This window comes from Bufo bufo, chromosome 4 (genome assembly GCF_905171765.1).
Source record: "Bufo bufo chromosome 4, aBufBuf1.1, whole genome shotgun sequence".
NCBI classification, from domain to species: Eukaryota; Metazoa; Chordata; class Amphibia; order Anura; family Bufonidae; genus Bufo; species Bufo bufo.
The window spans coordinates 426,929,677-427,001,765 of record NC_053392.1 but is presented as its reverse complement, the minus strand read 5'-3'; the positions used below and the strand labels follow the sequence as shown (position 1 = coordinate 427,001,765).

At 46.7% G+C, this 72,089-nt stretch overlaps 1 long non-coding RNA gene across 1 annotated transcript; it reads left to right on the top strand.

Annotated features, from left to right (window-relative positions):
- The first annotated feature begins 18,115 nt into the window (after positions 1 to 18,115).
- On the top strand, positions 18,116 to 36,416 carry LOC120997221. Its single transcript, XR_005778123.1, has 3 exons — positions 18,116 to 18,160; positions 31,509 to 31,511; positions 36,298 to 36,416. It is a non-coding gene; the product is annotated as an uncharacterized LOC120997221 (long non-coding RNA).
- The last annotated feature ends 35,673 nt before the right edge of the window (positions 36,417 to 72,089 follow it).

Genomic DNA, 72,089 nt, shown 5'->3' with positions numbered 1-72,089 from the left:
GATACTATCAATAACTTCAATGTAAGATTTTCTTTTTGGGATAGATTTCAAGTAGGCCTGAAATACCACAAACTAGTTATTTTCAGAATGGCAAATTTGGGAATGCTTTTTCAACCCAGAACAAAAAGTCTGCTTTGACGGTCACTACAAATAACTTGACCAGCTAAAACTGTGCAGATTTGGTTGAATAGAGATGTGAGACCTGTTTTTTTTTGCGCTGTGTGACAGTTATAGGTTTAATCACAGAATGACACTTCTATCAGCACGCTAGCGTGTGTCTTAGGTTTTTCTGAATGATACTATCAATAACTTCAATGTAAGATTTTCTTTTTGGGATAGATTTCAAGTAGGCCTGAAATACCACAAACTAGTTATTTTCAGAATGGCAAATTTGGGAATGCTTTTTCAACCCAGAACAAAAAGTCTGCTTTGACGGTCACTACAAATAACTTGACCAGCTAAAACTGTGCAGATTTGGTTGAATAAAGATGTGAGACCTGTTTTTTTTTGCGCTGTGTGACAGTTATAGGTTTAATCACAGAATGACACTTCTATCAGCATGCTAGCGTGTGTCTTAGGTTTTTCTGAATGATACTATCAATAACTTCAATGTAAGATTTTCTTTTTGGGATAGATTTCAAGTAGGCCTGAAATACCACAAACTAGTTATTTTCAGAATGGCAAATTTGGGAATGCTTTTTCAACCCAGAACAAAAAGTCTGCTTTGACGGTCACTACAAATAACTTGACCAGCTAAAACTGTGCAGATTTGGTTGAATAGAGATGTGAGACCTGTTTTTTTTTGCGCTGTGTGACAGTTATAGGTTTAATCACAGAATGACACTTCTATCAGCACGCTAGCGTGTGTCTTAGGTTTTTCTGAATGATACTATCAATAACTTCAATGTAAGATTTTCTTTTTGGGATAGATTTCAAGTAGGCCTGAAATACCACAAACTAGTTATTTTCAGAATGGCAAATTTGGGAATGCTTTTTCAACCCAGAACAAAAAGTCTGCTTTGACGGTCACTACAAATAACTTGACCAGCTAAAACTGTGCAGATTTGGTTGAATAGAAATGTCAGGTCTATTTTTTAGGCGCTGGGTGACAGGCTCAACTTGCCCCTGATGTAATATATGGCCAAAAATTAACCAGACTGTTGATGGTTAAATGCACTTCGGTGACACAGGCTCAGCCTGCAGCTGATGTAGTATATGGCCAAAAAATAATCAGACTGTTGATGGTTAAATGCACTTGGGTGAAACAGGCTCAGCCTGCAGCTGATGTAGTATATGGCCAAAAAATAACCAGACTGTTGATGGTTAAATGCACTTCGGTGCAGCTGATGTAGGATATAGCACAAAATAACCACACTATCGATGGTTAAATACACTTGGTGATAGCTCGTGCTGGCGCACCACAAGTCACAAAATGGCCGCTGATCACCCCAGAAAAAAAGTGATCTAAAAACGCTCTGGGCAGCCTCAAAAAAGTGAGCAAGTCAATAATAGCACTTCAATGATCCACAGCTGCAGATCGATCACAGAATGAAGTCTTTTGGAGGAGTTAATCTGCCTAATCTCGCCCTAACGTCGCAGCTGCAACCTCTCCCTATACTGATCATAGCAGAGTGACGTGCGGCACTACGTGACTCCAGCTTAAATAGAGGCTGGGTCACATGGTGCACTGGCCAATCACAGCCATGCCAATAGTAGGCATGGCTGTGATGGCCTCTTGGGCCAAGTAGTATGACGCTTGTTGATTGGCTGCTTTGCAGCCTTTCAAAAAGCGCCAAGAAAGCGCCGAACACCGAACCCGAACCCGAACTTTTACGAAAATGTTCGGGTTCGGGTCCGTGTCACGGACACCCCAAAATTCGGTACGAACCCGAACTATACAGTTCGGGTTCGCTCATCCCTAGTCACCAAGTCTTTTCTGGTGGTGAGGGCTTTAAAGGGTTGGCGGCGTTCTCAGTCAGGGCAGGATGACCGTAGGCCGGTGTCTTTTGCTTTGCTGTTGAGGTTGAGGGATCAACTAGTCGACGTTTGTGCCTCGTCGTGGGAGTTACGTTTGTTTCGGTTGGCTTTTTCGCTGGCATTTTTTGGGGCATTGCGTTTGGGCGAGTTGGTTTCTCCGTCGGTTAAGAGGCAGGGTAGTTTGTTTAGGGACGATGTGGACCTTTTTCAGGACAGGGTGGAGTTTCGTATTAGGCGGTCAAAAACTGATGTGGAAGAGAGAGGTCGGAAGGTTGTTTTGTTCGCGGTCCCGGGTTGCGCAATGTGTCCGGTATGCTGCTTGAGGGAGTACGGGGTTGCGGTGGTGGGGACGAATTCCCCTCTCTTAGTGCATGCGGACGGGTCTTTCCTTTCCCGTTTCCAATTCACGGCGGTCTTTAGGCGGTGTCTAGGGCAGTTGGGCTTAGCGCTTGGGGGTTACTCTAGCCACTCTTTCAGAATCGGGGCAGCGACAGAGGCAGCCAGACGTGGGCTGGGGCAGGACGTGATCATGCGGATAGGAAGGTGGGAATCGATTCGTTTTAGATCATATGTACGCCTAGATCGGCTGTGATATTGCATTGTATTCTGTCTCATCCCGCACGGTATGCTTTTGTTCTTATTATGTCGTTGCAGATTCGGACCCAGCGCTAATCTGGATAATGGGTCACTCGTATGTTTTCTGGGGAGCCATCCGGGCAGCGGTTCGGCCGGATGGACAACAGTTGGGGATTGACCGGTCGGTAGCGGTGGTAAGATGGTTGGGGCGTGGGGAATGGTGTGGGGGGGCGTGTTACCTGAGGTCCACAAGTTTGTTAGGTTGGATAGGGTGCCGCGGATGTGTTAGTGTTGCACGTGGGGGGCAACGATTTGGGGGCGCGGCCGTTGCGGGAATTGGTGAAGGACGTTAAATTCGACCTACTCCGGTTGTGGGCGCTGTTCCCGGGTCTTATTTCCGTTTAGTCGGACATTGTTCCCCGCAAAGTGTGGAGGGGGGCGCGGTCGGTGGAGGGGATAAATAAGGCTAGGATAAAAGCTAACCGGGCCATAGGGCGATTTATGGCAAGGAATGGTGCAGTGGTAGTACGGCATACCGAACTGGAAAAATGTGTCGGGACGTTATTAGGCTGTCTGACGGTGTTCACTTGAACGCAGTGGGGATTGACATGTGGTGTCTGGCAATACAGGAAGGCATTGAGACAGCTTTGCGGATGTGGAGGGACGCACAGGCTTAAGGTGTCAAGCATGTGCGTTCGTGGCGGTGGGAGGTCCTTGAAGTTGGAGAGATTCAGGTGACGAGGATGGGAGGGCTCCACGGTTGGGGCTGGACTCCTATGGCTGTTGGTCGGTTGTGGCGGAATTTGGGCGAGCCGTCAGTGGTGCCTCCGAGCTGGTGCTTAACGGCTAGGGGCAAGTCGGCTCAAAAAGGATACTGGGAAAATTCCGAGGTTTGGGGCTTCCAGGACCTCCCCCGTGTTACTCAGGGATATGAATAAGTTGGTTATATCTTATGGGGATGTTTTGTGGAAAATAAAAGGTTAATTATTCATGTATGTGTTTTCAATAAACGGCTGCTGTGGCCGATATAATCCAACTTGGTGTCCGTGTCTTATTGGGGTTCTGACAGGGCCAGTTTAGAGGGGTTAGGGCTTGTGGTAGGTGAGTCAGGGGTTAGTAAGTGACTGATCATGAGGGGCGAGCGGGTAATAACCAATACCCCGTCATGATACTACATATAACAAACAGACATTTTATACATAACGTGTAAGGTCAGACAACATGGTGTCCTGGGGTTGAAGTGATGTCACTTCCGGGTCATGCACATACCGGCAATAAAGTCACTTTATTGCCGGTATGTGCATGACCCGGAAGTGACATCACTTCAACTCCAGGACACCATGTTGTCTGACCTTACACGTTATGTATAAAATGTCTGTTTGTTATATGTAGTATCATTCTGCTCCTGATGAAGGGGACTTACTCTGTGCCCCGAAACGCGTAGAGCTCTATTTTCCTGTTGTTTGGAAATAAAGGATTTTTTGCAAGAAGTACCGACTCTGGGACTTCTGCCTCATCCTAAGATTCTTGAAGCGATCCAGGATTGGGAGGACTTTTTGTTGGGTGTCTTGAGCTTTATCCCTCAAAATTTCCTCCCAGTGAAGTGAGTGGAGATTACTAATACCTATTTATTATATTGATTTTTATTGATTCTATATAGAACCAAATCTGGTGTCATTAGTGTGGATCTCACTGCTACTTGATTTTATTGTATCATACCCATTCAGGATCTGAATGTTCAGGTATTGTTTATTCCTGTTTACACTCTCCTGAATGCACTTACCACCATCCAGTGACTAACAATTGGTCTTAATACTAGATACATCTGGTGTCAGTACTATTGATTCGTTAGGGGTCAACTATACGTACCTTCCAGATACCTTTATTGATACCTTCTTTTGTCTCGACTGGCGCCTCACACTGTGGTCCCTCCCTCTTTTTTATCTTCATTTTATGTACGTGTTGAACTAGTTCAAACTACTGACCACATCTGGCAGCCTATCGATCACCATACTTGACTCTCCTCTTTACCCACTTTTTATTTCCTCCTCCTCTGGCGCCAAGAAAGTGCCGAACACCGAACCCGAACTTTTACTTTTATAGAGGATCACTCTATTGAACTGACTTGGGGTGTGACCCACTTCTTCACTGTATGAATACCATTAAGTAACTGAAATATTATGGTTTTAATAAGACTACTTTCACACTGGCATTTTGGTTTCCGTTTATGAGATCTGTTTCAGGGCTCTCACAAGCGGTCCAAAACAGATCAGTTTTGCCCTAATGCATTCTGAATGGATAAGGATCCGTTCAGTTTGCCTCCGTTCCGCCTCTATTCCGCTCTGGAGGCGGACACCAAAACGCTGCTTGCAGTGTTTTGATGTCCGCCTGACGATGCGAAGGCACACGGATCCTGACACACAATGTAAGTCAATGGGGACGGATCCGTTTTCACTGACACAATAGAAAACGGATCCGTCCCCCATTGACTTTTAATGGTGTTCAAGACTGATCCGTTTTGGCTATGTAAGGCTGGGTTCAAACGGGCAAGATTTCCACGCGGGTGCAATGCGTGAGGTAAACGCATTGCACCCGCACTGAATCCGGACCCATTCATTTCTATGGGGCTGTGCACATGAGAGGTGATTTTCACGCATCACTTGTGCGTTGTGTGAAAATCGGAGCATGCTATATACTGTGCGCTTTTCAGTGAATGGGGCTGCGTGAAAATCGCAAGCATCCGCAAGCAAGTGCGGATGCGGTGCGATTTCCACGCATGGTTGCTAAGATGAAAGTCTATTCACTGTATTATTTTCCCTTATAACATGGTTATAAGGGAAAATAATAGCATTCTTTAATACAGAATGCTTAGTAGAAGGTCAATTGAGGGTTAAAAATAAAAAATAAAAAATTAACTCACCTCCTCTAATTGATCGCATAGCTGCCGGTCTCCTGTTCTTTCTTCAGGACCTGTCAAAAGGACCTGTGGTCACATCACTGTGCTCATCAAATGATACATCACATGATCCATCACCATGGTGATGGACCATGTGATGAGCTCAGTGACATCACCACAGGTCCTTTCACAGGTCCTGAAGAAAGAACAGGAGACCGGCAGCTACGCGATCAATTGGAGGAGGTGAGTTAATTTTGTTAGTTTTTTTTTAACCCTCAATTGACCTTCTACTAAGCATTCTGTGTTAAAGAATGCTATTATTTTCCCTTATAACCATGTTATAAGGGACAATAATAAAATTTACAGAATACTGAACCCAAACCCGAACTTCTGTGAAGAAGTCCGGGTTCGGGTCTGGGTACCAAACATGCCGATTTTTCTCACGCACGTGCAAAACGCATTAAAACGCTTTGCACTCGCGGGGTAAAAAAAAAAAAAAAAATCGCACATGTTCCCGCAATGCCCGTGTGAACCCAGCCTTACAGATAATACAAATGGATTCGTTCTGAACGGATGCATGCGGTTGTATTTCTGAACGGAAGCATTTGTGCAGATCCATGACGGATCCGCACCAAACACGAGTGTGAAAGTAGCCTAAGTATGATACAAAACCTAAAGGTTGAGATTCACTGATATGTTTTTATATTTTTAATTTTAGGTAACATCTTGGGTGTAACTTCAGGTGCAACCTCTTGGCATAGCCGAGAATAGATTCATCATTGGATTATTGAGACTACCAATAAACTACAGCCCTAAAGACAGGAGGTACCATGTATGGTTGTCTTAGGGTCCATTAACACGTCCGTGGTGTATTGCGGATCCGCAATACACCCGGCCAGCACCCCTATAGAACTGCCTATTCTTGTGCGCAATTGCGGACAAGAATAGGACATGTTCTATTTTTTTGCAGGGCGGCCCCTTAGTTCGGGGCCACGCTCCGGATATGTGGATGCAGAGAGCACATAGTGTGCTATCCGCATCCATTCCTGCCCCTTAGAGAATGAATGGGTCTGCACCCGTTCCCGATATTGCTGAACAGATGCGGATCATTTGCAGACGTGTGAATGGACCCTTATAGGGATACACCATGATAGGTATATTATGGGAAATTACCCACTAAAGCCTGTATACCAGCTTAGCTTAATGGGGGTGTTTAGTTTTGCATTTTGATTATTGTACTAATGCTGGGATTTCCCTTATGAAGGGCAATACTGGTTGGACTGTTTCGGGGAAGGGTTAATAATCATTTGATTGGTCACCCAGCTCCTAGTTTAAGTCCAGGATGAATGATTAACCACTTCCAGACCGGGCCATTTACCCCCTTCCTGACCAGGCCTAATTTTGAAAATCTGACATGTGTCACTTTATGTGGAAATAACTTTGGAAGCTTTTACCTTTATTTATAAAAAAAATCCAAAAGTTAAAGAAAATTAAAATTCACTGTTTTCTAAATTTGAATCTTTCTGCTTTTAAGGGTACTTTAACACTAGCATTTTTGTTTTCCGGTATCGAGTTCCGTCACAGGATCAGTTTTATCTTAATGCATTCTGAATGGAGAGCATTCCGTTCAGGATGCATCAGTTCAGTCCCTCTTATGTTTTTGGGACGGAGAAAATACCGCAGCATGCTGCAGTTTTCTCTACGGCCAGAAAAATCGAACACTTGCCAGAATGTCGGATCCGGCATTAATTTACATTGAAGTGTATTAGTGCCGGATCTGGCATTAAGTGTTCCTGCAAAACGGATCCGGCTTTTTGGTTTGCGCATGTGCAGACCTTTAAAAATGAAAAAAAGAAAAAATACTGGATCCGTTTTTCCTGATGACACTGGAGAGACCGATCGAAAGTTGAAAGTTGAGGGTCAGGCCCCCCTTTGGGTGTGCACAAATCTTGTCTGAGAAAGGCAGCTGGAGGCATTCCTTCACGGAAGTGAGGGACATGCCCCCAACTAACACAAGTATGAATGTTGCCCATATAGTACAATCCCAGCAGTAGTATTTGAAGTACATCTGTATTGGACCTCTTCCCACTTTTTATGCCCCATAATCTAAAATGAGTTGACAGGTTCTACTATACATTATATTTGTTACTATTTTTGTAATGGTGTCCTCCTTTTGATAATAATTATTCTTATCTATCCATCTTAGAAAAAGAGCTTCTATAGAATCCTAGCATGCAGAGGGCTAACTATATTTTATATGCATTGATTATTGAGATAAATGAATTATTCATTGATACATGGATGCCTGCCCTATAGCTTTAGCAGATACATTGCTGGTGACCTAGTGCAATGCACGAAGTACTAAGGGGTGCATGCGCACTGGCGTTTTTCAAATGCCAGACTTAATCCACTTGCTCGCGCAGCCTGGCTTCTCTTCTGTCTTCATCTTTGCTGTGCACAGGAATAGGACCTTTGATGACGTCACTGCGCTCATCACATGGTCCGTCACATGATCTTTTACCATGGTGATGGATCATGTGACGGACCATGTGATGAGCGCAGTGACGTCATCAAAGGTCCTATTCCTGTGCACAGCAAAGATGAAGACAGAAGAGAAGCCGGGCTGCGCGATCAAATGGATTAAGGTGAGTTAAATTATTTTTTATATTTTTTTAACCCCTCCAGCCCTATTGTACTTTGCATTCTGTATTAAGAATGCTATTATTTTCCCTTATAACTATGTTATAAGGGAAAATAATAATGATCGGGTCCCCATCCCGATAGTCTCCTAGCAACCGTGCGTGAAAATCGCACCGCATCCGCACTTGCTTGTGGATGCTTGCGATTTTCACGCAGCCCCATTCACTTCTATGGGGCCTGGGTTGCGTGGAAAACGCACAAAGAGGAGCATGCTGCGATTTTCACGCAACGCACAAGTGATGCGTGAAAATCACCGCTCATGTGCACAGCCCCATAGAAATGAATGGGTCCAGATTCAGTGCGGGTGCAATGCGTTCACCTCATGCATCACACCCGTGCAGAAATCTCGCCCGTGTGAAAGGGGCCTTAGTTGTTGGAGGCGCAGGCGCAGTAGCGTGCCGGACACGTGGGGCCTATAAGATAAAGCGATAACCATAGGAGCTATGCCCACAGGAACAGCCTGCTTGTAAGTTTATTATATTAATATGTACTTACCACTAGTTAATTATGACACAGAGCCACACTGAGGGCTAATATGAGTACTATGTATTATCTCATGCATATGTTATTGGTTTTTCATGATTTTGCATAATTACCATGTAATCAACTGGGAGGGTATATGTATTCCTCTATGCACACCACACTTGTTTGCTTGAGAAAGACTGGTTTGGTCGAAACGTCACAATTTTTTGATGAATAAACCAGCATGGATTGAGGACCTGGGAGTGCTGCGATTTTATATGATTCATTCCTTAGATTTGGGGGTACTACGGACTGGTAAAAAAAAATAAAAAATCACAGAAAAAAACAAAGATAAAAACATCCTGCATGGTATGATATATAAATGTGTGGATGTCCCTGGCCATATTATCGTAGAAAATCACAGAAATAAGATAATAATGCACTTAGTAAAGTAGATGCAAGCATTATATATGGACAAAGTCCTCACTCTGATATGATAAAATCTGAGAAACTTAGCTAATATATTTTGATCAAAACACATCTGTGCCCGCCAAGGTGGTCTCAGGTCATGCGGGTTGTACGCTAAACCTACCTAAGCCGTTGCGCTTCTATGTTCAGGAGCGCAGACGCCGCACATATGGTGCAGGATGTGCATACTGTGCAGGATGTTTTTATCTTAGTTTTTTCTGTGATATTTTTTGTTTATGTAGTGTATGCTTGAGGGAGTGGCACCTTCAAGTGTGAATGCGCTCCTATGTTGTCTTGGGAGTAGCATTCCTTTGCACTTTTGCTTTTCATATCCAATAGAGTGCCTTGATTAGGTGGTACATATAGGTGTGCTTTCTCCTCCTCCCATCGGTTGCTTGATGCACATGGAAGTGACTAGGAGCAGCACACCATATCTGCGGCATTCCTGAACATAGAAGCCCAACGGCTTGGGTAGGTTTAGCGTAGGACCCGTCTGACCTGAGACCACCTTGGCGCTTGATAGGCGGGCACAGATGTGTTTTGATCAAAATATATTGGCTAAGTGTCTCAGATTTTATCATATCAGAGTGAGGACTTTGTCCATATATAATGCTTGCATCTACTTTACTAAGTGCATTATTATCTTATTTCTGTGATTTACTATGGACTGGTACCCAACACCGCGGGCACCACCACTATAGAGACATATTACACAGATTCATTAGTGCTGCTACTTCTTTTTCTTCCTTTGAGCCACCGCAGTATGTGAGCGTTTGGGTCGGCATTGGGCCCACCAGCGGCGCTGGGCCGGGGCTGCAGACCCGAACGTCCCTATTGGGCTCACCGTATGGATACATTCAAATATTACCTGCTCACACAACAGCAAGATGCTACCAGATGATTGAATATAGGTAGGTCCTGGGGAGAAAAGGACACTGGCTAGTTTTCCTCTACACCTAGAAGTTATCTCAGCTCTGATCGCATCTATGATAATAACCTGGGGATTTTCTTTAATAATCGATCACGTTTTTATATGAACATAGACTGGTGGAGGTGCTGTACATGGAATATATGTACAGTTGTGTTCAAAATAATAGCAGTCAGACATTACTAACCTGATCAATCACTGTTTTTGGTAGAAATTATATTTCTACATGGCAAATAATTTACTAGCAGTTGTAGTAGAGTAATAGAATTCCAACAGACCCAACAGTCATGACATGCTGCTGCTGATTCTCTGTAATTCAATCACTAATTGAAAGGGGCATGTTCAAAATAATAGCAGTGTGGAGTTCAATGAGTGAGGTCATTCATTCTTTGTAAAACAGGTGGCAATTATTGCCCTTATTTAAGGAAGGAAGGCAGCAAATGTTGTGCATGCTGGTTACAGTGCATTTCTCTCTGAAATTCTGAGAAAAATGGGTGGTTCCAGACATTGTTCAGAAAAACAGTATACCTTGATTAAAAAGTTGATTGGAGATGGGAAAACATATAAAGAAGTGCAGAAAATGATAGGCTGCTCAGCTAAAATGATCGCAAATGCTTTAAAATGGGAACGAAAACCTGAAAGACGTGGAAGAAAGCGAAAAACTACCATTCGAATGGATAGAAGAATAGCAAAAATGGCAAGGACTCAGCCAACAATCAGCTCCAGGACGATCAAAGAAGGTCTAAAGTTTCCTGTGAGCTTATGTGAAGCCAAGCTATATGCAAGAAGCCCCCGCAAAGTCCCACTGTTGAAAAAAACACATGTGCTGAAGAGGTTACAATTTGCCAAAGAGCACATTGACTTGCCTAAAGAGACATTTTGTGGACTGATGAAAGTAAGATTGTTCTTTTTGGGTCTAGTGGCTAGAGACTGTTTGTCAGATGACCCCCAAACACAGAATTCAAGCCACAGTACACTGTGAAGACAGTGAAGCATGGTGGCGCAAGCATCATGATATGGGGATGTTTCTCATACTACGGTGTTGGGCCTATTTATCGCATACCAGGGATCATGGATCAGTTTTAATACATCAGAATACTTGAAGAGGTCATGCTGCCTTATGCTGAAGAGGAAATGCCCTTCAAATGGGTGTTCCAACAAGGCCACGACCCCAAACACACCAGTAAACGTGCAACATCTTGGTTCCAGACCAACAAGATTGATGTTATGGAGTGGCCAGCCCAATCCCCGGATCTTAATCCAATAGAAAACTTGTGGGGCGACATAAAAAATGCAGTTTGGACTATATTCCACAGTTCTTCTCTATTTCTTGGTTTTGCCTCAATCATCAGGGGCTGGAATACCTGTTCACAGGTGCCAGGAGTTGGTTGGCTCCATGCAACACAGATGTACAGCAGTTCTCAGAAACAGTGGTTATACAACTAAATATTAGTTAAAGGGGTTGTCCGAGTTATGAAAAAAAAAAATATATAGCACTGAAAATCGAATGGGCAGCAATATATAACAAAGCTAAGCAAGTTTTATGCAAAAATAATAATATATTTCCTAATTTCCCTGGTTCTTTTCTGGTCCTTTGTTTACATGCAATAAAAACAATCTCTGCCCCTCCCCCTGCTCTGCTAAGGGATTGAATACAAGAGGTGCCCTGAGTGACATGTCTGCCTGCTGGGAGACTCAGCAGCTTGTTGTATGTGTAGGACTACAAGTCCCAGCTGTATAATGACACTGCTAAGGGAGTGGATACAAGAGCTGCCCTGAGTGACATGTCTGCCTGCTGGGAGACTCTGCAGCATGTTGTATGTGTAGGACTACAAGTCCCAGCTGTATAATGACACTGCTAAGGGAGTGGATACAAGAGCTGCCCTGAGTGACATGTCTGCCTGCTGGGAGACTCTGAAGCATGTTGTATGTGTAGGACTACAAGTCCCAGCTGTATAATGACACTGCTAAGGGAGTGGCTACAAGAGATGCCCTGAGTGACATGTCTGCCTGCTGGGAGACTCAAAATGAAGATAAAAAAGAGGGAGGGACCACAGTGTGAGGCGCCAGTCGAGACAAAAGAAGGTATCAATAAAAGGTATCTGGAAGGTACGTATAGTTGACCCCTAATGGATCAATAGTACTGACACCAGATGTATCTAGTATTAAGACCAATTGTTAGTCACTGGATGGTGGTAAGTGCATTCAGGAGAGTGTAAACAGGAATAAACAATACCTGAACATTCAGATCCTGAATAGGTATGAGGCTGGGTTCAGACCTGAGCGTCTTTGATATGCGCGTTTAACGCACGTTTTTGACGCACGTTTTTTATGCGCGTTTTTTGCAATAGTAAACGCGCGTTTGACGCGCGTTTGTGTGATTGACTGCAATGTCCTATGGCCACAAACGCGCTGTAAAACGCCCCAAAGAAGCTCAAGTACTTGTTTGAGCGTAGGGCGTTTTACAGCGCGTTTTTCAGCGCTGTAAAACGCTCAAGTGAGAACCAGGGCCATAGGGAAGCATTGGTTTTCATGTGTTGAGCGTTTTACAGCGCGTTTGAACGCGCTGTAAAACGCTCAAGTGTGAACCCAGCCTGATACAATAAAATCAAGTAGCAGTGAGATCCACACTAATGACACCAGATTTGGTCCCATATAGAATCAATAAAAATCAATATAATCAATATAAAATCAATAGGTATTAGTAATCTCCACTCACTTCACTGGGAGGAAATTTTGAGGGATAAAGCTCAAGACACCCAACAAAAAGTCCTCCCAATCCTGGATCACTTCAAGAGTCTTAGGATGAGGCAGCAGTCCCAGAGTCGGTACTTCTTGCAAAAAAATCCTTTATTTCCAAACAACAGGAAAATAGAGCTCTACGCGTTTCGGGGCACAGAGTAAGTCCCCTTCATCAGGAGCAGAAAGACAGAGCCGGACTGGGGGCGCAGCCTTGGGGGGAGGCGACCATGACGGGGGGCCGGTTTGAGGGAGCCCCTGGGGAGGGATTGGCTAGTTTAAGCTATGGGGGCGGTGGAGCGAGGGGTTAAAAAAGCGAGGGCCTGGGAAGAAGGAGGCCATTTTGTGGTAAAACTGAGCTGCATACACCTACACTCCCTTGCGCTCACTTACACTCACCATGGACGTCGATTCTCTTCTGGCGGATCTCAGGTCGGCGGCAGCTGCTCGGGGACCCGGCTGGCTCCAGGAGCAGGTCCAGCAGCTGCTCAGAGGGGCGGCTGAGGCTCCCGCTCCGCCTCAGCCACCGGCATCCCGGCCGCGGCGGTCCCGGCCGCCGGCGCGCCTCAGCCGCCGGCGCGCCTCAGCCCAGACATGGCCTCCCCTTGGGCTCAGCGCCGCAGACGGAGCCCTGCTTTTCAGGACCCTTCACGCCTGCAGGCGCCGGGTGCAGCTCCTTCCCGGGCGCCCAGGCGTGGAAGGAATCCGGCCAGTAGGCGGAGCCCTCATTCAGGCCTCAGCAGGCCTCATCAGCAGCGCAGCAGCGCCACCTTGTGGTCGGGACCAGAATGGCGGGCACTCTCCAGGATCCTGATGTGGATGAGGCCCCTCAGCTAGAGCAGTGTTCCAGAGCGCACGGGGCTGCTGCGGACCTTGGCAGCAGGCCCTCGTCGGCCAGGCAAGTCGAGGAAGAAGGTGTCGCCGCACAAGTCGTTTCCAGGGAGGATCCGGAAGATTACGTCCCTGGCCCCAGCCTGGCCAGGGGACATCCGTGGGAGCTCGCTGTGCCAGGACCGTCTCAGAGGACCGAGCGTCGGGAGTCAGGACCCTGAGTCAGCATTTAGATTGTTGCCAGTGCACCCAGAGAGCCTGCATTTGTTGGGATGTTTTTGGCAGGGTAAGTTTGCCAATGGGGTGTTCGTTGTCCTGCGCGTATTTTGAGAAGTTCAGCTCTTTTCTAGAATGGGCGGTAGTGGATTCCTCCGGATGTGAATCACTTATTCACTATCTGGACGATTTCTTATGTATTGGCCCCCCGGGATCCAGGGTGTGCTCTTTACTGTTGCACACGATGGAGGCGTTGTTTGATTCCTTCGGGGTTCCCTTGGCGGCAGGGAAAACGGTGGGGCCGACCACGAAATTGAGCTTCCTAGGCATAGTGATTGACTCAGTGAAGATGGAATGTAGGCTGCCCTTGGACAAGGTTGAGGATTTAAAAATGGAGGTCGACAGGGCGAGGCGACTGCAGAAAATTTAATTGCGGAGCCTACAGTCACTCCTGGGGAAGCTGAATTTCGCCTGTAGGATTATCCCCATGGGTAGAGTATTTAGTAGGCGTTTGGCGGCGGCAACGGCAGGGGTGGCGGCGCCGCACCATTTTATTAGACTGGGGAAAGAGCTTAGGGCGGATTTGCAAGTTTGGGCATCGTTTCTGGAGTGTTATAATGGCAGAGGTCTGTTTATGGGTGAGGCTGTAGACTCCTTTGATTTTGACCTTTTCTCTGACGCGGCGGGGGAGGCGGTTTCGGGGTCTATTGTGGGGGGCAGTGGTGTGCGGGGGGTTGGCCTGATACCTGGGTGGAGAGAGGCTGGGTCAAGAATTTAGCGTTGCTGGAATTGTTCCCCATTGTGGTGGCAGTAATGTTATGGGGGGAGGAGTTTAGGAACAAGAAGGTTCGTTTCCACTGTGACAACTTGGGGGTGGTGCAAGCGATTAACGGGTTGTCGGCTTCTTCACCGTTGGTGGTGCGTCTATTGCAGAGGCTGGTGCTGGAGTGTTTGTCACTCAATGCTTGGGTGGTAGCAGTGCATGTACCAGGGGTTGATAACTGTATTGCTGATGCTCTCTCTCGTTCACAGTGGGAGTGTTTCCGCCAGCTGGCCCCGGGGGCAGAGGAACGCGGGCTGGACTGCCCGAGTTGCCTGTGGGAACTTCTGGAGACACCGTAGCGGGTCTCATACGGGCTTCACTTGCACCCGGTACGTGGGAGACATACAATAGGGCATGGCAATGCTGGGAGGATTGGAAGACCAGGTTGGCTGTTGTGTCAGATGACTTTGAGATTCCCTTGCTATTGTTCATTGGGCATTGTAGAGAGGAGGGGTGGTCTGTCTCTAGGATTAATAGTTGTGTTTCAGGATTGGCTTTCGGTTTTCGTCTTAGGAACCTGCCGGACGTCACCAAGTCTTTTCTGGTGGTGAGGGCTTTAAAGGGTTGGCGGCGTTCTCAGTCAGGGCAGGATGACCGTAGGCCGGTGTCTTTTGCTTTGCTGTTGAGGTTGGGGGATCAACTAGTCGACGTTTGTGCCTCGTCGTGGGAGTTACGTTTGTTTCGGTTGGCTTTTTCGCTGGCATTTTTTGGGGCATTGCGTTTGGGCGAGTTGGTTTCTCCGTCGGTTAAGAGGCAGGGTAGTTTGTTTAGGGACGATGTGGACCTTTTCCAGGACAGGGTGGAGTTTCGTATTAGGCGGTCAAAAACTGATGTGGAAGAGAGAGGTCGGAAGGTTGTTTTGTTCTCGGTCCCGGGTTGCGCAATGTGTCCGGTATGCTGCTTGAGGGAGTACGGGGTTGCGGTGGTGGGGACGAATTCCCCTCTCTTAGTGCATGCGGACGGGTCTTTCCTTTCCCGTTTCCAATTCACGGCGGTCTTTAGGCGGTGTCTAGGGCAGTTGGGCTTAGCGCTTGGGGGTTACTCTAGCCACTCTTTCAGAATCGGGGCAGCGACAGAGGCGGCCAGACGTGGGCTGGGGCAGGACGTGATCATGCGGATAGGAAGGTGGGAATCGATTCGTTTTAGATCATATATACGCCTAGATCGGCTGTAATATTGCATTGTATTCTGTCTCATCCCGCACGGTATGCTTTTGTTCTTATTATGTCGTTGCAGATTCGGACCCAGCGCTAATCTGGATAATGGGTCTCGTATGTTTTCTGGGGAGCCATCCGGGCAGCGGTTCGGCCGGATGGACAACAGTTGGGGATTGACCGGTCGGTAGCGGTGGTAAGATGGTTGGGGCGTAGGGGAATGGTGTGGGGGGGCGTGTTACCTGAGGTCCACAAGTTTGTTAGGTTGGATAGGGTGCCGGATGTGTTGGTGTTGCACGTGGGGGGCAACGATTTGGGGGCGCGGCCGTTGCGGGAATTGGTGAAGGACGTTAAATTCGACCTACTCCGGTTGTGGGCGCTGTTCCCGGGTCTTATTTCCGTTTGGTTATACATTGTTCCCCGCAAAGTGTGGAGGGGGGCGCGGTCGGTGGAGGGGATAAATAAGGCTAGGATAAAAGCTAACCGGGCCATAGGGAGATTTATGGCAAGGAATGGTGCAGTGGTAGTACGGCATACCGAACTGGAAAAATGTGTCGGGACGTTATTTGGCGGTCTGACGGTGTTCACTTGAACGCAGTGGGGATTGACATGTGGTGTCTGGCAATACAGGAAGGCATTGAGACAGCTTTGCGGATGTGGAGGGACGCACAGGCTTAAGGTGTCAAGCATGTGCGTTCGTGGCGGTGGGAGGTCCTTGAAGTTGGAGAGATTCAGGTGACGAGGATGGGAGGGCTCCACGGTTGGGGCTGGACTCCTATGGCTGGTGGTCGGTTGTGGCGGAATTTGGGCGAGCCGTCAGTGGTGCCTCCGAGCTGGTGCTTAACGGCTGGGAGCAAGTCGGCTCAAAAAGGATACTGGGAAAATTCTGAGGTTTGGGGCTTCCAGGACCTCCCCCGTGTTACTCAGGGATATGAATAAGTTGGTTATATCTTATGGGGATGTTTTGTGGAAAATAAAAGGTTAATTATTCATGTATGTGTTTTCAATAAACGGCTGCTGTGGCCGATATAATCCAACTTGGTGTCCGTGTCTTATTGGGGTTCTGACAGGGCCAGTTTAGAGGGGTTAGGGCTTGTGGTAGGTGAGTCAGGGGTTAGTAAGTGACTGATCATGAGGGGCGAGCGGGTAATAACCAATACCCCGTCATGATACTACATATAACAAACAGACATTTTATACATAACGTGTAAGGTCAGACAACATGGTGTCCTGGGGTTGAAGTGATGTCACTTCCGGGTCATGCACGTACCGGCAATAAAGTCACTTTATTGCCGGTATGTGCATGACCCGGAAGTGACATCACTTCAACTCCAGGACACCATGTTGTCTGACCTTACACGTTATGTATAAAATGTCTGTTTGTTATATGTAGTATCATTCTGCTCCTGATGAAGGGGACTTACTCTGTGCCCCGAAACGCGTAGAGCTCTATTTTCCTGTTGTTTGGAAATAAAGGATTTTTTGCAAGAAGTACCGACTCTGGGACTACTGCCTCATCCTAAGATTCTTGAAGCGATCCAGGATTGGGAGGACTTTTTGTTGGGTGTCTTGAGCTTTATCCCTCAAAATTTCCTCCCAGTGAAGTGAGTGGAGATTACTAATACCTATTGATTATATTGATTTTTATTGATTCTATATGGCACCAAATCTGGTGTCATTAGTGTGGATCTCACTGCTACTTGATTTTATTGTATCATACCCATTCAGGATCTGAATGTTCAGGTATTGTTTATTCCTGTTTACACTCTCCTGAATGCACTTACCACCATCCAGTGACTAACAATTGGTCTTAATACTAGATACATCTGGTGTCAGTACTATTGATCCGTTAGGGGTCAACTATACGTACCTTCCAGATACCTTTATTGATACCTTCTTTTGTCTCGACTGGCGCCTCACACTGTTATCCCTCCCTCTTTTTTATCTTCATTTTATGTACGTGTTGAACTAGTTCAAACTACTGACCACATCTGGCAGCCTATCGATCACCATACTTGACTCTCCTCTTTACCCACTTTTTATTTCCTCCTCCTCTGGCGCCCTGAAAATAATTATATAGACTTCTTGGATTTGGTATCAAGTAAGTCTTGTGATTAACCCTCTACACCTTTTTCTCTCGTACCTGCTGGGAGACTCTGCAGCATGTTGTAAGTGTAGAACTACAAGTCCCAGCTGTATAATGACACTGGTAATACACACAGGATCTTCCCCCTACCTTCTTGTGCAATGCTCTCTCTAGTCCTTCAGCTCCTGTGCCTAGAATTGTCTCCTCAGTGCTTGCTGCAGATACCCAGTCTGTGCAGCTGAAGGGGTTAAGAATCCTAGGAGAGAGGCAGTAAAGGGGGGCGTGGCCAGCACAGTGACATCTCGTTTACAGGCTTGTAAACGAACATTATCAGAGCAGGGAGAGAAGCTGACATCACAGGTCATGTGACCCTCAGTGAAATCTGAGAAACCAGCCACTGGAGATAAAGTGAGTTAATTGGAAAGCTGTTACATTTGCCCAGTTAGGAACATAGAAAGAACAAAAAATAACTCGGACAACCCCTTTAAGTGATTCAAAGGAAAGCAAAATCTTCAAACATTTTTCAGTTTATATAGTGAATGTTTGAGTTTCTAAAAAATAATACAAACACTGCTAATTTTTTGACCAGTGTAATATTCACTTTTCTTCAATTTTTTTAGAGGAACAATACAAATTTGATATATTTTTCTTCATGTTTTGATTTGAAATAGAATGTGTAGTGTTCCTAATGCATTTGTGTTTGGAAATAAAAGCTATTAGAAGGATTTTAAGCTTTATTCACTTTTTTAAACACACTGCTATTATTTTGAACATAACTGTATGTAGTGCAGTAAGTCTACTGTGCTATGTGCCACTTGTGCAGGGGGTGGGAGACAAGGGGCCCACCTTGCTCAGAGCCCCACCGGGGGATTAACCTGTACCCTTGTGGGCCAGTCCGAGCCTAACCCCATGTATAGTCCAGTATATTACACTGCACCCCATCTATAGTCTGGTATAATACACTGCACCCCATGTACACTCACCTAAAGAATTATTAGGAACACCAAACTAATACGGTATTGGACCCCCTTTTGCCTTCAGAACTGCCTTAATTCTATGTGGCATTGATTCAACAAGGTGCTGATAGCATTCTTTAGAAATGTTGGCCCATATTGATAGGATAGCATCTTGCAGTTGATGGAGATTTGAGGGATGCACATCCAGGGCACGAAGCTCCCGTTCCACCACATCCCAAAGATGCTCTATTGGGTTGAGATCTGGTGACTGTGGGGGCCATTTTAATACAGTGAACTCATTGTCATGTTCAAGAAACCAATTTGAAATGATTCAAGCTTTGTGACATGGTGCATTATCCTGCTGGAAGTAGCCATCAGAGGATGGATACATGTTCTCATTCTGTTTACGCCAAATTCGGACTCTACTATTTGAATGTCTCAACAGAAATCGAGACTCATCAGACCAGGCAACATTTTTCCAGTCTTCAACAGTCCAATTTTGGTGAGCTCGTGCAAATTGTAGCCTCTTTTTCCTATTTGTAGTAGAGATGAGTGGTACCCGGTGGGGTCTTCTGCTGTTGTAGCCCATCCGCCTCAAGTTTGTGCGTGTTGTGGCTTCACAAATGCTTTGCTGCATACCTCGGTTGTAACGAGTGGTTATTTCAGTCAACGTTGCTCTTCTATCAGCTTGAATCAGTCGGCCCATTCTTCTCTGACCTCTATCATCCACAAGGCATTTTTGGCCACAGGTCTGCCGCATATTGGATGTTTTTCCCTTTTCACACCATTCTTTGTAAACCCTTAGAAATGGTTGTGCGTGAAAATCCCAGTAACTGAGCAGATTGTGAAATACTCAGACCGGCCCGTCTGGCACCAACAACCATGCCACGCTCAAAATTGCTTAAATCATCTTTCTTTCCCATTCTGACATTCAGTTTGGAGTTCAGGAGATTGTCTTGACCAGGACCACCCTCTTAAATGAATTGAAGCAACTGCCATGCGATTGGTTGACTAGATAATTGCATTAATGAGAAATGGAACAGGTGTTCCTAATAATTATTTAGGTGAGTGTATAGTCTTGTATATTACACAATAATCCACTGTAATGTATCGGAAATATCTTTAAAATGTTTTATTGTGAAAATGTTACATTATAAGATAAATATCTAGTAATCTCAGACACAATGTATCACTCCCATCCTCTCACACACAATGTATTATTCCCATTATGTAACTCCCAATGCATCTGTCCCATCATATTATACATAATTTGTCACTCCCACCATCTCACAATGTATTACTCCCATCATCTCACACAATGTGTTACTCCCATCATATTGAACATTGGGTCAGATTAACAGTAAAACTGTCCTTGCCATCCCTAGCAACCAATTGTTGCTTTCATTTTTCCAAAGCAATTTTAGAACTGAAAACTGACAGCGCAGCTTTTATTTTCCAAGAGCCTAATACGAAATGAAAGCTGAGTTGGGATTGGCTGTTACAGGGACTAAAGTTCTACAGAAATCTGAACCTTAAATCCCTCTCTGGAGTCAAATATCCACCACTCATCCCAAAATCTCTGTGATGAGAATGAAGAGATATGAAGAGAATTTCAGGCAAGGACATGTATGTAGATGCTGTGATAATAAAAAAAATTGTCACAAGAACAGCCCTGAGGGCAAAATGTAACCCCAATACGGCCACTCTCATGGTAAAGGGCTTCTTGTGATATCATGATTAGAATGGTACTGTCAGGATTCAAACCAGTGACCAGCCATGTCCCAGGCAGTAGCTCTAGCAACTAGACTACCAACCATTCTGGACATTTCCTTCTACTGAACTCTTTGATCTACCTTGTTCCAGCCTTGCATTGTTAATCTCTGTGATTCCTTGCACCTGCTACTTCCTCTTTATAAGCCCAGCCTCTTGCACCAGATCCCTGCTGGTTATTGTTCTTCTGGACTTGATCCTGCTGCATCTACCGCTGTTCCTCTGTTGCTACTGCTACCAACTTGACTGCTGCCGACCTCGGAACTGTCCCCGACTACTCTTCTGCTTGTCCCTACCAACTGAACTGCTACCACCGTTCCTGATCCAGATTGTCTGACCACGCTCACTGCCGCCTGCCCTGACCCACCGCCTGCCAACCGATTACGCCTCTGCCTGACTTCCTGCAACTACAACCTGCCTGCGGTCCTTGCCACTGGCTCCCACCTCCAGCCAGCTGTCCTCTGACTCAGGTGAGCCTGTAGGATTGCAACAGAATAACCAGCCAAAAAATGGAGTCCGCGATGGCCACCCTGCGCAAACAAGTCTCCGAACTTCAGGAATTTGGCGCCTCTGCCCAAAAGGAAATGGCTCAACTTCAAGGCGCAATCCAGAGCCAACACAGGGAAATTATCGACTTGCAGCGTCAACTACTGGACGTACGCGGCACGGTCACAGACACCCGCATGCCTCTCCCATCAAAGTTTAACGGCGATCGGAGCCAGTTTCGGGGGTTCCTCAACCAGTGCCGTATCTACTTTCAGATGCAGCCGGGCTCCTTTTCCTCGGACAGAAAGAAGATCCTGTTCATCATTAACCTTCTAACTGACGAGGCCCTGGCATGGGCATCCCCATATGTGGAATCCCACAGTCCCTTATTAAATAACCTAGACAACTTCACCGCAGCCATGAGCCAAGTCTTCGACGACCCTAACCGCTGCGCGACTGCTGAGGCTAGGCTGCACAGTCTACGGCAGGGAAGACGCTCTGTAGCCGAGTATACCTCCGAGTTCCGCCGCAGGGTCACGGACACCACCTGGAACCCCGCTGCTCAGAAAAGTCAATTTTGCCGCGGACTCTCCGAACTTATAAAGGATGAGCTTGCCAGGGTAGACGCCCCAGACGATCTGGATGACTTCATCCAACTGTGCATCCGAATTGACCGGAGACTCGCGGAAAGAAGGAAAGAAAGACTCTGGTCCTTAGATAACAGGCCCGCGTACCCTTTCACTCCAATGACTCAGCCGGCTCACCAACCCTCCACCGAACCGATGCAGGTCGACACACTGCGCAAGACTCTATTGGCTGCTGAAAAGGAGAGACGACTGGCCGCAGGCCTCTGCCTTTACTGTGGCGAGCCAGGGCACTTCGCTATTAGGTGCCCCAATAAGACTCGCCGAACCATTGCTGTCACTGAATTACGGGAATTGCAACAAGCCACAATTTCACCCTTGGCCTCTGAAACCATGGACACTACAGGTACCGGGTCCCACTTCATTGTTCCCATCCTTATCACCATTGGGGAACGACAGCTTCCCTGCTCCGCAATGCTTGACTCGGAGGCCGGCGGAAATTTCATGGACTTGACCTTCGCCCATGAGAACAACATACCACTGGTAACCAGGGCAGCCCCCATCGATCTGGAAACCGTCGATGGGACCCCGCTCTCTTCTGGGCCGGTTACGCACCAGACCGCTGATCTTCAACTCCTCGTCAAACCCGATCATCAGGAAACCATTCACTTCTCCCTAATCACCTCCCCTAAGTTTCCGGTGATCCTAGGCATCCCTTGGTTGGAAACCCACAACCCCTTGGTGGACTGGGACGCCCGTTGCATACGGTTCCGCTCTGACTTTTGTTCTCAGGACTGTTTACGTGAATCCGTCCCTCCTCCGCCCGAAGAACCTACCATATTCGGACTATCCACCAAGGAGCTTTTACCCCCTTAATATCGGGAGTTCCAGGATGTCTGTGACAAAAGAAATGCAGACAAACTGCCCCCGCATCGGCCTTATGACTGGCCGATTGAGCTACTACCTGGAGCCGAAATACCCTTCGGCAGTATATACTCCCTCTCCGAGCCGGAACTAAAGGCCCTGAAGGAGTACTTAGACGAAAATCTAAAAAAAGGTTTTATCCGACCTTCCACATCTCCTGCAGGGGCCCCTTTCTTCTTCGTGGGGAAAAAAGACTCTTCTCTACGCCCTTGCATAGATTATCGAAAGCTCAACAACGTTACTGTGAAGAACCGGTACCCTCTCCCCCTGATTTCTGAACTCCTTGAGAGACTTCGGGCGGCAAAAGTCTTTACTAAGCTCGATCTCTGAGGAGCCTACAACCTGGTCCGAATTCGCCCGGGGGACGAGTGGAAAACCGCCTTCCGAACCCGCTACGGTCACTTTGAGTATCTGGTCATGCCTTTCGGCCTCTGCAATGCCCCTGCTACCTTCCAACATTTTATCAACGACCTCCTCAGGGACATTCTTGACCAATTTGTGGCAGCATATCTGGACGATATTTTGATTTTCTCAGAAGACCCTGAACAACATTGTGGGCATGTCCGCAGGGTGCTACAGAAACTCTGTGAACAATCTCTCTATATTAAACTGGAGAAGTGCGAATTTGAACAGACTTCCACCCAATTCCTCGGCTATATTATTTCCCCGGAGGGCTTAAGTATGGATCCCCAGAAGATCCAGGCCGTGACTGAGTGGCCCGCCCCGAAGAACGAAAAGGAAGTCCAGAGGTTTGTAGGTTTTGCAAACTTTTATCGGAAGTTCATCAGGAACTTTTCGAAAATCATCGCCCCAATCACTCAACTAACAAAAAAGACTGTCCCCTTCGTGTGGACTCCGGAGGCACAGGAGGCCTTTGCTAAACTGAAGTCCCTCTTCACCTCTGCCCCGATCCTGGCCCACCCAAACCCTGAATTACCATTTACGGTCGAGGTGGACGCCTCCGACGCTGCGGTGGGCGCAATTCTGTCTCAACGTTCAGGGGAAAAGATGCTCCTACACCCTTGCACTTTCTTCTCCCGCCAGATGTCCCCCGCTGAATGGAATTACGACATCGGGAATAAGGAACTGCTGGCAATCAAGGACGCTTTCACCGAGTGGAGACACTTGCTGGAGGGGGCCCACAATCCCATCTCTGTATACACGACCACCGGAACCTAGAGTTTATCCGCAGCGCCAAGAGACTCACCGCCAGACAGGCCAGGTGGAGTCTGTTTTTCTCCAGATTCAATTTTGTTATCTCCTATCGCCCTGGGTCGAAGAACGGCAAAGCGGATGCTCTCTCAAGGATGTTCTCTGAACCCTCTCAGATCAATGAGGCTCCGGCTGGTATCCTTCCCGACAGAAGCATCCTAGGAGCCACCTATTTGAGGGAACTCCTGGGTTCCCTCAAGGAAGGGTATGAGAACGATCACCTCCTCACCTACCCACCTGGAGCTGTAAACCTTACTCTCAAGGGTGACTACTGGTTGTACCGGGATCAGCAGTTGTACGTACCAGAATCTGCACAACTTGACGTACTTAAACTCAACCACGATTCCAAACCGGCCGGCCATCTGGGTATCAGAAGGACCCAGGAGCTCCTCTCCCGTTTCTTCTGGTGGCCAACTTACAGAAAAGATACCGAGAGGTTTGTCTCCTCATGCACGACGTGCGCCCGCAACAAGCTCCTCCCCCGTGGGCTTGCTATGTCCACTCCCGGTTCCCTCCCGCCCCTGGGGTTCAATCTCCATGGACTTTATTGTGGACCTTCCTCCCTCCAAGGGCATGAACACCGTTCTGGTCGCCGTCGACCGTCTCACTAAAATGGCCCACTTCATCCCCTGCAAGGGCCTACCTACCGCCAAACAGACGGCCGATCTCGTACTCCGAGAGGTTTTTAGGCTACATGGGGCCCCGGACGATGTTGTTTCGGATCGGGGAGTACAGTTCACTTCCAGGTTCTGGAGAAACTTCTGTCAAGACTTGGGATCAAGGTGAACTTGTCTTCTGCGTTCCACCCCCCAATCCAATGGGCAGACTGAGAGAACGAATCAAAGCAGTCGAGTCCTCGAGCAGTATTTGCGCTGTTTCGTCACCCATCTGCAGGACGACTGGCTGGACCACCTCTCTACGGCCGAGTTCGCCTATAACAATGCGGAGCACAGTTCTACCCAATACAGCCCGTTCTACGCTAACACCGGCCTACACACAACCTTCATCCCTCACTTGCCCATTTCCACCACAGTCCCAGCTGTGGCCGAACGTCTTGCAAGTCTACAACAGGCACAGGAAAATATTCCGGACAATCTACATCGAGCCCAGAGCCGCTTCAAGCAGGCAGCGGATAAACACCGCAAACCCGCTCCGGAATTCCAGGTAGGAGACAAGGTGTGGCTCTCCACCAGAAACCTAAGCCCAAAGGTTCCCTCCCGGAAGTTGGGCCAAAAATACATGGGTCCTTTCCGGATCACGGCTCGAATCAACGAAGTCACCTTCCGACTCGACCTTCCCGACTCCATCTGAGTGCACCCGGTTTTCCACTGCTCTCTCCTGAAACCTCATGTTGAGAACACTTTCCCAGGCTGCCACCCCCCTCCTCCTCCTCCTCCGGTAAGAGTACAAGACCAGGAGGAATACACTGTGGCCAAGATCCTTGACTCCAGACTCCACCGTGGAAGGCTGCAGTATCTAGTTGGGTGGAAGGGCTATTCCCCGGAGGATAACTCCTGGGAGCCGGAGGAAAATGTCCATGCCCCCAGACTGGTAAAAGCTTTCCACCAAAGACATCCCGATAAACCATCATCTGCGGTGCCCGGAGGTCACCTTGGAGGGGGGGGGGAGTACTGTCAGGATTCAAACCAGTGACCAGCCATGTCCCAGGCAGTAGCTCTAGCCACTAGACTACCAACCATTCTGGACATTTCCTTCTACTGAACTCTTTGATCTACCTTGTTCCAGCCTTGCATTGTTAATCTCTGTGATTCCTTGCACCTGCTACTTCCTCTTTATAAGCCCAGCCTCTTGCACCAGATCCCTGCTGGTTATTGTTCTTCTGGACTTGATCCTGCTGCATCTACCGCTGTTCCTCTGTTGCTACTGCTACCAACTTGACTGCTGCCGACCTCGGAATTGTCCCCGACTACTCTTCTGCTTGTCCCTACCAACTGAACTGCTACCACCGTTCCCGATCCGGATTGTCTGACCACGCTCACTGCCGCCTGCCCTGACCCACCGCCTGCCAACCGATTACGCCTCTGCCTGACTTCCTGCAACTACAACCTGCCTGCGGTCCTTGCCACTGGCTCCCACCTCCAGCCAGCTGTCCTCTGACTCAGGTGAGCCTGTAGGATTGCAACAGGTACGGTCATGCTCGTCTCCCCCCAGCTCCTCTTTGCTATGCCTCTGGTGTGACCTCTTTACTTGTGATGTCAGTTACTTGGCATGTCATAATCGGGGGCATGACTCTAATCTACTCATGACATAACAATCAGTGTCGTCTAATCCCATAAACTGGGGTCGTGCCCTGACACCATTCTCAGTTTCCCTAGCTGGCTCTCACCACGGGGAAGACTAGGAAGAAGAGGAGGTTGATGCCTAAGACAGTTCCTGTGGTGAACACGGTAGAGAAGATGGATGTCGGCCCTTGCCAGTATCTGTATGATGGAGAGATGGAGTCTGTTCACAGTGATGGATATTAGCCCTCACCAGTATCCTGATGATGTGCAGATGAATGTCCTTCAGGGGACCACCACCATTAGGGCATCTAACCCCGGAAGAGAAAGCGGCCATCTTGTACCATCTGCCACCATCTATAACATCTGACACTAGGCCCATAACATCTGACAAATTGCCACCTGAATACCATCTGCTGCTTGGTTCCCATTTATGATATGTCAACTGGGGCCATTTAACATCTGCAGCTTGTTTTTACCATCCAAACCATCTAAAATTCCCATGAAGATGAGCAGAGCAACACCAGGTCCGTTAAGTTTGGCCAATTCTCCTTGTGTTTTTGTAAATAGTTTTTCTTTTTTAGATATTTTCTCTTCTAGGATCTGACTACAAAACAACATGAGGAACCTCTCGTGTGACTATTCCATCCCTGAAAATCTGTCAGAGGTGCGACCCCCGACCTACTCTGTACAAGTGAGCAGACCTGAATCCAGCCAATCCTGAAGACGGAGCCACCTCCTCCCTTAACCACCTCAGCTCCCCTAGCTTAAACACCCTTAATGACCAGACCACTTTTTACAATTCTGCACTACACTACTTTCACGGTTTATTGCTCGGTCATACAACTTACCACCCAAATGAATTTGACCTCCTTTTCTTCTCACTAATAGAGCTTTCATTTGGTGGTATTTCATTGTTGCTGCCACTTTTACTTTTTTTTGTTATTAATCGAAATTGACCGAAATTTTTACCAAAAAATGACATTTTTCACTTTCAGTTTTAATTTTTTTTTTTTTTAAACTACATTTCTATATAAATTTTTCTCTAAATTTATTGTTCTACATGTCTTTTTCCTTATAAAGTCTCATTCTACTAACTTGTGACAAAAAATAAAAACTTCCATGAACTCACTATGCCCATCACGAAATACCTTGGGGTGTCTTCTTTCCAAAATGGGGTCACTTGTGGGGTAGTTATACTGCCCTGGCATTTTAGGGGACCTAAAGCGTGAGAAGAAGTCTGGAATCCAAATGCATAAAAAATGCCCTGTTAATTCCTAAAGATGCTCTTTGGAATTTGGGCCCCTTTGCGCATCTTGGCTGCAAAAAAGTGTCACACGTGGCATCGCCGTACTCAGGAGAGCAATGTGTTTTGGGGTGTATTTTTACATATACCCATGCTGGGTGAGAGAAATATCTCTCTAAAAGTCAACTTTTCCCATTTTTTTATACAAAGTTATCATTTTAGAGAGATATTTATCTTACCCAGCATGGGTATATGTAAAAAGACACCCCAAAACACATTCCCCAACTTCTCCTGAGTACGGCGATACCACATGTGTGACACTTTTTTGCAGCCTAGGTGCGCAAAGGGGCCCAAATTCCTTTTAGGAGGGCATTTTTAAACATTTGGATTCCAGACTTCTTCTCACGCTTTAGGGCCCCTAAAATGCCAGGGGCACAAGTTAGCGGAAAATGATTTTTTTTTGTTTTTTCTCACAAAGTCTCCCTTTCCGCTAACTTGTGACAAAAAATTAAATCTCCCACGGACTCCATATGCCCCTCAGCGAATACCTTGGGGTGTCTACTTTCCAAAATGGGGTCACATATGGGGTATCTATGAACTCGCCATGCCCCTCAAAAGTGATCTTTTTATAGCGCCGCAGCGATTTTACGGTGTTTTTGCAGTGATCAGAAAAAAAATAATTCTGTCACTGCGGTGGGGCGGACTGAACGCAAGTGTGCGCACAAGATCAGGCCTGATCGGGCGAACACTGCGTTTTTTGTAGAGCCTATAGAACATGTCCTATTCTTGTCCGCAATTGCGGACAAGAAAAGGGCATTTTCTATATAGTTCTGGCAATGTGCGGATCTGCAAAATGCGGAAAGTACATTGCCGGTGTCCGTGTTTTGCGGATCCGCGGTGTCCGTGTTTTGCGGATCCGCGGTGTCCGTGTTTTGCGGATCCGCGGTGTCCGTGTTTTGCGGATCCGCGGTGTCCGTGTTTTGCGGATCCGCGGTCTCCGTGTTTTGCGGATCCGCGGTCTCCGTGTTTTGCGGATCCGCGGTCTCCGTGTTTTGCGGATCCGCGGTGTCCGTGTTTTGCGGATACGCGGTGTCCGTGTTTTGCGGATACGCGGTGTCCGTGTTTTGCGGATACGCGGTGTCCGTGTTTTGCGGATACGCGGTGTCCGTGTTTTTTTGCGGATCCGTGGTGTCCGTGTTTTGCAGATCCGCAAAACACATACGGACGTCTGAATGGAGCCTTACAGGGGGGTGATCAATGACAGGGGGGTGATCAGGGAGTCTATATGGGGTGATCACCCCCCTATAAGGCTCCATTCAGACGTCTGTATGTGTTTTGCGGATCCGCAAAACACATACGGACGTCTGAATGGAGCCATACAGGGGGTGATCAATGACAGGGAGTGATCAGGGAGTCTATATGGGGTGATCACCCCCCTGTGATTGATCACCCCCCCCCCCTGTAAGGCTCCATTCAGACGTCCGTATGTGTTTTGCGGATCCGCAAAACACATACGGACGTCTGAATGGAGCCTTACAGGGGGGTGATCAATCACAGGGGGGTAATCAGTGACAGGGGGGTATTCAGGGAGTCTATATGGGGGGATCAGGGGTTAATAAGGGGTTAATAAGTGACAGGGTGTAGTGTAGTGGTGTTTGGTGCTACTTTACAGAGCTGCCTGTGTCCTCTGGTGGTCGATCCAAGCAAAAGGGACCACCAGAGGACCAGGTAGAAGGTATATTAGACGCTGTTAACAAAACAGCGTCTAATATACCTTTCAGGGGTTAAAAAAATTGGATCTACAGCCTGCCAGCGAATGATCGCCGCTGGCAAGCTGTAAATCCACTAGTTTACCTGCCGATCCTGTGAACGCGCGCGCCTGTGTGCGCGCGTTCACAGGAAATCTCGCCTCTCGCGAGATGACGCATCGGCGCGTGAAGGAGGAATGAATCAGCCGCCTCCGGAACGCGATCCTGTGTTAGGCAGTCCGGAGGCGGTTAAAAGGACCAAAGTCACAAATTTTTTTTAATTTTTTTTTATTAATTATCAAGTCGCACAAATTGTACTCAGTCCTTATTTTCTATGGGTGTATTAAGTAAGTGCAGAGCTGGAGTCTACATTCAATATGGCCACTCTCATGCTAAGGCACCACTTTTGATGTCATCATTAGAATGCTGGAATGGTCACACTTTTTGTGATGTCATCATTTGAATCCTGGCATGATAATGGTTCTTGTTTCCTTAGAGACACTATTTATGAAGTCATCGACTGAAGAGTCTGAGTGAATCATAATCAGTGGCATGACTCAGGGGCATAGATTGGATCAACAGCCCTTCTCCAGAAATGTAATAACTATAACCTATAATATTATTACACTCCAGAAGTACATCCAGACCCCTCAAACTCATTTAGTGAACTCACCATCTCCACCTTCTCAGGCAGAGAGTTCCATAGTCTCACTGTTCTTACAGTAAAGAATCCTCTTCTATGTTTGTGTACAAACCTTTTTTCCTCCAGACACAGAGGATGTCCCCTTGTCACAGTCACAGTCCTGGGGATAATTAGATGATGGGAGAGATCTCTGTACTGACCCGTGATATATTTATACATATGAACCAGAAGACCAAAACAGTGTTAAAGCCCAGAACAAAAAAGTGCCAAGAAGTAATTAAAAGTGTAACCTTTACTGAATAATATAAAAAATACAGGGTGGGCCATTTATATGGATACACCTTAATAAATGGGAATGGTTGGTGATATTAACTTCCTGTTTGTGGCACATTAGTATATGTGAGGGGGGAAACTTTTCAAGATGGGTGGTGACCATGGCGGCCATTTTGAAGTTGGCCATTTTGAATCCAACTTTAGTTTTTTCAATAGTAAGAGGGTCATGTGACACATCAAACTTATTGGGAATTTCACAAGAAAAACAATGGTGTGCCTGGTTTTAACGTAACTTTATTCTTTCATGAGTTATTTACAAGTTTCTGACCACTTATAAAATGTGTTCAATGTGCTGCCCATTGTGTTGGATTGTCAATGCAACCCTTTTCTCCCACTCTTCACACACTGATAGCAACACCGCAGGAGAAATGCTAGCACAGGCTTCCAGTATCCGTAGTTTCAGGTGCTGCACATCTCGTATCTTCACAGCATAGACGATTGCCTTCAGATGATACGAGATGTGCAGCACCTGAAACTACGGATACTTGAAGCCTGTGCTAGCATTTCTCCTGCGGTGTTGCTATTAGTGTGTGAAGAGTGGGAGAAAAGGGTTGCATTGACAATCCAACACAATGGGCAGCACATTGAACACATTTTGCAAGTGGTCAGAAACTTGTAAATAACTCATGAAACAATAAAGTTACGTTAAAACCAAGCACACCATTGTTTTTCTTGTGAAATTCCCAATAAGTTTGATGTGTCAAATGACCCTCTTCCTATTGAAAAAACAAAAGTTGGATTCAAAATGGCCGACTTCAAAATGGCTGCCATGGTCACCACCCATCTTGAAAAGTTTCCCCCCTCTCATATACTAATGATCCACAAACAGGAAGTTAATATCACCAACCATTCCCATTTTATTAAGGTGTATCCATATAAATGGCCCACCCTGTATTATATATATACACAGTACAGACCAAAAGTTTAGACACACCTTCTCATTCAAAGAGTTTTCTTTATTTTCATGACTATGAAAATTGTAGATTCACACTGAAGGCATCAAAACTATGAATTAACACATGTGGAATTATATACATAACAAACAAGTGTGAAACAACTGAAAATATGTCATATTCTAGGTTCTTCAAAGTAGCCACCTTTTGCTTTGATTACTGCTTTGCACACTCTTGGCATTCTCTTGATGAGCTTCAAGAGGTAGTCCCCTGAAATGGTTTTCACTTCACAGGTGTGCCCTGTCAGGTTTAATAAGTGGGATTTCTTGCCTTATAAATGGGGTTGGGACCATCAGTTGCGTTGAGGAGAAGTCAGGTGGATACACCGCTGATAGTCCTACTGAATAGACTGATAGAATTTGTATTATGGCAAGAAAAAAGCAGCTAAGTAAAGAAAAACGAGTGGCCATCATTACTTTAAGAAATGAAGGTCAGTCAGTCAGCCGAAAAATTGGGAAAACTTTGAAAGTAAGAGCTATTTGACCATGAAGGAGAGTGATGGGGTGCTGCGCCAGATGACCTGGCCTCCACAGTCACCGGACCTGAACCCAATCGAGATGGTTTGGGGTGAGCTGGACCGCAGAGTTAAGGCAAAAGGGCCAACAAGTGCTAAGCATCTCTGGGAACTCCCTCAAGACTGTTGGAAGACCATTTCAGGGGACTACCTCTTGAAGCTCATCAAGAGAATGCCAAGAGTATGCAAAGCAGTAATCAAAGCAAAAGGTGGCTACTTTGAAGAACCTAGAATATGACATATTTTCAGTTGTTTCACACTTGTTTGTTATGTATATAATTCCACATGTGTTAATTCATAGTTTTGATGCCTTCATAGTCATTAAAATAAAGAAAACTCTTTGAAGGAGAAGGTGTGTCCAAACTTTTGGTCTGTACTGTATATATATATATATATATATATTTTTTTTTATATATATATATATATATATATATATATATATATATATATATATACATACACTGCTTAAAAAAAATAAAGGGAACACTTAAACAACACAATGTAACTGTCACGGCTGAGGATGGGGGAAATCCTCAGCCGTGTGCAGCCCGATGATGTTACGGCTGCTTGGCCATGAAGACAGGATTAGGGAGCTGGTCACCTCCTAAACGCATCCCTAACCTGACCCTGGCTCCTAGCTACATGGGCCAACCTTGATGGTAGGAGGGCCCATGCTCCGGAACCTAAAAGTCCCTGCTAGCCCTCAAGATGACCCTCACCTAGGAGCTAAGTAAGACAAGCCCACTCCTCCTAGACACGGAGGAGCAGGAGTCTCAACGGCCAAGCTGCAGGAAAAGGGGAGACATAAACAGCTCTATGGATATGGCAGGTGAACAAGGAGTTCCACCTACCTGCCACAGCCTTGCTGACTGGATCCCTGTGTTAGCAGGGTGCTGATCACAAGCGCATCCCTACACAGGGACCCAGATCCATAGCTGCACAAAATCACATATAAAACATCACACGGACATCACACATAACTGGAAATAACTAAAGCACAATATGGTTATGACATTAAGGTTTATGACCACAGGGGTGGCTCTTACTGGCAGGTAACAAATACATGAGGCTGCTCTCAGCTAAGCATGGCTGAAGCAACCTGAAGGCCTGCAAAAGCAATGAGGCTTTATAGGCCAAGAAGCCACACCCCACAGTAGGACACACCCAGTGCACACACACACTAGGAAGGGGATTAACCCTTCCAACACCAGGGAAGGGAAAACACCACTTAAAGGAGACGTGCACACAATAACATAAAACACAGTGCACACATCCACACATCACACACAAAACCGCATGCGCAGCGTAGCGAGCTGCATGGCACAGCTCAGCCTGCTACGCTGCCACATACATACTGTTGCCAGCGGCAACCACAGGTGAGGCCAATACCACAGCCCTCACCTGTGATTGAACACCAATGAAAACCGCTGACAACCGCATGCGGTTCAGGAGTCACGGTCATAGCCATGGCCGTGACAGTAACTCCAAGTCAATCACACTTCTGTGAAATCAAACTGAGTGACAATCAATTTCACATGCTGTTGTGCAAATGGGATAGACAACTGGTGGAAATTATAGGCAATTAGCAAGACACCCCCCAATAAAGGAGTGGTTCTGCAGGTGGTGACCTGACCACTTCTCAGTTCCTATGCTTCCTGGTTGATGTTTTGGTCACTTTTGAATGCTGCCGGTGCTTTCACTCTAGTGGTAGCATGAGACGGAGTCTACAACCCACACAAGTGGCTCAGGTAGTGCAGCTTATCCAGGATGGCACATCAATGCGAGCTGTGGCAAGAAGGTTTGCTGTGTCTGTCAGCGTAGTGTCCAGAGCATGGAGGCGCTACCAGGAGACAGGCCAGTACATCAGGAGACGTGGAGGAGTCTGTAGGAGGGCAACAACCCAGCAGCAGGACCGCTACCTCCGCCTTTGTGCAAGGAGGAACAGGAGGAGCACTGCCAGAGCCCTGCAAAATGACCTCCAGCAGGTCACAAATGTGCATGTGTCTGCTCAAACGGTCAGAAACAGACTCCATGAGGGTGATATGAGGGCCCGACGTCCACAGGTGGGGGTTGTGCTTACAGCCCAACACCGTGCAGGACGTTTGGCATTTGCCAGAAAACACCAAGATTGGCAAATTCGCCACTGGCGCTCTGTGCTCTTCACAGATGAAAGCAGGTTCACACTGAGCACATGTGACAGACGTGACAGAGTCTGGAGACGCTGTGGAGAACGTTCTGCTGCCTGCAACATCCTCCAGCATGACCGGTTTGGCATTGGGTCAGTAATGGTGTGGGGTGGCATTTCTTTGGAGGGCCGCACAGCCCTCCATGTGCTCGCCAGAGGTAGCCTGACTGCCATTAGGTACCGAGATTAGATCCTCAGACCCCTTTTGAGACCATATGCTGGTGCGGTTGGCCCTGGGTTCCTCCTAATGCAAGACAATGCTAGACCTCATGTGGCTGGAGTGTGTCAGCAGTTCCTGCAAGACGAAGGCATTGATGCTATGGACTGGCCCACCCGTTCCCCAGACCTGAATCCAATTGAGCACATCTGGGACATCACGTCTCGCTCTATCCACCAACGTCACGTTGCACCACAGACTGTCCAGGAGTTGGCAGATGCTTTAGTCCAGGTCTGGGAGGAGATCCCTCAGGAGACCGTCCGCCACCTCATCAGGAGCATGCACAGGCGTTGTAGGGAGATCATACAGGCACGTGGAGGCCACACACACTACTGAGCCTCATTTTGACTTGTTTTAAGGACATTACATCAAAGTTGGATCAGCCTGTAGTGTGTTTTTCCACTTTAATTTTGAGGGTGACTCTAAATCCAGACCTCCAAGGGTTTCCATTTTTTTTTTGTGTGATTTTGTTGTCAGCACATTCAACTATGTAAAGAACAAAGTATTTCAGAAGAATATTTAATTAATTCAGATCTAGGATGTGTTATTTTTGTGTTCCCTTTATTTTTTTGAGCAGTGTATATATACACTCACCTAAAGAATTATTAGGAACACCTGTTCTATTTCTCATTAATGCAATTATCTAGTCAACCAATCACATGGCAGTTGCTTCAATGCATTTAGGGGTGTGGTCTTGGTCAAGACAATCTCCTGAACTCCAAACTGAATGTCAGAATGGGAAAGAAAGGTGATTTAAGCAATTTTGAGTGTGGCTTGGTTGTTGGTGCCAAACAGGCCTGTCTGAGTATTTCAAAATCTGCTCAGTTACTGGGATTTTCACGCACAACTATTTCTAGGGTTTACAAAGAATGGTGTGAAAAGGGAAAAACATCCAGTATGCGGCAGTCCTGTGGGCAAAAAATGCCTTGTGGATGCTAGAGGTCAGAGGAGAATGGACCGACTGATTCAAGCTGATAGAAGAGCAACGGTGACTGAAATAACCACTCGTTCCAACCGAGGTATGCAGCAAAGCATTTGTGAAGCCACAACATGCACAACCTTGAGGCGGATGGGCTACAACAGCAGAAGACCCCATCGGGTACCACTCATCTCCACTACAAATAGGAAAAAGAGGCTACAATTTGCACGAGCTCACCAAAATTGGACTGTTGAAAACTGGAAAAATGTTGCCTGGTCTGATGAGTCTCGATTTCTGTTGAGACATTTAAATGGTAGAGTCCGAATTTGGCGTAAACAGAATGAGAACATGTATCCATCCTCTGATGGCTACTTCCAGGAGGATAATGCACCATGTCACAAAGCTCGAATCATTTCAAATTGGTTTCTTGAACATGACAATGAGTTCACTGAACTAAAATGGCCCCCACAGTCACCAGATCTCAACCCAATAGAGCATCTTTGGGATGTGGTGGAACGGGAGCTTCGTGCCCTGGATGTGCATCCCTCAAATCTCCATCAACTGCAAGATGCTATCCTATCAATATGGGCCAACATTTCTAAAGAATGCTATCAGCACCTTGTTGAATCAATGCCACGTAGAATTAAGGCAGTTCTGAAGGCAAAAGGGGGTCCAACACCGTATTAGTATGGTTTTCCTAATAATACTTTAGGTGAGTGTATATATACACACACACACAAAAAATTGAGGAATACAAATACAATAGATTAATAACATTCATGTGAGGGACAAAATCAGAGCAGACATAGGGATATTGCATAAAGTAAGCATAGCATACAGGTAAGGACTCCATAAATACACTGGTCACTATAGGTCAAACAGGCAACCCAGCGGTTGCTGACAAGTAGTGCAAAGTGCATATGAGAAGGTCCAAGCTATAGTACTCAAAAAGCAAAACAAAAAGCCAAAACAAGAAATATTAAAAAAAATTATAAATCCACTTTGTGCACACACGATTAAAGCGGTTGTCAGAGTTATGAGAAAAAAATATATATAGCACTGTAAATCTGATGGTCAGCAATATATAATTAAGCTAAGCAAGTTTTTGGCAAAAAAATACTGTATCTATTTTCTCATTTCCCTGGTTCCCTTCTGGTCCATTGTTTACCTGCAATAATAACAATCTCTGCCCCTCCTCCTGCTCTGCAAAGGGAGTGAATACAAGTACTGCCCTGAGTGACATGAGTGAGCAGTATGTTGTATGTGTAGGACTACAAGTCCCAGCTATATAATCAAACTGCTGATACACACAGGATCTTCCCCCTACCTGTTCTTGTGCAATGCACTGCAGACCTCCTCTAGTCTGTCAGCTCCTGTGCCCAGCATTTGTCTCCTCACTGCCTGCAGCTACTCAGTAAAGCCTTCAGCCCTGAGTCTGTGCTGCTAAAGGGGTTAAGAATCCAGGGAGAGAGCAGACATCAGCAGAGGGCAGTGCAGGGGGGAGTGGCCAGTACAGACACATATCTGCACTCTCAGGCTTGTGCACCAAACATCATCAGAGCAGGGAGAGAAGCTGACATCACAGGTCATGTGACCCTCAGTGAAATCTGGGAAAGCAGCAACTGGAGATAAAGAAAGTGAATTGTAAAGTCCTTACATTTGCCTAGTTAGAAACATACAAGAACAAAAAAATAACTCAGACAACCCCTTTAAAGGATATAGGATAGGAGAGGGAGATACAGGGAGTATGAACCTTTTATTATTAGACACTATATATCCCTTGGCCAAGAGATGTCCCCAAATGGTAGGGACTCTCTGTCCTCGTGCTTATCCTATTATGTCCCAATTACTGTTTCCCCCAAACTGGGTTCCTCAGGGGTTTAATGTAGGGAGGGTAGATAATCATAAAATCATAAGATAGGGTGATCAAATATAGATAATTAAATAATAAATAATAAGTACACAATTATCAAGGATGCAAGGATACAATTATCGAGCCCAGAGTAATTAGATAAATACCTCTGTGTGGTAACAGGGCGGTACATGGGACGAGCACTGGGGCCACAAAGCTCCTCGGCTGGTACGCATTGTATATATACCCACACAGCCAATTAATAATGAGTTGTACATGTGTTTGCCTGAAGGCACGAGTGATCTGCCATAGCAGTGTGCATGCTGGTAACGCATATATGATGTACAGGAATCTCAAAGATGGTGTCAGGATCTTGCGAGAATCAGAATATCCTGCGTGCCCAGTAACATGGCAAGCGAAGATCTCCTGAGACCTCAGTGCACTATACTGAATGACAAAAGATCCTTGGTATTGCGAGACAAGATACCAGTGTCTCAAGACCACAGGAACATACTCCAAAGTATGGGCAGGTATTAACCCCTTCAAGCGATAGCCAGTTTGGACCAAATGGTGGAGAAACATTTTTCAAATCTGACATGTGTCACTTTATGTGGTAATAATTTTGGAACGCTTTTACCAGGGCCGTTGCTAGGTTAAAACATTCGGGGCCTGGGCCCCTGATGTTTTGTCCCAGGCCCCGAATATCCTGCCTGCCAGCTAGATAGAATTGTATTGCCATCCACAGGATGGCAATACAGTTGAATTGAATGAACTGGAAATGCTGAAGGACGTGTGATGACATCAAAGTCCATGTGATCAGTTCTCAATGCAGTAGCTGAAAAAGACATGTGATGATGTCACCATCATGTGACCAGTGCAGGAGAGGACGCCTCAGCAGTGAAGAAAAGTCCTGGGAAGAAGCTGTGGTGAGGTCGGCTACATGAGGAGAGGTACAGTTGCAAGAAAAAGTATGTGAACCCTTTGGAATGATATGGATCTCTGCACAAATTGGTCATAAAATGGGATCTGATCTTCATCTAAGTCACAACAATAGACAATCACAGTCTGCTTAAACTAATAACACACAAAGAATTAAATGTTACCATGTTTTTACTGGACACACCATGTAAACATTCACAGTGCAGGTGGAAAAAGTATGTGAACCCCTAGACTAATTACATCTCCAAGAGCTAATTGGAGTGAGGTGTCAGCCAACTGGGGTCCAATCAATGAGATGAGATTGGAGGTGTTGGTTACAGCTGCCCTGCCCTATAAAAAACATACACCAGTTCTGGGTTTGCTTTTCACAAGAAGCATTGCCTGATATGAATGATGCCTAGCACAAAAGAGCTCTCAGAAGACCTACTATTAAAGGGATTTAATCAGCAATGATTTTTTTGGACAGCAGTGGCTTCCTCTGTGGTATCCTCCCATGAAATCCATTCTTTTTTAGTGTTTTACGAATCGTAGATTCGCTAACAGGGATGTTAGCATAGAAAAAGGGGGTCAGTCAGCACATCCCAAAGCGCAGGGGCTGAGAACAAGACTGTTAAACAAAACATGCAATGCAACAGCTCACTGCAAACCAAATAAAGTACAAAATTGCATCATAATTGCAAATGCAAATGCTATACTAATAAGTTAGAGATGCTTAGCAAATCGTTTTGTACAAAATTATTTGAGCCCGTCTGCCGCACGTCAAGGCGATCTCTAGTTAGACGGGTTCCTAACACTAAATTTTACCTGTTATGTGCCATGACGGCTATCATATAATTCAGAAAGTGCAGGTTCCACATGCATGCTGGATCCGCCTGAATTTCTGTCATTTTTGATGTTAGCATATGCCAAGGACTTTTGTAAGTCTTTAGCTGACAATCTAGGATTCTTCTTCACCTCATTGAGAAGTCTGCGCTGTGGTCTTGCAGTCATCTTTACAGGACGGACACTCCTAGGGAGAGTAGCAGCAGTGCTTAACTTTCTCCATTTATAGACAATTTGTCTTACCGTGGACTGATGAACAGCAAGGCTTTTGGAGATACTTTTATAACCCTTTCCAGCTTTATGCAAGTCAACAATTCTTAAAGGGATTCTGTCACCAGGATTAACGATACAGTATGTAGATATTTATATGTGCCCATTATTTTTCATGCAGTGTTTACAATGATCCCTCTGTTAATGCTCTGTATGCCTTATAGTCTTATAAAAAGCGATCTTATTCATATGTAAATCACCTCTGTCAGGAGCCCAAGGGGTTGTCCCATGATCTCCTGGAGCACAGCACCGTCCATCGATCCCGAGCCCAGCACCGCCTACTACTTAATTTATTCACTGCACTATCCTGACGTCATGTAATCTCTGCTCCGTAGTCTCGCACAGGCGCAGTGGACACTGTAGTCTGCGTCCATGCGGACTACTGGCACCGGCTTCAACTTGTCCACTGCGCATGCGCCGGCTCCCATCATGGTTTGGGCTGCTTTGCTGCATCAAGGCCTGGACGGATTGCTATCATAGAAGGAAAAATGAATTCCCAAGTTTATCAAGACATTTTGCAGGAGAACTTAGGGCCATCTGTCCACCAGCTGAAGCTCAACAGAAAATGGGTGTTGCAACAGGACAACTGTAGTATACGGGAGTTGTAATACCCGTTACTACCAAAGGTCACTTGGTGTGCTGTCGTCCCTCCTTAATATTGGGAAGTTGTTGTATGCCAGTTTTATAAAATGTAATGTAATGTGTGTATTTCCCTGTCTCTGAAACTTGCACTTACAGGCCTGCTAGGGGTGTCATTCCTACTTCTAGTCCATAGAGGGAGCTAGGGAGCCCTAGTTTATATAAAGCCCAGTCAGGGAAGTGCAGGGGAGACGGAGTCTAGTGTCAGTAAGCTACAGTTGGAGATTAGACAATGTCTGAGACAAGTCCAGGCCTGAAGCCTGCTGTTCAGGAGAAGATTCCCTCCTGAATACCCATATGCAGAAGCAGGAACATCTTAGCCTAAGGGCCTGAGGAACCATTCAGAAGCTAGGAGAGACTGAGGCAAAGATCAGAGGAGCCAGAGGTACTCAGAGAAACAGAGGAGGTACTTATTTAAGCCATAATCAAGGATATAAAGCCAGACTTAGGTTAATGGGCCTTGGTGAAGAATTGCTACATTCCAGGATCAGACAGAGTTAGAGTGCAAGCTCCTTTGCTGCAAATCCTGTGTTCAACACTCTGTAATTACCCTGCTGTACTGAATTGCCTGCATCGACCGAATTGCAAAATCGACTGTATGCTGAGGAACTGCGTTTCCAATATTGTCTCTGCCTGCAAACTACTAAAGTTCAAGTTCTGTTTTAATCCTACGTTTCCTCAATTTATTCCTGCATCCGCAAACGGCGTGCCACCGTTTACTTGGCACTGGCGTCACGAACTATTTCTACCTATACCTGCCCTTGCAGAGAGTCAGCTGTACCAGGTTAGTGTATATTGCACTACATCACCCAGAAACACCTATTGCACACAACTTGAGTACGCTGCACTTCTCTTTTGGCGTCACGAACAGGATACGCACGCTTTCTAGTGCAAGAAGCGTGAACTTTGTGCCTTATACCGTTGCCCTGTGACCAAAGTGACATTTTCCTGTTTTATTCAAGTGGACTTTGTGGATTAAAAATCATACCCAAAGTGTACCAAAAACCTCTAAAAAGCGCTGTGCAGTGTTGCGCTACCCAGAGGAAGAAAATCGCCGCATTGGAGTGTGGTTTTGTGGACTTTAAACATTCCTGCTTGCCGTCAGTGAATAGACAGCGTTTGTACCTAAAGATGGCCGCTGGGCTTGCTGAATTTACTGCTGCGTCACCTTCATCCCGAAAAGGCGGGAAAAATTGGCGCCTTTCTGAGGAAAAAGCGGGAAGAAGGTCAAGGGCAGGCGCCACGGCTTATCTGGACATTTACATGTCTGCCAGCATGGACACCGCCTTCCATATACTGGAATACCTGGGGGGCGGCTCCCCAGTGCAGTGGGAGGAGCTGGCTACTCTAATTGACGCGACCCTATCGCTCTCCTCAGAAGGATCGAGCATGTTGGATTGTGAGCAGAGTGTTGCTGCAGCGTCCGTACCAAGGATTGAAAAGATGACTGACACCGGTGTAGAGACAGAGGAGGCTCCACCGGCCTACGCTCCGGGACCGGAGCAACCCGCCTGCCGCACCAGGGAGAAAGAACCCGAGCCCTACTATGGCTCATGGAGGGACTTTTTTCAGCCATCGTTCAAATGGTCTTCCCTGATGGCGGAGATTCGAGAGGCCGCTATCAAGCGAAATACCAAGACTAAGATCGTGTATGAGGAATTGACCAAGACCATTCACGAGAAGCATACACACACCCAACCCCGCCTGGAAAGGAGAAAGGGAGTGGTGCTGTCGTTTGACAAACCCCGTGGCTACGGGTTTATTCAGGACTATCTTACTGGCAGAGACCTCTATGTCAATCGAAGGTCTGTCAAAAGAGACTACCTCCCTTCGTACCAGCACAGCCTCCGCGAGGGAGAGGAAGTGGAGTACACCCCTGCCGAGGGCCTGCGAGGCCCCTATGCGACTGCTGTGACCCGTCCGAAGCGAGGACCTGAGGATTGGGAGGCAGAAGAAGGAGAAGACTACTCTGGCTGCGAGCGAGAACCGGAACGCTCTCCAGAGCCGGCCCATCATGCCTTTCAGGAGCGGAGCTCCTTCATCGGGCCGAACGTCTTCTGGCAGCCAACCGTGTTGGAGAAATGGGTGAGCCCCTATCCTTCCCCCGAGCTGCCTCGTCGGGAGAAGACAATATCTGAGCTGGAACAGTTAAAAGGACTTAGTGCTACCTTTGAGAACATCCGGATGGGACGGAGACCAGATGCAAGTCCAGAACCTGAAGAGGCCGAGTCTGCGTCATCGGTGACTGTACCTGCGCCGGCGGCGCCAGCGGAGAACAGCGACTCCGACACAGAGAGTATCGGTGAGCAGATCGTCCGGCTGGAGGAGAAGTTGCGGGAGTTGCGTAAGACCTACACCGCCAGGATCCAGACACCGCCGAGGAAGGATGAGGTAAGGGTGCCTTTCACCACCCGCCGACCGCCTTCTGTTGTCACCGCTCCGTCAGTGCCCCAGACCGGACCCGCGATTGCCGTGAATTGCTGCACCCAGAGCACCAGACCGCTTGCTGCGACGGCGCCAAGCATGTCACACCCTGCAGTGATTATGCCAGGGCCGGCACGGTCCATCAGAGGGTTCACCCCTAGGCCTATGGGGCCAATACCTATTAGGGGCCCCTTTACCCTGCAGCTGCCCCCTGATACTGTTATGTGGGCACATCCTCCTGTAGAGGACTACTACAGACGATACCTGCCAGCAGAGCCAAGCAGCTACAATATGCCACTGTGATCAGCCTGCTAGGCCTTTGATTTATTTCTTCAGAAGGTGATGTTAACCCTTCCAGGACAGGAGTCCTATGTTGCTGGTCCTTTGTTGCAGCTGCCAGTTTGTCCACGGCTCAGTGGTAGGTGTTGACCACTGAAATCACAAAGTCAGCAAGGCCACGTTTGTTTCCAGGACCTCCTGCCTGCTTTTGCTACCCACGCCAAGTTGTGCCTGTTCCTTTGTTGCACCTTTTACCCTTCACCCCCTTTTCAGGTTGATCAGGGGTGTTACAGCACTTGTCTTTGCTGTCCATTTTATTGTGCAACCAGTTACCAAGGAACCGTGCCCGGAGACAGACTCAAAAGTACCTGAGCCTCTGAGATTCTTATTCTTTTAAAAGTATTGTGCCCAGAGATGGACTCCACCGCATGAGAGCCTCTGTGATTTAATGAGAAATAACCTGGGTACGGACTCATGTTTGTTATTTGAGCCTCCAAGAACTTTTATACCGTTTTCTACTGTTTTATCATGGACTTATTCATTGTCATGGACTATCCTGGTTATAATGTTACGCTGTGCCAGGTCAGCGCCCCCGTTCCATTCATTATCCTGAGAGAAGAGAACGACGCCCCTTGTCACTACCCTTCACTTTTGCCAATTGGACCTGATGTAAATGTAAATGCAGATGAATTACATGTATGTATGCCTGCATGTCTCTATTTTCTATTTCAGGTAGAGATTCCAGTTGGGCGACCCATGATGGAGTACGAGGTCGTACTCAGCTTAAAGCAGTGGGGTATGTAGTATACGGGAGTTGTAATACCCGTTACTACCAAAGGTCACTTGGTGTGCTGTCGTCCCTCCTTAATATTGGGAAGTTGTTGTATGCCAGTTTTATAAAATGTAATGTAATGTGTGTATTTCCCTGTCACTGAAACTTGCACTTACAGGCCTGCTAGGGGTGTCATTCCTACTTCTAGTCCATAGAGGGAGCTAGGGAGCCCTAGTTTATATAAAGCCCAGTCAGGGAAGTGCAGGGGAGACGGAGTCTAGTGTCAGTAAGCTACAGTTGGAGATTAGACAATGTCTGAGACAAGTCCAGGCCTGAAGCCTGCTGTTCAGGAGAAGATTCCCTCCTGAATACCCATATGCAGAAGCAGGAACATCTTAGCCTAAGGGCCTGAGGAACCATTCAGAAGCTAGGAGAGACTGAGGCAAAGATCAGAGGAGCCAGAGGTACTCAGAGAAACAGAGGAGGTACTTATTTAAGCCATAATCAAGGATATAAAGCCAGACTAAGGTTAATGGGCCTTGGTGAAGAATTGCTACATTCCAGGATCAGACAGAGTTAGAGTGCAAGCTCCTTTGCTGCAAATCCTGTGTTCAACACTCTGTAATTACCCTGCTGTACTGAATTGCCTGCATCGACCGAATTGCAAAATCGACTGTATGCTGAGGAACTGCGTTTCCAATATTGTCTCTGCCTGCAAACTACTAAAGTTCAAGTTCTGTTTTAATCCTACGTTTCCTCAATTTATTCCTGCATCCGCAAACGGCGTGCCACCGTTTACTTGGCACTGGCGTCACGAACTATTTCTACCTATACCTGCCCTTGCAGAGAGTCAGCTGTACCAGGTTAGTGTATATTGCACTACATCACCCAGAAACACCTATTGCACACAACTTGAGTACGCTGCACAACGACCCAAAGCATAGAAGTAAATCAACAATAGAATGGCTTAAACAGAAGAAAATACGCCTTCTGGAGTTGCCCAGTCGAGTCCTGACCTCAACCCGATTGAGATGCTGTGGCATGACCTCAAGAAAGCGATTCACACCAGACATCCCAAGAATATTGCTGAACTGAAACAGTTCTGTAAAGAGGAATGGTCAAGAATTTCTTCTGACCGTTGTGCACGTCTGATCTGCAACTACAGGAAACGTTTGGTTGAAGTTATTGCTGCCAAAGGAGGCTCAACCAGTTATTAAATCCAAGGGTTCACATACTTTTTCCACCTGCACTGTGAATGTTTACATGGTGTTTTTAAAAAAAACATGGTAACATTTAATTCTTTGTGTGTTATTAGTTTAAGCAGACTATGATTGTCTATTGTTGTGACTTAGATGAAGATCAGATCACATTTTATGACCAATTTGTGCAGAAATCTATATTATTCCAAAGGGTTCACATACTTTTTCTTGCAACTGTAAGTGAAGGGGTAGATTACTCAGTGTGAGAGGCAGAGCAATGTTGGAAGTTGTAGTTATTTAACTGGGACTGTATGTTAGGGCTGAAGGGAGGGAAGTTATTTACATGGGACTGAAAGTTGAGGGGGTGATGTTATTTAAATGGGATTGTGTGTTAGAGGTGGCTGGGGCAGGGTGATGTTATTTACTTGGGACTATATGATAAATGCGACTGTGGGAGGGAGTCATATTTACATGGGACTGAATGTTGAGGGGTAATGCTATTTACATGGGACTGCATGTTAGAGGTGGCTGGGGAGGGGGTGATTTTATTTACCGTATTTTCCGGCGTATAAGACGACCGGGCGTATAAGACGACCCCCAACTTTTCCATTTAAAATAAAGATTTTAGGCTATACTCGCCGTATAAGACTACCCCTGAATGCCCAGCCCTGCCTGTCTTCAAGACGATCTTCGCCAGTCCAGGGAACTGACTGGGATCTGTGGATGGCACTGTTATTGGGAGGGGAATCTGTGGATGACATTGTTATGGGGAGGGGGATCAGTGCCGCACATTGCCGGCACTAATAGAATATGCCTGTTCTTGTCTGCAATTGCGGACAAGAATAGGACATGTTCTATTTTTTGCGGAACGGAAGTGCGGACACGGAAGTGCGGACCCGGAAGTGCGGATCAGCATTTCCGTGTCCGGGCAGCACATCATGCTGCCCCATAGGAAAGAATGGGTCCGCAATTCCGTTCCGCAAAATGCAGAACGAAATTGCGGACGTGTGAATGGAGCCTAAAAGGACACTATAGTCCCAGAACCACTACAGTTTAATGTAGTGGTACTGGTGTCTATAGCCTGTTCCTGCAGAGAAAAGACACTGTGCAGTACTGGTGGTAAAGGAGCAGTATAGTGCCAGGAAAACAAACTCATTTTCCTGGCACTATATAGTTGTTAGGAGTGGGGCACCCTCATGTCCCCATCCCACTGGGCTGAAGGGGTTAAAACCCCTCACTGGGAACTCTTCTCCCCGATCCCCCTCTCTGCTGCGAATGCGCATGCGCACGCATTCAAAACTATGTTCCGTGTCTTCCCACTGTAATTTTCACAGTGAGAATCGCGAAAGCACCTCTAGCGACTGTCAGGGAGACAGCTACAAGAAGCTGGATTAACCATAAGGGAAACATAGCAGTTCTTTTAATTTAAATGCTGAGAAAGGGGTGGAACATGATATGGGCAGATCATCTGATAAGGGGGGGGGGGCAGCGGCAATTTTTATCTTGCCTAGGGCGGCAAAAATCCTTGCATCGGCCCTACATGTCATTCCACAGGGCTGGATCATTATAATGCGTCCAACTGTCAAAAACATGACAGGCGCTATGGGCAGATAATAGACATTAAAAGGCTGTTCCTCTCGCTGACCACAAGATGTGGTAAAAATGTAGAGATAAAGAAATAAAGTAGTGTCTCAAATAAAACAACCAAAATCTAATTGTTCATTGAGGCCCCACGGGCTAGAGGTGTCCAATTTAAAAATCCACCAACTCTCCCTCTGTAGTATAGTATCCCAATCACCACCGCGAGGTGATTTATGGACGCGTTCTATTTCCTTGAATTTGATGGCGGTTGTTCGCCCCTCGTGGACAGCATGAAAATGTCTAGCGATTGGGGACTCCTCCTTATTGCGGACATCATTGACATGTTCCCCAATATGGCGACGTAGTTTCCTACGTGTTTTTCCCACTTATTGTATGCCACATTCGCACCTCATTAAATATACGACTCCCATTGTACGACAATATATGAAGTCACGTATATAATGAATATCTTTCATGTTGTTACTGGTAAAGGATTTCCCAGGTTGTATAAACTTGCAGAAACTGCAATTATCGCATCTAAAGCAGCCTTTAACTGGATTCTCAAGCCACATGTGTGGTCTATCTGGTGACGTAAAGTGGCTGTGTACCAAGTAGTCCCTTAAACTTTTGCCACTTCTAAACGTAATGGTTGGTTGAGGGCCCAGTACTTCAGATAGGTCGGGGTCCATAAGTAAGGTATCCCAATGGTGACCGATTATCTTCCTTACATCGGCTGCTGATGTGTCGAATGTCCCTATTAGTCTAATCACGATGGAAATCTCTTTATACGAACATGCCGTGGGGTGTAGTAATGTTGTACGAGTTTGTTGCAATGCCCGCTGGTAAGATGTACATAGAGTTTTGTCTGGGTAACCACGTGCCCAAAATCTCGCTCTAAGATCTCTAGCCTGATGTATAAACTCGGTTTGATCAGAGCAATTACGTCTCAGTCTTAAATACTGTCCAGTGGGAATTCCACGTTTTAGTGAGGTTGGATGGTTGCTTTTCCATCTTAGACACATACAGTACAGACCAAAAGTTTGGACACACCTTCTCATTCAAAGAGTTTTCTTTATTTTCATGACTATGAAGGCATCAAAACTATGAATTAACACATGTGGAATTATATACATAACAAACAAGTGTGAAACAACTGAAAATATGTCATATTCTAGGTTCTTCAAAGTAGCCACCGTTTGCTTTGATTACTGCTTTGCACACTCTTGGCATTCTCTTGATGAGCTTCAAGAGGTAGTCCCCTGAAATGGTCTTCCAACAGTCTTGAGGGAGTTCCCAGAGATGCTTAGCACTTGTTGGCCCTTTTGCCTTCACTCTGCGGTCCAGCTCACCCCAAACCATCTTGATTGGGTTCAGGTCCGGTGACTGTGGAGGCCAGGTCATCTGGCGCAGCACCCCATCACTCTCCTTCATGGTCAAATAGCCCTTACTTTCAAAGTTTTCCCAATTTTTCGGCTGACTGACTGACCTTCATTTCTTAAAGTAATGATGGCCACTCGTTTTTCTTTACTTAGCTGCTTTTTTCTTGCTATAATACATATTCTAACAGTCTATTCAGTAGGACTATCAGCTGTGTATCCACCTGACTTCTCCTCAACACAACTGATGGTCCCAACCCCATTTATAAGGCAAGAAATCCCACTTATTAAACCTGACAGGGCACACCTGTGAAGTGAAAACCATTTCAGGGGACTACCTCTTGAAGCTCATCAAGAGAATGCCAAGAGTGTGCAAAGCAGTAATCAAAGCAAAAGGTGGCTACTTTGAAGAACTTAGAATATGACATATTTTCAGTTGTTTCACACTTGTTTTTTATGTTTATAATTCCACATGTGTTAATTCATAGTTTTGATGCCTTCAGTGTGAATCTACAATTTTCATAGTCATGAAAATAAAGAAAACTCTTTGAATGAGAAGGTGTGTCCAAACTTTTGGTCTGTACTGTATATATATATATATATATATATATACACACACACAAATAAAATTGAGGAATACAAATACAATAGATTAATAACATTCATGTGAGGGACAAAATCAGAGCTGACATAGGGATATGGCATAAAGTAAGCATAGCATACAGGTAAGGACTCCATAAATACACTGGTCACTATAGGTCAAACAGGCAACCCAGCGGTTGCTGACAAGTAGTGCAAAGTGCATATGAGAAGGTCCAAGCTATAGTACTCAAAAAGCAAAACAAAAAGCCAAAACAAGAAATATTAAAAAAATTATAAATCCACTTTGTGCACACACGATTAAAGCGGTTGTCAGAGTTATGAAAAAAAAATATATATATAGCCATGTAAATCTGATGGTCAGCAATATATAATTAAGCTAAGCAAGTTTTTGGCAAAAAAGTACTGTATCTATTTTCTCATTTCCCTGGTTCTCTTCTGGCCCATTGTTTACCTGCAATAATAACAATCTCTGCCCCTCCTCCTGCTCTGCAAAGGGAGTGAATACAAGTACTGCCCTGAGTGACATGAGTGAGCAGTATGTTGTATGTGTAGGACTACAAGTCCCAGCTATATAATCAAACTGCTGATACACACAGGATCTTCCCCCTACCTGTTCTTGTGCAATGCACTGCAGACCTCCTCTAGTCTGTCAGCTCCTGTGCCCAGCATTTGTCTCCTCACTGCCTGCAGCTACTCAGTAAAGCCTTCAGCCCTGAGTCTGTGCTGCTAAAGGGGTTAAGAATCCAGGGAGAGAGCAGACATCAGCAGAGGGCAGTGCAGGGGGGAGTGGCCAGTACAGACACATATCTGCACTCTCAGGCTTGTGCACCAAACATCATCAGAGCAGGGAGAGAAGCTGACATCACAGGTCATGTGACCCTCAGTGAAATCTGGGAAAGCAGCAACTGGAGATAAAGAAAGTGAATTGTAAAGTCCTTACATTTGCCTAGTTAGAAACATACAAGAACAAAAAAATAACTCAGACAACCCCTCTAACCTCCTCCGGACCGCCTAACGCACGGATGCGTCCTGGATGCGGTCGATTCATTCCTCCTGGACGCATCCGTGCGTCATCTCGTGAGACGCGAGATTTCGGTCAGAGCCGACCCGCGCATGCGCATCGCGGGCTGGCAAAAGTTAGAGGAGTATTTAGTCAGCAACCTGCCAGCCAATGATCGTCACTGACAGGTTGCTGATTTTTTAAAAATCGAATCACAAGCCATCTAACACCTTATATTTATAAATATAAGGTGTTAGGGCTATTTCACACTTGCGTTGTCCGGATCCGTCGTGCACTCCATTTACCGGAGGTGCCCGCCGGATCCGTAACAACGCAAGTGAACTGAAAGCATTTGAAGACGGATCCGTCTTCAAAATGAGTTCAGTGTTACTATGTCACCCAGGACGCTATTAAAGTCCTGTTTGCCATAGTAGTAGTGGGGAGCGGGGGAGCAGTATACTTACAGTCCGTGCGGCTCCCGGGGCGCTCCAGAATGACGTCAGAGCGCCCCATGCGCATGGATGACGTGATCCATGCGATCACGTCATCCATGCGCGTGGGGTTCCCTGACGTCACTCTGAAGCGCCCCGGGAGCCGCAGGGACGGTAAGTATACTGCTCCCCCGCTCCCCACTACACTTTACCATGGCAACCAGGACTTTAGCATCCTGGAAGCCATGGTAACCATTCAGAAAAAGCTAAACGTCGGATCCGGTAATGCGCCGAAACGACGTTTAGCTTAAGGCTGGATCCGGATTAATGCCTTTCAATGGGCATTAATTCCGGATCCGGCCTTGCGGCAAGTGTAAAAAACGTTCCGTTCCGGAACTGAAGGCATCCTGATGCATCCTGAACGGATTTCTCTCCATTCAGAATGCATGAAGATAATCCTGATCAGGATTCTTCCGGCATAGAGCCCCGACGACGGAACTCTATGCCGGAACACAACAACGCAAGTGTGAAAGAGCCCTTAAATGGCTTCTCTGCTCCTCTGCTGGTCCTTTTGGTCGGTTGGTTCCAGCAGAGGAGCAGACATCACAGTGAGTAACCACCAACACCACACTTAGCCCCCAGATAACCCCCCATCACCCCTTGATCACCCCTTGATCACCCCTGTCAATCACCTAGTGAAAGGGAAAAAAGTGATCAACTTTGTGTAAACAGTCACTTTTTTTCCCCACTGGTATTGACTGATAGGTTTTAGGATAGTTTAGGCCCCTTGGTTAGGTAGTTAGCGTCGGTTAGCGCCCACCGCACCGCAGTCACTGATTCGCTGATTAGCGTATCGCTAATCAGCTTTTGTACTTTTATAGTATCTGTAAGTGATCAAAACTGATCACAGTCAGATCTATAATAGTATTAGTGTCACCTTAGCTCGCCCTCCACCCAAAACGCAGTGTTTGCCCGATCAGGCCTGATCGGTCGCCCACCAGTGCGTTCACCCACGCCCGCCCCGCAACAGTGACAAAAATATATATTTTTTTGATCACTGCACAATCACTTTAGAAGCGCTGCGGCGATAAAAAAAAATCAGTTTTGATATTTTTTATCAATCGCAGCGGCCTCCGGTACTTCGCTAGCCTCCCATTTGTAAGACAGGCTTGCTTTTTTTCTTGGGTAGTCTCAGGGAATACCCCTAAATTTAGTAGTCCAAATGTCAAACAGGGGGTATTCTTCTGAAGAGGCCTACAGGATTCTGACCCAGTCGGATGAGGAATGGGAACCCTCATCTGACGAATCTAGCGGGTCAGAATATGAACCTGTAGAAAGCAGTGGCAGTCTGACCCAAAGTTCGGACGAGGAGGTTGAGGTCCCTGATAGCACCAGGCGTACCCGGCCCCGTGTCGCTAGACCACAGGTTGCGCAGGATACGTTTCAAGGGCAGCAGAGTGGGCCTGGCAGTGTCGGATTACGTGGTGAGTAGGGATAAGCGAACCCGAACTGTTAAGTTCGGGGTCGTACCGAATTTTGGGTGTCCGTGACACGGACCCGAACCCGAACATTTTCGTAAAAGTCCGGGTTCGGGTTCGGTGTTCGGCGCTTTCTTGGCGCTTTTTAAAAGGCTGCAAAGCAGCCAATCAACAAGCGTCAAACTACTTGCCCCAAGAGGCCATCACAGCCTTGCCTACTATTGGCATGGCTGTGATTGGCCAGTGCAGCATGTGACCCAGCCTCTATATAAGCTTGGGTCACATAGCGCTGCACGTCACTCTGCTGATTCAAGCATAGGGAGAGGTTGCAGCTGCGACGTTAGGGCGAGATTAGGCAGATTAACTCCTCCAAAAGACTTCATTCTGTGATCGATCTGCAGCTGTGGATCATTGAAGTGCTAATATCGACTTGCTCACTTTTTTGAGGCCGCCCAGAGCGTTTTTAGATCACTTTTTTCTGGGGTGATCGGCGGCCATTTTGTGGCTTGTGGTGCGCCAGCACAAGCTATCACCAAGTGTATTTAACCATCAATAGTGTGGTTATTTTGTGCTATATCCTACATCAGGTGCAGGCTGAGCCTGTGTCACCGAAGTGCATTTAACCATCAACAGTCTGGTTATTTTTTGGCCATATACTACATCAGCTGCAGGCTGAGCCTGTGTCACCGAAGTGCATTTAACCATCAACAGTCTGGTTATTTTTTGGCCATATACTACATCTGGTGCAGGCTGAGCCTGTGTCACCCAAGTGCATTTAACCATCAATAGTGTGGTTATTTTTTGGCCATATACTACATCAGGGGCAAGTTGAGCCTGTCACCCAGCGCCTAAAAAATAGACCTGACATTTCTATTCAACCAAGTCTAATTCTGTGATTAAACCTATACCTTTCACACAGCGCAAAAAAAAACAGGCCTCACATTTCTATTCAACCAAATCTGTACTGTTTTAGCCGGTCAAGTTATTTGTAGTGACCGTAAAAGCACACTTTTTGTTCTGGGTTGAAAAACTATTCCCAAATTTGCCATTCTCAAAATAACTAATTTCTGCTATATGAGGCCTACTTGAAATCTATCCCAAAAAGGATATCTTACATTGAAGGTGCTGATGGTGTCATTCAGAAAAACCTAACACACACGCTACCGTGCAGATACAAGTCTAATTCTGTGATTAAACCTATACCTGTCACACAGCGCAAAAAAAAACAGGCCTCACATTTCTATTCAACCAAATCTGTACTGTTTTAGCTCGTCAAGTTATTTGTAGTGACCGTAAAAGCACATTTTTTGTTCTGGGTTGAAAAACTATTCCCAAATTTGCCATTCTCAAAATAACTAGTTTCTGCTATATGAGGCCTACTTGAAATCAATCCCAAAAAGGATATCTTACATTGAAGGTGCTGATAGTGTCATTCAGAAAAATTTAACACACACGCTACCGTGCAGATACAAGTCTAATTCTGTGATTAAACCTATACCTGTCACACAGCGCAAAAAAAAACAGGCCTCACATTTCTATTCAACCAAATCTGTACTGTTTTAGCTGGTCAAGTTATTTGTAGTGACCGTAAAAGCACACTTTTTGTTCTGGGTTGAAAAACTATTCCCAAATTTGCCATTCTCAAAATTGTGGTGAACGGGAACAATGAGGAAAACATCTAATAAGGGACGCGGACGCGAACGTGGTCGTGGTGGTGTTAGTGCACCCTCTGGTGCTGGGAGAGGACGTGGCCGTTCTGCCACAGCCACACGTCCTAGTGAACCAACTACCTCAGGTCCCAGTAGCCAGCAGAATTTACAGCGATATTTGGTGGGGCCCAATGCCGTTCTAAGGATGGTAAGGCCTGAGCAGGTACAGGCATTAGTCAATTGGGTGGCCGACAGTGGATCCAGCACGTTCACATTATCTCCCACCCAGTCTTCTGCAGAAAGTGCACAGATGGCGCATGAAAACCAAGCCCATCGGTCTGTCACATCACCCCCATGGATATCAGGGAAACTGTCTGAGCCACAAGTTATGCAGCAGTCTCTTATGCTGTTTGAAGACTCTGCTGCTAGGTTTTCCCAAGGGCATCCACCTAGCCCTTCCCCAGGGGTGGAAGAGATAGAATGCACTAACGCACAACCACTTATGTTTCCTGATGATGAGGACATGGGAATACCACCTCAGCACGTCTCTGATGATGACGAAACACAGGTGCCAACTGCTGCGTCTTTCTGCAGTGTGCAGACTGAACAAGAGGTCAGGGATCAAGACTGGGTGGAAGACGATGCAGGGGACGATGAGGTCCTAGACCCCACATGGAATGAAGGTCGTGCCACTGACTTTCACAGTTCGGAGGAAGAGGCAGTGGTGAGACCGAGCCAACAGCGTAGCAAAAGAGGGAGCAGTGGGCAAAATCAGAACACCTGCCGCCAAGAGACTCCGCCTGCTACTGACCGCCGCCATCTGGGACCGAGCACCCCAAAGGCAGCTTCAAGGAGTTCCCTGGCATGGCACTTCTTCAAACAATGTGCTGACGACAAGATCCGAGTGGTTTGCACGCTGTGCCATCAGAGCCTGAAGCGAGGCATTAACGTTCTGAACCTTAGCACAACCTGCATGACCAGGCACCTGCATGCAAAGCATGAACTGCAGTGGAGTAAACACCTTAAAAACAAAGAAGTCACTCAGGCTCCCCCTGCTACCTCTTCTGCTGCTGCCGCCTCGGCCTCTTCTGCTGCTGCCGCCGTCTCGGCCTCTTCCTCCGCCTCTGGAGGAACGTTGGCACCTGCCGCCCAGCAAACATGGGATGTACCACCAACACCACCACCTGCGTCACCAAGCATCTCAACCATGTCACACGGCAGCGTTCAGCTCTCCATCTCACAAACATTTGAGAGAAAGCGTAAATTCCCACCTAGCCACCCTCGATCCCTGGCCCTGAATGCCAGCATTTCTAAACTACTGGCCTATGAAATGCTGTCATTTAGGCTGGTGGACACACACAGCTTCAAACAGCTCATGTCGCTTGCTGTCCCACAGTATGTTGTTCCCAGCCGCCACTACTTCTCCAAGAGAGCCGTGCCTTCCCTGCACAAACAAGTGTTCGATAAAATCAAGTGTGCACTGCGCAACGCCATCTGTGGCAAGGTCCACCTAACCACAGATACGTGGACCAGTAAGCACGGCCAGGGACGCTATATCTCCCTAACTGCACACTGGGTAAATGTAGTGGCGGCTGGGCCCCAGGCGGAGAGCTGTTTGGCGCACGTCCTTCGGCCGCCAAGGATCGCAGAGCAACATTCTTTGCCTCCTGTCTCCTCCTCCTCCTACTCAGCTTCCTCCTCCTCTTCTTCCACCTGCTCATCCAGTCAGCCACACACCTTCACCACCAACTTCAGCACAGCCCGGGGTAAACGTCAGCAGGCCGTTCTGAAACTCATATGTTTGGGGGACAGGCCCCACACCGCACAGGAGTTGTGGGGGGGTATAGAACAACAGACCGACGAGTGGTTGCTGCCGGTGAGCCTCAAGCCCGGCCTGGTGGTGTGCGATAATGGGCCAAATCTCGTTGCAGCTCTGGGACTAGCCGGTTTGACGCACATCCCTTGCCTGGCGCATGTGCTGAATTTGGTGGTGCAGAAGTTCATTCGCAACTACCCCGACATGTCAGAGCTGCTGCATAAAGTGCGGGCCGTCTGTTCGCGCTTCCGGCGTTCACACCCTGCCGCTGCTCGCCTGTCTGCGCTACAGCGTAACTTCGGCCTTCCCGCTCACCGCCTCATATGCGATGTACCCACCAGGTGGAACTCCACCTTGCATATGCTGGACAGACTGTGCGAGCAGCAGCAGGCCATAGTGGAGTTTCAGCTGCAGCACGCACGGGTCAGTCGCACTGCGGATCAGACACACTTCACCATCAATGACTGGGCCTCCATGCGAGACCTGTGTGCCCTGTTGCGTTGTTTCGAGTACTCCACCAACATGGCCAGTGGCGATGACGCCATTATCAGCGTTACAATACCACTTCTATGTCTCCTTGAGAAAACACTTAGGGCGATGATGGAAGAGGAGGTGGCCCAGGAGGAAGAGGAGGAAGAGGGGTCATTTTTAGCACTTTCAGGCCAGTCTCTTCGAAGTGACTCAGAGGGAGGTTTTTTGCAACAGCAGAGGCCAGGTACAAATGTGGCCAGACAGGGCCCACTACTGGAGGACGAGGAGGACGAGGATGAGGAGGAGGTGGAGGAGGATGAGGATGAAGCATGTTCACAGCGGGGTGGCACCCAAAGCAGCTCGGGCCCATCACTGGTGCGTGGCTGGGGGGAAACACAGGACGATGACGATACGCCTCCCACAGAGGACAGCTTGTCCTTACCTCTGGGCAGCCTGGCACACATGAGCGACTACATGCTGCAGTGCCTGCGCAACGACAGCAGAGTTGCCCACATTTTAACGTGTGCGGACTACTGGGTTGCCACCCTGCTGGATCCCCGGTACAAAGACAATGTGCCCACCTTACTTCCTACACTGGAGCGTGATAGGAAGATGCGCGAGTACAAGCGCACGTTGGTAGACGCGCTACTGAGAGCATTCCCAAATGTCACAGGGGAACCAGTGGAAGCCCAAGGCGAAGGCAGAGGAGGAGCAAGAGGTCGCCAACGCAGCTGTGTCACGGCCAGCTCCTCTGAGGGCAGGGTTAGCATGGCAGAGATGTGGAAAAGTTTTGTCACCACGCCACAGCTAACTGCACCACCACCTGATACGGAACGTGTTAGCAGGAGGCAACATTTCACTAACATGGTGGAACAGTACCTGTGCACACCACTCCATGTACTGACTGATGGTTCGACCCCATTCAACTTCTGGGTCTCCAAATTGTCCACGTGGCCATAGCTAGCCTTTTATGCCTTGGAGGTGCTGGCCTGCCCGGCGGCCAGCGTTTTGTCTGAACGTGTATTCAGCACGGCAGGGGGCGTCATTACAGACAAACGCAGCCGCCTGTCTACAGCCAATGTGGACAAGCTGACGTTCATAAAAATGAACCAGGCATGGATCCCACAGGACCTGTCCATCCCTTGTGCAGATTAGATATTAACTACCTCCCCTTAACAATATATTATTCTACTCCAGGGCACTTCCTCATTCAATACTATTTTTATTTTCATTTTACCATTATATTGCGGGGCAACCCAAAGTTGAATGAACCTCTCCTCTGTCTGGGTGCCGGGGCCTAAATGTGTGACAGTGGCCTGTTCCAGTTATGGGTGACGTGAAGCCTGATTCTCTGCTATGACATGAAGACAGATTCTGTGCTGACATAAGGCCAGATTCTCTGTTACGGGACCTCTCTCCTCTGCCTGGGTGCCTGGGCCTAAATATGTGACAGTGGCCTGTTCCAGTGGTGGGTGACGTAAATCCTGATTCTCTGCTATGACATGAAGACTGATTCTGTGCTGACATAAGGCCAGATTCTCTGTTACGGGACCTCTCTCCTCTGCCTGGGTGCCTGGGCCTAAATATGTGACAGTGGCCTGTTCCAGTGGTGGGTGACGTGAAGCCTGATTCTCTGCTATGACATGAAGACAGATTCTGTGCTGACATAAGGCCAGATTCTCTGTTACGAGACCTCTCTCCTCTGTCTGGGTGCCGGGGCCTAAATATGTGACAGTGGCCTGTTCCAGTGGTGGGTGATGTAAAGCCTGATTCTCTGCTATGACATGAAGACTGATTCTGTGCTAACATAAGGCCAGATCCTCTGTTACGGGACCTCTCTCCTCTGCCTGGGTGCCTGGGCCTAAATATGTGACAGTGGCCTGTTCCAGTGGTGGGTGACGTGAAGCCTGATTCTCTGCTATGACCTGAAGACAGATTCTGTGCTGACATAAGGCCAGATTCTCTGTTACGGGACCTCTCTCCTCTGCCTGGGTGCCTGGGCCTAAATATGTGACAGTGGCCTGTTCCAGTGGTGGGTGACGTGAAGCCTGATTCTCTGCTATGACATGAAGACTGATTCTGCGCTGACATAAGGCCAGATTCTCTGTTACGGGACCTCTCTCCTCTGCCTGGGTGCCTGGGCCTAAATATGTGACAGTGGCCTGTTCCAGTGGTGGGTGACGTGAAGCCTGATTCTCTGCTATGACATGAAGACAGATTCTGTGCTGACATAAGGCCAGATTCTCTGTTACGGGACCTCTCTCCTCTGCCTGGGTGCCTGGGCCTAAATATGTGACAGTGGCCTGTTCCAGTGGTGGGTGACGTAAAGCCTGATTCTCTGCTATGACATGAAGACAGATTCTGTGCTGACATAAGGTCAGATTCTCTGTTACGGGACCTCTCTCATCTGCCTGGGTGCCTGGGCCTAAATATGTGACAGTGGCCTGTTCCAGTGGTGGGTGACGTGAAGCCTGATTCTCTGCTATGACATGAAGACAGATTCTGTGCTGACATAAGGCCAGATTCTCTGTTACGGGACCTCTCTCCTCTGCCTGGGTGCCTGGGCCTAAATATGTGACAGTGGCCTGTTCCAGTGGTGGGTGACGTGAAGCCTGATTCTCTGCTATGACATGAAGACAGATTCTGTGCTGACATAAGGCCAGATTCTCTGTTACGGGACCTCTCTCCTCTGCCTGGGTGCCTGGGCCTAAATATGTGACAGTGGCCTGTTCCAGTGGTGGGTAATGTAAAGCCTGATTCTCTGCTATGACATGAAGACTGATTCTGTGCTGACATAAGGCCAGATTCTCTGTTACAGGACCTCTCTCCTCTGCCTGGGTGCCTGGGCCTAAATATGTGACAGTGGCCTGTTCCAGTGGTGGGTGAAGTGAAGCCTGATTCTCTGCTATGACATGAAGACTGATTCTGCGCTGACATAAGGCCAGATTCTCTGTTACGGGATCTCTCTCCTCTGCCTGGGTGCCTGGGCCTAAATATGTGACAGTGGCCTGTTCCAGTGGTGGGTGACGTGAAGCCTGATTCTCTGCTATGACATGAAGACTGATTCTGTGCTGACATAAGGCCAGATTCTCTGTTACGGGACCTCTCTCCTCTGCCTGGGTGCCTGGGCCTAAATATGTGACAGTGGCCTGTTCCAGTGGTGGATGACGTGAAGCCTGATTCTCTGCTATGACATGAAGACAGATTCTGTGCTGACATAAGGCCAGATTCTCTGTTACGGGACCTCTCTCCTCTGCCTGGGTGCCTGGGCCTAAATATGTGACAGTGGCCTGTTCCAGTGGTGGGTGACGTAAAGCCTGATTCTCTGCTATGACATGAAGACTGATTCTGTGCTGACATAAGGCCAGATTCTCTGTTACGGGACCTCTCTCCTCTGCCTGGGTGCCTGGGCCTAAATATGTGACAGTGGCCTGTTCCAGTCGTGGGTGACGTAAAGCCTGATTCTCTGCTATGACATCAAGACTGATTCTGTGCTGACATAAGGCCAGATTCTCTGTTACGGGACCTCTCTCCTCTGCCTGGGTGCCTGGGCCTAACTATGTGACAGTGGCCTGTTCCAGTGGTGGGTGACGTAAAGCCTGATTCTCTGCTATGACATGAAGACTGATTCTGTGCTGACATAAGGCCAGATTCTCTGTTACGGGACCTCTCTCCTCTGCCTGGGTGCCTGGGCCTAAATATGTGACAGTGGCCTGTTCCAGTGGTGGGTGACGTGAAGCCTGATTCTCTGCTATGACATGACGACTGATTCTGCGCTGACATAAGGCCAGATTCTCTGTTACGGGACCTCTCTCCTCTGCCTGGGTGCCTGGGCCTAAATATGTGACAGTGGCCTGTTCCAGTGGTGGGTGATGTAAAGCCTGATTCTCTGCTATGACATGAAGACTGATTCTGTGCTAACATAAGGCCAGATCCTCTGTTACGGGACCTCTCTCCTCTGCCTGGGTGCCTGGGCCTAAATATGTGACAGTGGCCTGTTCCAGTGGTGGGTGACGTGAAGCCTGATTCTCTGCTATGACCTGAAGACAGATTCTGTGCTGACATAAGGCCAGATTCTCTGTTACGGGACCTCTCTCCTCTGCCTGGGTGCCTGGGCCTAAATATGTGACAGTGGCCTGTTCCAGTGGTGGGTGACGTGAAGCCTGATTCTCTGCTATGACATGAAGACTGATTCTGCGCTGACATAAGGCCAGATTCTCTGTTACGGGACCTCTCTCCTCTGCCTGGGTGCCTGGGCCTAAATATGTGACAGTGGCCTGTTCCAGTGGTGGGTGACGTGAAGCCTGATTCTCTGCTATGACATGAAGACTGATTCTGCGCTGACATAAGGCCAGATTCTCTGTTACGGGATCTCTCTCCTCTGCCTGGGTGCCTGGGCCTAAATATGTGACAGTGGCCTGTTCCAGTGGTGGGTGACGTGAAGCCTGATTCTCTGCTATGACATGAAGACTGATTCTGTGCTGACATAAGGCCAGATTCTCTGTTACGGGACCTCTCTCCTCTGCCTGGGTGCCTGGGCCTAACTATGTGACAGTGGCCTGTTCCAGTGGTGGGTGACGTAAAGCCTGATTCTCTGCTATGACATGAAGACTGATTCTGTGCTGACATAAGGCCAGATTCTCTGTTACGGGACCTCTCTCCTCTGCCTGGGTGCCTGGGCCTAAATATGTGACAGTGGCCTGTTCCAGTGGTGGGTGACGTGAAGCCTGATTCTCTGCTATGACATGAAGACTGATTCTGCGCTGACATAAGGCCAGATTCTCTGTTACGGGACCTCTCTCCTCTGCCTGGGTGCCTGGGCCTAAATATGTGACAGTGGCCTGTTCCAGTGGTGGGTGATGTAAAGCCTGATTCTCTGCTATGACATGAAGACTGATTCTGTGCTAACATAAGGCCAGATCCTCTGTTACGGGACCTCTCTCCTCTGCCTGGGTGCCTGGGCCTAAATATGTGACAGTGGCCTGTTCCAGTGGTGGGTGACGTAAAGCCTGATTCTCTGCTATGACATGAAGACTGATTCTGTGCTGACATAAGGCCAGATTCTCTGTTACGGGACCTCTCTCCTCTGCCTGGGTGCCTGGGCCTAAATATGTGACAGTGGCCTGTTCCAGTGGTGGGTGACGTGAAGCCTGATTCTCTGCTATGACATGAAGACTGATTCTGCGCTGACATAAGGCCAGATTCTCTGTTACGGGACCTCTCTCCTCTGCCTGGGTGCCTGGGCCTAAATATGTGACAGTGGCCTGTTCCAGTGGTGGGTGACGTGAAGCCTGATTCTCTGCTATGACATGAAGACTGATTCTGCGCTGACATGAAGCCAGATTCTCTGCTATGGCATGAAGAGGCTGATTCTCTGCTGACATGAAGCCAGATTCTTTGCTATGGCATAAAGAAACTGATTCTCTGCTGATGTGAAGCCAGATTCTCTGCTATGGGACCTCTGTCCAATTGATATTGGTTCATTTTTATTTTTTTAATTTTTATTTTAATTCATTTCCGTATCCACATTTGTTTGCAGGGGAATTACCTACATGTTGCTGCCTTTTGCAGCCCTCTAGCTCTTTCCTGGGCTGTTTTACAGCCTTTTTAGTGCCCAAAAGTTCGGGTCCCCATTGACTTCAATGGGGTTCGGGTTCGGGACAAAGTTCGGGTCGGGTTCGGATCCCGAACCCGAACATTTCCGGGAAGTTCGGCCGAACTTCTCGAACCCGAACATGCAGGTGTTCGCTCAACTCTAGTGGTGAGGCATACACCAGCAGCGCAGCCCATCCTGGACCTAGTACCAGCACTGCCGTACAACATGGTGAAGTGGCGAGCACCAGATGGGCAGTTGAAGCTGGTACGGTGGCACGTGCAATAGTTACCCCGTCGCAGCCACCGCACAGACAGGCCCGTAGAGCCCCTAGAGTCCCTGAGGTGCTGGCAAACCATGATTGGCAGTCCCCAACTTCAGCCGCACCTGTAGTTCCCCCTTTCACCGCCCAGTCTGGAGTTCGGGTTGAGACAGCTCTGATCCGTTCGGCACTGGGATTTTTACACAAGTGTGCCCCTCTTCAGGCATTTGTTCCTAGAACAGATTGGCTGCTGTGGCACCGCGCGACCTAGTCGCCGGGGCTTCCCCCAACGGCTCGTTACCACCCGTCTTGCAAGGGGGGAGAGGGCTGCCTTGTGTACCGAAGAACTGCTCGCGGTGAAATGGAGAGACAAGCGTGATGTTTACATGCTCTCCTCCATTCACGCAGACACGACAATACAAATAGAACGGGCAACCAGTGTCATTGAAAAGCCCCTCTCAGTCCACGACTATAACCTTCACATGGGAGGGGTGGACTTCAATGACCAGATGTTGGCTCCCTATTTAGTTTCCCGACGCACCAGACGCTGGTATAAGAAGGTGTCTGTATATTTGATTCAATTGGCTGCATATAATAGTTTTGTTCTCTACAGTAAGGCTGGGAGAACAGGATCCTTCCTCAAATTTCAGGAAGAGATCATTGAGAACCTCCTGTATCCAGGAGGTTCCGTGGCCCCATCCACCAGTGTAGTGAGCCGTCTACACGAGCGACATTTCCCCAATGTCGTTGCTGGTACCTCAGCCCAACTGTCACCCCGAAAAAGATGTTGTGTCTGTAGCAGGAGTGGACTAATGCGTGACACCCGCTATTTCTGTCCTGACCGCCCTGACCACCCTGCCCTATGCTTAGGGGAGTGTTTCCGGAAGTACCACACACAGGTACACTTAGCATAGGGATTGCATCTCACAGGACAGGCACACAGGGCTATTAGGGCCCTTACGCTCAAAGCTGCTGCAAACCTCTCCTTTCCCCTGGGATAAAATGCATAATGTACTTCGCCACATCTTTGGGCGATTTGCGCTTTCCACATTGTCCCATGGGGAAGGAGACGTTTGTCCTATAAAGGTAAAAAAAAACTAACAAAAAAAAAATCAGTTAAAAAAAAGTTAACGTTCAGTTCAAAAAGTTAAATACAGTTTATATGTTCCGTTCAAATTTTATTATAAAGTTAATAAATTTATTGCGTTGCGGCCTGGTTATTTCTTTTTTTTTTTTTACCTTCCAGGTGGACCAACCGATCGACTAGCTGCAGCACTGATGTGCATTCTGACAGAAGCATTGCGCTGCTGTCAGATTACACAAAAGTCGGTGTATGCGGCGCTGCAAGACGAGATTTCTCCTCTGCAGTAAAAGATACGTTTGCCGAGGCATATGAGCTGAGGAGGCGGCGGTGTTCATATACTTTGGCAAACACTTTGTATATAAAAAAAAAATTAAAAAATCCTGGCAATGATTTATTCATTCACATCGATTGATGTGAATGGAGAAATCTGGTTTGCCAGGGCATACGGACTAAGTGGGTATGGATGTTGGGTGGAGCTCCTATGTCCTGGCAGACGCCTTTCCCCTCCTTTTTTTTTTTTGGGCAGAGATTTTTTCATCCACATTGATCGATGCGAATGAAGAAATTTGTGCCGTTCATTTTTTCTTTTAGCCCAGAGGCTGAATGGAAAAAAATAATCTCATTACCCGTATGCTCAATATAAGGAGAATAGCAGAAACTCCTAATGCTGGCCATACATGTAATGATTGCGGAGACCCTCAAATGCCAGGGCAGTACAAACACCCCACAAATGACCCCATTTTGGAAAGAAGACACCCCAAGGTATTCTCTAAGGGGCATATTGAGTCCATGAAAGATTGAAATTTTTGTCCCAAGTTAGCGGAAAGGGAGACTTTGTGAGAAAAAAAATAAAAATCAATTTCCGCCAACTTGTGCCAAAATTTTTTTTTTTAAATGAACGCGCCATGCCCCTCATTGAATACCTTGGGGTGTCTTCTTTCCAAAATGCGGTCACATGTGGGGTATTTATACTGCCCTGGCATTTTAGGGTCCCTAAAGCGTGAGAAGAAGTCTGGGATCCAAATGTCTAAAAATGCCCTCCTAAAAGGAATTTGGGCCCCTTTGCGCATCTAGGCTATAAAAAGGGTCACACATCTGGTATCGCTGTACTCAGGAGAAGTTGGGCAATGTGTTTTGGGGTGTCATTTTACATATACCCATGCTGGGTGAGATAAATATCTTGGTCAAATGACAACTTTGTAAAAAAATGGGAAAAGCTGTCTTTTGCCGAGATATTTCTCTCACCCAGCATGGGTATATGTAAAAAGACACCCCAAAACACATTGCCCTACTTCTTCTGAGTACGGCGATACCAGATGTGTGACACTTTTTTGCAGCTTAGGTGGGCAAAGGGGCCCACATTCCAAAGAGCACCTTTCGGATTTACAGATTTTGATTTCAAACTACTTCTCACACATTAGGGCCCCTAAAAGGCCAGGGCAGTATTACTACCCCACAAGTGACCCCATTGTGGAAAGAAGACACCCCAAGGTATTCCGCGAGGGGCATGGCGAGTTCCTCAAATTTTTTATTTTTTGTCACAAGTTAGCGGAAAATGGTGATTTTTTTATTTTATTTTATTTCTTACAAAGTCTCATATTCCACTAACTTGTGACAAAAAATAAAAACTTCCATGAACTCACTATGCCCATCACGAAATACCTTGGGGTGTCTTCTTTCCAAAATGGGGTCACTTGTAGGGTAGTTATACTGCCCTGGCATTTTAGGGGCACGAATGCGTGAGAAGTAGTTTGAAATCAAAATCTGTAAAAAATGGCCGTTGAAATCCGAAAGGTGCTCTTTGGAATGTGGGCCCCTTTGCCCACCTAGGCTGCAAAAAAGTGTCACACATCTGGTATCGCCGTACTCAGAAGAAGTTGGACAATGTGTTTTGGGGTGTCTTTTTACATATATCCATGCTGGGTGAGAGAAATATCTCGGCAAAAGACAACTTTTCCCATTTTTTTACAAAGTTGGCATTTGACCGAGATATTTATCTCACCCAGCATGGGTATATGTAAAATGACACCCCAAAACACATTGCCCAACTTCTCCTGAGTACGGCGATACCAGATGTGTGACACTTTTTTGTAGCCTAGGTCGGCAAAGGGGCCCACATTCCAAAGAGCACCTTTAGGATTTCACAGGGCATTTTTTACAGATTTTGATTTCAAACTACTTCTCACACATTAGGGCCCCTAAAAGGCCAGGGCAGTATAACTACCCCACAAGTGACCCCATTTTGGAAAGAAGACACCCCAAGGTATTTCGTGATGGGCATAGTGAGTTCATGGAAGTTTTTATTTTTTGTCACAAGTTAGTGGAAGATGAGACTTTGTAAGGAAAAAAATAAAATAAAAAAATCATCATTTTCCGCTAACTTGTGACAAAAAATAAAAAGTTCTATGAACTCACTATGCCCTTCAGCGAATACCTTAGGGTGTCTACTTTCCGAAATGGGGTGATTTGTGGGTTTTTTCTACTGTCTGGGCATTGTAGAACCTCAGGAAACATGGCAGGTGCTCAGAAAGTCAGAGCTGCTTCAAAAAGCAGAAATTCACATTTTTGTACCATAGTTTGTAAACGCTATAACTTTTACCCAAACCATTTTTTTTTTTACCCAAACATTTTTTTTTATCAAAGACATGTAGAACAATAAATTTAGAGAAAAATTTATATATGGATGTCGTTTTTAAAAAAAAAAAATTACAACTGAAAGTGAAAAATTTCATTTTTTTGCAAAAAAAAAAATCTGTCAATTTCGATTAATAACAAAAAAAGTTAAAATGTCAGCAGCAATAAAATACCACCAAATGAAAGCTCTATTAGTGAGAAGAAAGGGAGGTAAAATTCATTTGGGTGGTAAGTTGCATGACCGAGCAATAAACGGTGAAAGAAGTGTAGTGCAGAAGTGTAAAAAGTGGCCTGGTCATAAAGGGTGTTTAAGCTAGGGGGGCTGAAGTGGTTAAAGGATATAGGATAGGAGAGGGAGATATAGGGAGTGAGAACCTTTCCTTATTAGACACTAAATATCCCTTGGCCCAGAGATGTCCCCAAATGGTAGGGACTCTGTCCTCGTGCTTATCCTATTATGTCCCAATTACTGTTTCCCCCAAACTGGGTTCCTCAGGGGTTTAATGTAGGGAGGGTAGATAATCATAAAATCATAGGATAGTGTGATCAAATATAGATAATTAAAAAATAAATAATAAGTACACAATTATCAAGGATGCAAGTATACAATTATCGAGCCCAGAGTAATTAGATAAATACCTCTGTGTGGTAACAGGGCGGTACATGGGAGGAGCGAATCGAATAAACTGGAAGAGCTGAAGGACGTGTGATGACATCAAAGTCCATGTGATAAGTTCTCAATGCAGTAGCTGAAAAAGACATGCGATGATGTCACCATCATGTGACCAGTGCAGGAGAGGACGCCTCAGCAGTGAAGAGAAGTCCTGGGAAGAAGCTGTGGTGAGGTCGGCTACATGAGGAGAGGTACAGTTGCAAGAAACAGTATGTGAACCCTTTGGAATGATATGGATCTCTGCACAAATTGGTCATAAAATGGGATCTGATCTTCATCTAAGTCACAACAATAGACAATCACAGTCTGCTTAAACCAATAACACACAAAGAATTAAATGTTACCATGTTTTTATTTGACACACCATGTAAACATTCACAGTGCAGGTGGAAAAAGTATGTGAACCCCTAGACTAATTACATCTCCAAGAGCTAATTGGAGTGAGGTGTCAGCCAACTGGGGTCCAATCAATGAGACGAGATTGGAGGTGTTGGTTACAGCTGCCCTGCCCTATAAAAAACATACACCAGTTCTGGGTTTGCTTTTCACAAGAAGCATTGCCTGATATGAATGATGCCTAGCACAAAAGAGCTCTCAGAAGACCTACTATTAAAGGATTTAATCAGCAATGATTTTTTAGGACAGCAGTGGCTTCCTCTGTGGTATCCTCCCATGAAATCCATTCTTGTTTAGTGTTTTTCGTATCGTAGATTCGCTAACAGGGATGTTAGCATATGCCAAGGACTTTTGTAAGTCTTTAGCTGACAATCTAGGATTCTTCTTCACCTCATTGAGAAGTCTGCGCTGTGGTCTTGCAGTCATCTTTACAGGACGGACACTCCTAGGGAGAGTAGCAGCAGTGCTGAACTTTCTCCATTTATAGACAATTTGTCTTACCGTGGACTGATAAACAGCAAGGCTTTTGGAGATACTTTTATAACCCTTTCCAGCTTTATGCAAGTCAACAATTCTTAAAGGGATTCTGTCACCAGAAAACCAAAGTTGAGTTGTTTGGAAGAAACACACAACACTATGTGTGGAGAAAAAGAGGCACACCAACATTAAAACCTCATCCCAACTGTGTGGTATGGTGGTGGGGGCATCATGGTTTGGGCTGCTTTGCTGCGTCAGGGCCTGGACGGATTGCTATCATCGAAGGAAAAATGAATTCCCAAGTTTATCAAGACATTTTGCAGGAGAACTTAATGCCATCTATCCACCAGCTGAAGCTCAACAGAAAATGGGTGTTGCAACAGGACAACGACCGAAAGCATAGAAGTAAATCAACAATAGAATGGCTTAAACAGAAGAAAATACGCCTTGGGAGTGGCCCAGTCGAGTCCTGACCTCAACCCGATTGAGATGCTGTGGCATGACCTCAAGAAAGCGATTCACACCAGACATCCCAAGAATATTGCTGAACTGAAACAGTTCTGTAAAGAGGAATAGTCAAGAATTACTCCTGACCGTTGTGCACGTCTGATCTGCAACTACAGGAAACGTTTGGTTGAAGTTATTGCTGCCAAAGGAGGCTCAACCAGTTATTAAATCCAAGGATTCACATACTTTTTCCACCTGCACTGTGAATGTTTACATGGTGTTTTAAAAAAAAAACATGGTAACATTTAATTCTGTGTGTGTTATTAGTTTAAGCAGAATTTTATGACCAATTTGTGCAGAAATCTATATCATTCCAAAGGGTTCACATACTTTTTCTTGCAACTGTAAGTGAAGGGGTAGATTACTCAGTGTGAGAGGCAGAGCAATGTTGGAAGTTGTAGTTATTTAACTGGGACTGTATGTTAGGGCTGAAGGGAGGGAAGTTATTTACATGGGACTGAAAGTTGAGGGGGTGATGTTATTTAAATGGGATTGTGTGTAATAGGTGGATGGGGCAGGGTGATGTTATTTACTTGGGACTATATATTAAATGCGACTGTGGGAGAGAGTCATATTTACATGGGACTGAATGTTGAGGGGTAATGCTATTCACATGGGACTGCAGGGGGTGGGTCTGTGGATGGCACTGTTTAGGGGAGGGGGATCTGTTGATGGCACTGTTTAGGGGAGGGAGATCTGTAGATGGCACTGTTTAGGGGAGGTGGATCTGTGGATGGCACTGTTTAGGGGAGGGGGATCTGTGTGATTAAAGTTAAAGTTGCCGATTACAGTTTATAAATGTACTCCTGTGGGGCCCTGTATATTCTAACCCCCAGGCAAGCGTTCCCGTCACCATGGGGACGCCTGGGGGTTAGAATATACCGATGGATTTGAGTTTTCACGATCTCACTGAGATCGTGAAAACTCATATCCGATGGTATATTCTAACCCCCAGGCAAGCATCCCCGTCACCATGGGAACACCTGGGAGTTAGAATATGCCATCGGATCTGAGTATACCCGGCGTATAAGATGACCCCCGACTTTTGAAAATAATTTCTAGTGTTAGAAAGTCGGAAAATACGGTACATGGAACTGTATACTGAAGGTGTCTGGGGGAGGGAGTGATGTTATTTACATGGGACTGAAATATTGAGGGGGTGATATTAGAAGTGCGGATCCGCATTTCTGTGTCCGGGCAGCACATCATGCGGCCTCATAGGAATGAATGGGTCCGCAATTCCGAAATTGCGGACGTGTGAATGGAGCCTAAAAGGACACTATAGTCCCAGAACCACTACAGTTTAATGTAGTGGTACTGGTGTCTATAGCCTGTTCCTGCAGAGAAAAGACACTGTGCAGTACTGGTGGTAAAGGAGCACTATAGTGCCAGGAAAACAAACTCATTTTCCTGGCACTATATAGTTGTTAGGAGTGGGGCACCCTCGTGTCCCCATCCCACTGGGCTGAAGGGGTTAAAACCCCTCACTGGGAACTCTTCTCCCCGATCCTCCTCTCTGCTGCGAATGCGCATGCGCACGCATTCAAAACTATGTTCCGTGTCTTCCCACTGTAATTTTCACAGTGAGAATCGCGGAAGCACCTCTAGCGGCTGTCAGGGAGACAGCTACAAGAAGCTTGATTAACCCTAAGGGAAACATAGCAGTTCTTTCAATTTAAATGCTGAGAAAGGGGTGGAACATGATATGGGCAGATCATCTGATAAGGGGGGGGGGGGGGGGGCGACAATTGTTATCTTGCCTAGGGCGGCAAAAATCCTTGCACCGGCCCTGCATGTCATTCCACAGGGCTGGATCATTATAATGCGTCCAATTGTCAAAAACATAACAGCCGCTATGGGCAGAATAATAGACATTAAAAGGCTGTTCCTCTCGCTGATTGCTCACCACAAGATGTGGTAAAAATTTAGAGATAAAGAAATAAAGTAGTGTCTCAAATAAAACAACCAAAATCAAATTGTTCATTGAGGCCCCACGGGCTAGAGGTGTCCAATTAAAAAATCCACCAACTCTCCCTTTGTAGTATACGTTTGTCCCAATCACCACCGCGAGGTGATTTATGGACGCGTTCTATTCCCCTGAATTTGATGGCCGTTGTTCGCACCTTGTGGACAGCATGAAAATGTCTAGCGATTGGGGACTCCTCCTTATTGCGGACATCATTGACATGTTCCCCAATATGGCGACGTAGTTTCCTACGTGTTTTTCTCACGTATTGTATGCCACATTCGCACCTCATTAAATATACGACTCCCATTGTACGACAATATATGAAGTCACGTATATAATGAATATCTTTCATGTTGTTACTGGTAAAAGATTTCCGAGGTTGTATAAACTTGCAGAAACTGCAATTATCGCATCTAAAGCAGCCTTTAACTGGATTCTCAAGCCACATGTGTGGTCTATCCGGTGACGTAAAGTGGCTGTGTACCAAGTAGTCCATTAAACTTTTGCCCCTTCTAAACGTAATGGTTGGTTGAGGGCCCAGTACTTCAGATAGGTCGGGGTCCATAAGTAAGGTATCCCAATGGTGACCGATTATCTTCCTTATATCGGCTGCTGATGTGTCGAATGTCCCTATTAGTCTAATCACATTGGAAATCTCTTGATCCGAACGTGCCGTGGGGTGTAGTAATGTTGTACGAGTTTGTTGCAATGCCCGCTGGTAAGATGTACATAGAGTTTTGTCTGGGTAACCACGTGCCCAAAATCTCGCTCTAAGATCTCTAGCCTGATGTATAAACTCAGTTTGATCAGAGCAATTACGTCTCAGACTTAAATACTGTCCAGTGGGAATTCCACGTTTTAGTAAGGTTGGATGGTTGCTTTTCCATCTTAGACACATACAGTACAGACCAAAAGTTTGGACACACCTTCTCATTCAAAGAGTTTTCTTTATTTTCATGACTATGAAAATTGTAGATTCACACTGAAGGCATCAAAACTATGAATTAACACATGTGGAATTATATACATAACAAACAAGTGTGAAACAACTGAAAATATGTTATATTCTAGGTTCTTCAAAGTAGCCACCTTTTGCTTTGATTACTGCTTTGCACACTCTTGGCATTCTCTTGATGAGCTTCAAGAGGTAGTCCCCTGAAATGGTTTTCACTTCACAGGTGTGCCCTGTCAGTTTTAATAAGTGGGATTTCTTGCCTTATAAATGGGGCTGGGACCATCAGTTGCGTTGAGGAGAAGTCAGGTGGATACACAGCTGATAGTCCTACTGAATAGACTGTTAGAATTTGTATTATGGCAAGAAAAAAGCAGCTAAGTAAAGAAAAACGAGTGGCTATCATTACTTTAAGAAATGAAGTCAGCCGAAAAATTGGGAAAACTTTGAAAGTATGAGCTATTTGACCATGAAGGAGAGTGATGGGGTGCTGCGCCAGATGACCTGGCCTCCACAGTCACCGGACCTGAACCCAATCGAGATGGTTTGGGGTGAGCTGAACCGCAGAGTGAAGGCAAAAGGGCCAACAAGTGCTAAGCATTTCTGGGAACTCCTTCAAGACTGTTGGAAGACCATTTCAGGGGACTACCTCTTGAAGCTCATCAAGAGAATGCCAAGAGTGTGCAAAGCAGTAATCAAAGCAAAAGGTGGCTACTTTGAAGAGCCTAGAATATGACATACTTTCAGTTGTTTCACACTTGTTTGTTATGTATATAATTCCACATGTATTAATTCATAGTTTTGATGCCTTCATAGTCATGAAAATAAAGAAAACGTGGGATTGCGATTCTGCATCCCCTTCAAGGACTTCCTCTGATATTACCTACACTCCTTGCTAGAGGTAAGTGCATTGCTGGTTTCTATATAGAGGAATATGGATATACCTTTTTGCCTATATGAAGATACCCAATAGTGATGAGCGAGCACCAAAGTGTTCGGGCGTTCGGTCCGAACACATCGTGATATTCGTGCGCTCGGCTGAGCACCAGAGTATAATGGAAGTCAATTGGAGACAACCAGGCACCCCCTGCTCGGATGAGGGGAGGGTGCCTGGACCATAGGAAATAGTCTTAAAGTGATGGAAACACCTCTGAAATCGATCAGGAACAGCAGGGGGACCATGTCTGGATGCATCTTGGACACCAATGTCGCTGCTGGGAACCATGTTGTCCAAGTTGTACGCCACTTTTACAGACTGACAAAAAATTGCCCCCACAAAAAAAAAAATCCTTTTTAGAGGAAAAATTGTCAGGAAACTTTCTTTCCTGTAGATTCAATTGTATATACAGTGTAAGTGCTGCCAAAAATTACAAGGAAAAAGCACTACGATACAGCCTGTATTTTCCCTAAAGGAGGACCTCATTCACATGGTGGTACAATTGTTCAGGTAGTGGGACTCCTACACTCATACAGCCTATGCACTAAGTGAAAGGGCTGCCAAAAATTACAAGGAATCGGCACTCCAATGCACCTTTTATTACACATAAAGGAGGGCATCATACACACCCTTTAAAAATTATAATTAATGGCCTGCTGGTGACCCTCAAAAAATATTAGGAGCAAGGGCCTGCTGGTTAACTTCTAAAACATTACGGGTGAGGGCATGCTGCTGAGCTGGCCCTCTTAAACATTATGATTGAGGGCCTGCTGTTGAGCGAACCCCATAAAACATTGTAGTGAGGGCCTACAGGTGAGCAGACCGTATGAAACATTGGAGGTGAGGGCCTGAAGGTGAGCGAACCCCATAAAACATTGTAGTGAGGGCCTACAGGTGAGAAGACCGTATGAAACATTGGAGGTGAGGGCCTGAAGGTGAGCGAACCCCATAAAACATTGTAGTGAGGGCCTACAGGTGAGCAGACCGTATAAAATATTGGAGGTGAGGGCATGAAGGTGAGCGAACCCCATAAAACATTGTAGTGAGGGCCTACAGGTGAGCAGACCGTATGAAACATTGAAGGTGAGGGCCTGAAGGTGAACGAACCCCAAAAAAACATTGTAGTGAGGGCCTACAGGTGAGCAGACCATATGAAACATTGGATGTGAGGGCCTGAAGGTGAGCAAACCCCATAAAACATTGTAGTGAGGGCCTACAGGTGAGCAGACCGTATGAAACATTGGAGGTGAGGGCCTGAAGGTGAGCGAACCCCATAAAACATTGTAGTGAGGGCCTACAGGTGAGCAGACCGTATGAAACATTGGAGGTGAGGGCCTGAAGGTGAGCAAACTCCATAAAACATTGTACTAAGGGCATATATACTGTATGGAACAGGAGGAGGAGGAAGATAAAAAAAAAGGATTCAAACATATACCCTTTTTTGGAGGTGAAAAGGGTGCATCTGAATCTTGTGGATTGAGTACATTGCAAAGCATACATTTAAATTGCGTGTTTGTTCCTCGTTAGCTCAGTGTTCCTCTGGTGGAGTGGAGAAGTCAGGGGCAATCCAGGCCTTGTTCATTTTTATCTGAGTCAACCTGTCAACATTGCCAGTGGACAAACGGATACGCTTATCTGTTATAATGCCACCGGCAGCACTAAATACATGCTCAGACAAAACGCTGGCGGCAGGGCAGGCCAGCACCTCCAAGGCATAGAGCACAAGTTCGGTCCACGTGTCCAGCTTGGACACCCAGTAGTTGTAAGGCACCGAGGGATCATTCAGGACGCTGACACGGTCTGCTATGTATTCTTTCACCATCTTCCAAAACTTGTCCCTCCGTGAGCCACTAGGCCGCGCTTCAGGGTGAGGTTGCTGGCAGGGTCTCATAAAAGTGTTCCATGCCTTGGACAGTGTTGCCCTGTGTTTGTTGGAACTGGTGTGTGTTCCCCTTGTCTCCCTTCCTCGGTTGCCAAAGGAAGTACGGACTCTGCCGCCAGCCTTGTCCGATGTAAATGTTTGGAGCAATTTCTCAACAAGGACCTTCTGGTATTGCACCTTTTTACTTGCCCTCTCCACCGCAGGAATGAGAGATGAGAAGTTCTTTGTAGCGGAGGTCGAGAAGGGTAAACACCCAGTAATCCTTGTTGTCTAAAATGCGTATAACGCGAGGGTCGCGGGAAAGGCAGCCTAACATGAAGTCAGCCATGTGTGCCA